Here is a 72,089-nt window from a genome sequence, read left to right on the forward strand (position 1 = left end):
TAGAACTGCTGAACGCAACTGGAGATCGCTACCATCCGCCAAGCTCCTCATGACTCTAAAAAGAAAGAGAAATTCCTACTATCAAAAGGTCAAGTGGACCAAAGAAGTCTTCTTCAGCCAACAACTTGCCCAGGCAAGAAACCGTCCCCAAAAACTTTTTGAATTAATCAAAACTCAATCTCAGGACCAACCTCAACGCCCACAAGATCTAACGCAACCTCAACCCACATGTGAAGACTTTTCTAAATACTTTAATACAAAGCATGAGAACATCAAGAAAGATCTCATCAATGATATAAACTCTCACGTCTGCCCCCTCACCAAAACTTCTATACCATCTATCTCAACACAACATATCCCGTCTAGGTTTGCCCTAAAAAATGACCCAGACGTGGGTCCCAGGCACTCCACACCACTTGGAGTCAAGCTAGCCGGGCTGAAGAGAGGTGTTACCTCGAAACCGGTCCGGTCCTCGGATGCTTGATTCCGTTCTGGGAAGGACATGGCTTTTGTAGTTCGGACTGGACTGTTCCCATGGGGCAACAGGGTCAGAGCTGATTTGCATATCGCCATTGTTTAACCCAGGGTGGTGTGGAGTGCAAAAAAACGATGGATTTGGGCCCAGATCTTTTGACTGGGGGAGTGTGTGACATTGATCCACATTCAGTCCATCACTTGTTGTTTTTGCAATTGCCGCCCTAAGTGCGCTGGGGATGCCCAGACGTGGGTCCCAGGCACTCCACACCACTTGGAGTCAAGCTAGCCGGGCTGAAGAGAGGTGTTACCTCGAAACCGGTCCGGTCCTCGGATGCTTGATTCCGTTCTGGGAAGGACATGGCTTTTGTAGTTCGGACTGGACTGTTCCCATGGGGCAACAGGGTCAGAGCTGATTTGCATATCGCCATTGTTTAACCCAGGGTGGTGTGGAGTGCAAAAAAACGATGGATTTGGGCCCAGATCTTTTGACTGGGGGAGTGTGTGACATTGATCCACATTCAGTCCATCACTTGTTGTTTTTGCAATTGCCGCCCTAAGTGCGCTGGGGATGCCCAGACGTGGGTCCCAGGCACTCCACACCACTTGGAGTCAAGCTAGCCGGGCTGAAGAGAGGTGTTACCTCGAAACCGGTCCGGTCCTCGGATGCTTGATTCCGTTCTGGGAAGGACATGGCTTTTGTAGTTCGGACTGGACTGTTCCCATGGGGCAACAGGGTCAGAGCTGATTTGCATATCGCCATTGTTTAACCCATGGTGGTGTGGAGTGCAAAAAAACGATGGATTTGGGCCCAGATCTTTTGACTGGGGGAGTGTGTGACATTGATCCACATTCAGTCCATCACTTGTTGTTTTTGCAATTGCCGCCCTAAGTGCGCTGGGGATGCCCAGACGTGGGTCCCAGGCACTCCACACCACTTGGAGTCAAGCTAGCCGGGCTGAAGAGAGGTGTTACCTCGAAACCGGTCCGGTCCTCGGATGCTTGATTCCGTTCTGGGAAGGACATGGCTTTTGTAGTTCGGACTGGACTGTTCCCATGGGGCAACAGGGTCAGAGCTGATTTGCATATCGCCATTGTTTAACCCAGGGTGGTGTGGAGTGCAAAAAAACGATGGATTTGGGCCCAGATCTTTTGACTGGGGGAGTGTGTGACATTGATCCACATTCAGTCCATCACTTGTTGTTTTTGCAATTGCCGCCCTAAGTGCGCTGGGGATGCCCAGACGTGGGTCCCAGGCACTCCACACCACTTGGAGTCAAGCTAGCCGGGCTGAAGAGAGGTGTTACCTCGAAACCGGTCCGGTCCTCGGATGCTTGATTCCGTTCTGGGAAGGACATGGCTTTTGTAGTTCGGACTGGACTGTTCCCATGGGGCAACAGGGTCAGAGCTGATTTGCATATCGCCATTGTTTAACCCAGGGTGGTGTGGAGTGCAAAAAAACGATGGATTTGGGCCCAGATCTTTTGACTGGGGGAGTGTGTGACATTGATCCACATTCAGTCCATCACTTGTTGTTTTTGCAATTGCCGCCCTAAGTGCACTGGGGATGCCCAGACGTGGGTCCCAGGCACTCCACACCACTTGGAGTCAAGCTAGCCGGGCTGAAGAGAGGTGTTACCTCGAAACCGGTCCGGTCCTCGGATGCTTGATTCCGTTCTGGGAAGGACATGGCTTTTGTAGTTCGGACTGGACTGTTCCCATGGGGCAACAGGGTCAGAGCTGATTTGCATATCGCCATTGTTTAACCCAGGGTGGTGTGGAGTGCAAAAAAACGATGGATTTGGGCCCAGATCTTTTGACTGGGGGAGTGTGTGACATTGATCCACATTCAGTCCATCACTTGTTGTTTTTGCAATTGCCGCCCTATGTGCGCTGGGGATGCCCAGACGTGGGTCCCAGGCACTCCACACCACTTGGAGTCAAGCTAGCCGGGCTGAAGAGAGGTGTTACCTCGAAACCGGTCCGGTCCTCGGATGCTTGATTCCGTTCTGGGAAGGACATGGCTTTTGTAGTTCGGACTGGACTGTTCCCATGGGGCAACAGGGTCAGAGCTGATTTGCATATCGCCATTGTTTAACCCAGGGTGGTGTGGAGTGCAAAAAAACGATGGATTTGGGCCCAGATCTTTTGACTGGGGGAGTGTGTGACATTGATCCACATTCAGTCCATCACTTGTTGTTTTTGCAATTGCCGCCCTAAGTGCGCTGGGGATGCCCAGACGTGGGTCCCAGGCACTCCACACCACTTGGAGTCAAGCTAGCCGGGCTGAAGAGAGGTGTTACCTCGAAACCGGTCCGGTCCTCGGATGCTTGATTCCGTTCTGGGAAGGACATGGCTTTTGTAGTTCAGACTGGACTGTTCCCATGGGGCAACAGGGTCAGAGCTGATTTGCATATCGCCATTGTTTAACCCAGGGTGGTGTGGAGTGCAAAAAAACGATGGATTTGGGCCCAGATCTTTTGACTGGGGGAGTGTGTGACATTGATCCACATTCAGTCCATCACTTGTTGTTTTTGCAATTGCCGCCCTAAGTGCGCTGGGGATGCCCAGACGTGGGTCCCAGGCACTCCACACCACTTGGAGTCAAGCTAGCCGGGCTGAAGAGAGGTGTTACCTCGAAACCGGTCCGGTCCTCGGATGCTTGATTCCGTTCTGGGAAGGACATGGCTTTTGTAGTTCGGACTGGACTGTTCCCATGGGGCAACAGGGTCAGAGCTGATTTGCATATCGCCATTGTTTAACCCAGGGTGGTGTGGAGTGCAAAAAAACGATGGATTTGGGCCCAGATCTTTTGACTGGGGGAGTGTGTGACATTGATCCACATTCAGTCCATCACTTGTTGTTTTTGCAATTGCCGCCCTAAGTGCGCTGGGGATGCCCAGACGTGGGTCCCAGGCACTCCACACCACTTGGAGTCAAGCTAGCCGGGCTGAAGAGAGGTGTTACCTCGAAACCGGTCCGGTCCTCGGATGCTTGATTCCGTTCTGGGAAGGACATGGCTTTTGTAGTTCGGACTGGACTGTTCCCATGGGGCAACAGGGTCAGAGCTGATTTGCATATCGCCATTGTTTAACCCAGGGTGGTGTGGAGTGCAAAAAAACGATGGATTTGGGCCCAGATCTTTTGACTGGGGGAGTGTGTGACATTGATCCACATTCAGTCCATCACTTGTTGTTTTTGCTAAAAAATGACGCGGCATGGTCACATTTTTACACCTATTCTGAAGACACTATTGGCAAATTTCTCAATGCCCTGAAGCCTTCCATTCACCTCAGTGACCCTCTCCCCGCAAATGCAGTTAAAGATCTTACCCCTTTGCTACTACCTCTCTGGACCAAAATCATAAAGAGTTCGCTTCTACAAGGTTGCATCCCTGACTCCCTAAAGGTGCGACAGGTTTCTCCCATCCTTAAGAAACCCACAGCTGCCCCTACGGACCTAAACAACTATCGCCCTATCTCCAATATTCCCACCCTGGCCAAACTTCTGGAAAAATGTGTTCACCATCAACTTACAAATCATATTGATCACTTCAACCTTCTCAACAATCACCAATCCGGCTTCTGGGCAAACCACAGCACGGAATCAGCCATGACACACATCATTGATGATGCTCTCCAAATACTGGATCAAAACGAAGCGTGCCTTCTGATCCTACTAGACCTCTCCTCAGTGTACGACATGGTCAAACACGAGAACTTGATTGATCTGTTGAAGCACAGAATGGGTCTATTAGGATCAGTGCTCAAACTCTTTTCTGCAAAACCGGACTCAAAAATTCAAAGTCAACCACACCCTGTCCAAATCTGTTCCAGTTACGCTAGGAGTCCCACAAGGTTCCTCGCTATCCCCTACACTCTTTAACTTATTCATGGAACCACTCACTGATCTGCTACAAGCGTCCAACATGCAATTTCACATGTAGGCTGACAATACCCAACTGTACCTCAAGATCAACACCCTTGACGACATTAATCTGCTTAACACCACTCTTAAGTCCACCCAAATATGGCTGATAGAAAACCACTTCAAATCGAATGCTATGATAACTGAATTCCTCCTAATTGGCCCTCCCGCCAAAGTCCTGATAATGCACAATTGGAGCAAACACCTTACAGCACTCAACGTTCAACCAACCATTGTGGATTCAGCGAAATCATTGGGCATAATTCTGGACTGCAACCTCAATATGCAGAAACACATTAATAACGCAACGAAGGGAGCAAACTTTCAGATTAATACACTAAGGAAGTTGAAACCCTTCCTACCTCCCAATGACTTCAAGATAGCGGTTCAAGCTCTAGTTCTACCACGGCTGGACTATGGAAGTGTCTCACTATGCGGTCCCCCCAAAGCCATTACAGCTCCCCTAAGAGCAGCTACCGACGCAGCTGCAAGACTCATCACTGGCTCGAAAAGAAGGTCCCACATCTCCCCTGACCTAAAATCTCTAAACAGGTTGCCATTTGAAGCCAGAACTCACCTGAAAATAGCCTGCATGACACACAAGGCCTTACATCACCATGCTCCCAGCTATCTCACGCAAAAACTCTCATTATCCGGGGGAACAGATCCACAAGAAGTGTGGAAAACATCCTTTTGAAGCCACAAAAATTCATCAAGAAAAAAACTTACAAACGATCATTCTCAGGAATGGCACCCAGGATATGGAATGCCCTTCCACCGGAAATAAGACTGAACCCATCCACCTCATCCTTCAAGTTGGAAGTTAAAGGAATCCTTATGGCACAATTCACCTAAACATAATCCCAGGTTTTCATGACCTTGCTTAGTCAGCCCACCCTTGCTCTTCACCATACCGCTTTGCTGTTTGTATACTCACTGATTTGCTATATATTTTAACTTTTTTTCTTTTTTTATCCTCATTATACTACTATGATTCCCCTGGCCGTTCCTGTTCTGCATCATGTTGTTTTACTTTTGTGTTCATGAATAATGCTGTGCTCTATGGTCTGTTAATGTATGATATAACTAAACTCATCTACTGTAAAGCGCTCTGATACCCGCAAGGGTCTTGTCCGCGCTCTAGAAAACTTTCAAATAAATAAATAAATACATTTAGTGGGGATATAAAGAACTCTCTCTCCCTCACCTGCCTGAACTGCAACAAGTAGGGGACATCTCGCCTTGGAGGGTCATCTGTAAGGGCATGCCAGGCACCGTAGGGGCATGAATAGAGGTGAGCTATTAGGGCAGTGGTTCCCAAACATTTTTAGCCCATGGCTCCCTTGACCTAATTGGCAGTTGGCCGTGGCCCCCCAACATTTTTTTACCGGTGGGCGGGTGGGGGGGATGTAAGCAAGACCTCAGGAATACTTCCTGTTGGCTTCCTTAAATTAATTGGGATGCAATGAAGGTATTAGGGATCAAAAGGATAGCAGCAGCTAGCTATCACAAACTACCAGCAGACCATTAGTCATTCTCAGAGGTGTTGTAAGCACATCAACTAGTACCCGAATAGCATCACATCGCAAATTTTGGTACACTGGACAGATGATTTTTCACCTTTTTTTTAAATTAAAGGTGATGAGTAGCATATTGGCAAGACCTGGGGTGCACATCCACAGCACTTTTTTCATTTTGAAAGTAAACACAAAAAATATTTTTTATAAATACACATTAGGGAGGGCGAGATACAGGATGTACTCAAATATTGCAGTGGTTCACGTATTTGTTGGGTTGACTTGACATGGTGGCCCACCCAGAGCCCACTCTCCCACCTCATGACATTGGCATTTTACCTTTTATTATGGAGTTTGTGCACTGGAATAAAGGCGGGATCATTTTAATTCTCCACAGCACACAGATTAATAATCTGTACTTCATACATGCATTTTGTGGTCAAAGCAATCCTTTTTGTTTTTCTATCCTCAATGCAGCAAGTTTTTCTTTAATGTTTTATTCAAGATTTGAATTTTACCTGCTGGACCATGCCAAAGACTGATAAATATTGGCAGAGCTCACTGGTCTAATCATTTTCAAACTTTTACACATGAAAGGTGAGTCTGTCTGCTAGTTGTAACAAATAAATACAATAGCTGAGGGGCATCGGTGGATGCTACAGATGTGGGGGTATGATCACTGACTCATTGTCAGTGAAATTGCTCTCCCTCCCAGCTCCACCATTAAGTGAGGCCTTTCCCCACCCACGCTCGTGCACTCTTGAGTGTTGGAGGCCCTCCTCCCCCTGCAGGTTTCACCTGCGCCTCATCCCTGGTGGTCCAGTGGACCTCTGTCTCCATTCTCTTGCTCCGCTTTTCTTTCCTGTTTCACTCATTTTTTCCTCACTTCTATCTCCCCCTTCACTCTCCTTCTTGGTCTTTCCTCCACTTTCTGTTGTTTCCCCCTCATTTCAAGCTCCCCCTTTCACTCCCATGTGTCCTCTGTCTTTCCTCCACTCTTTCTTGCACTTTTTCTGTTGTTTCCCCCTCATTTCAAGCTCCCCCTTCACTCTCCTTCTGTGTCTTCCCTCAGTTTTTTACCCTCATCTCAATCTCCCCCTTTCACTCTCCTGTGTCCTCTGTGTCTTTCCTCCACTCTTTCTTGCACTTTTTCTGTCGTTTCCCCCTCATTGACCTTCATTGACCTAAAAAGTCAGCACTTTGACCTAATACATGGGTGCAACCTTGTGCCAGTCACATTATTGCTTTATAAAATGCTTTCACACCTTCCATAATAATTCTTTTTGGACCCATTTTGTTTTTTGCACCATTCATATATCACAATGCTAATTATCTGATAACATAATCTTTACAGCCTGATTCAGAATTGGTTGAGCAATAACTATCATCTGTTTTTTTTTTATTGAAGAACAAAATGAATGTAAATCCACGTGTATATTTTCCTTCTATGTACTCTTCCTTTGCTGAAGGAAATTCCACTTGTGAATTGTTCTACTGAATTAGGAATACCTTCATATGCTGGAGGATATTCCTTTACCAGCCAATTCTAAGCAAGGCCCGAAGACAGAAACACCAGACCCTTTGTAGGATATCAACAATCTTGCTCATAAATACAGACTGCCATGCAGTCTAATTCCAGTCCCCTGTTTAATGTGTGATTACATGCTTAGAGGCCATAACTTTTACATTTAAGCTATCCATTCGAAGTTTGATTCAAGAGTAATACTAATAAGACAATTGCTCTATGTACTCAAAATGTTGCCCTGCAAAACAAACAAAAAAGAAAAACGGAATAAAATATCCTTGCTTTTCTTTGGAGGACATTTCCATATCAATATTAGTTTGTAAACAGATTGCAATGAAGCACTGCATCTGTTTAGTAACCTTTCATTACAGGGCCAAGGGCATGATCAAAAATCTACACCTCTACTTTTCAGGTCTCGCGCCTGCGATTGCAGGGCAAAGCCCTGCTGTCGCAAAACGAGCTTATTGTGATCATTTCTGCTTTCAAGGACTAAAGAGGAGAGGACAAGAGACTGGCACGCGCACGCAGCCTGCCGGAATCGGACCAGGTCGCGCGCTCTGATTCCGGCATGCTGCCCCCACACACACACACACACACACACACACACAGACAGAAAGCGCGCGCGGGCACACACACACACACACACACACACACACACACACACACACACACACACACACACACACAGACAGGCACACACAGACACACATGCACACATCCCCTCCCCCCCACTACAGGCACGCGATGTGCCGGTCTCCCTTGCAAGCCTGCACAATGGCATTTTCCTCGCGCCACTAAAACTGGCTCTGACCAAGCCAGCCACCCCCTCCCACCGCCCAAGCCAGCCCCCCCTGCCTCCCAAGCCAGCCCCCCCCCCCTCAGGAAACATGCAAAATTACCCAGTGCTCCGGCGCGGTACTCCAGCTCCTCCAACGCAGCACGACGCGGGAGCAGATGTGCACGCGCACACTAACGTTCAGATGTGCACTTGCCCAGACAGCGGGCACAGGTATGGCTCGCGCATTCTGCACAACGTGCGCTTTCACTTTTCCTTGTATTTATATGCCCCTTTTTGTCTAAGTCACAATCCTTTAACAGTTTCTAATGATTTTACAAGCACAACTTGAGCGCTACCACCATATCTTCCAAGCGTTAGTTCTTTCACCGTTCCCAATAACATGGAATGGGAAATCAGAGGCAAACAGGCAGTCAAAGGCAGACATGAAGAGTGCAGGTGAGGACGGGGCATGAGCTGAATTGCACAGTATGAGGTGTGAATATCTTTGTATGTGTCGGCGTCTCGTGCGCTCCGACTGCGGTTTTGGTTTCGCGCCCGGCGATCCTCAGCTTGTGTCTAATGCCACTGAACATGCTATTCAAATGTAGTTCTACTTGAAATGCGCCACGCTTTTCTGAGGGTTCTGACGGCTTAGAACAGTGAGGTCCTCGACATTTGCAGCGCACATTCCACCGGGTCGCGGTGTTACATTATGCATCAAGCCAAACGAAATGTGTGCAGCTTCGTGTGAATGTCTCCGTCAAACCAGCCCTCCCCGAGCGCCAAGCGCCGGCCCCGGGTTCCCTTCTGCAAAACTTTATTATGGGTTAGGAGTGCTGTGCTCCCCATGCTTTACCTACCATGGTATTCTTGTCCAGGTACGTTTCAAGTTTCAGTTTCAAAGAACTTTATTCGGTTAAAAACAAGTAACCATAAAAGTAACAGACATAAAAACAGATTACAATAATTACAGCTCTTAGTGTGAGTTCAGTGAGGGGGATCAATAGACAGTTAATCGGTTATTACCATTTGTTTCCGTAATTTAGAAACACTTTTTAGGAAATTTAAAACCACAGTTACAGTTAAAACCGTATCCATTCTCTGGACTTCTAAAAAAGCTGGGCGGCAACTGGTTAAATTCATTTCTTTTAAAAAAGGGACGACAATTTTTCTACGAGAGGCACTATAAAGCCTGCAAAAGAAAAGGATATGGATATCCGATTGATGTGAGGTGCCATCACACGGGCAAGTGGGCAATATACGTATCCATGAGTTCATACTGGGAAAGGACACCAATCTAAAAAATATACAAAATCTAAAACGAGTTAAAAGAAAGCGATCATAGTTTGTCATGGGCAGGGATAAGTATGGATGTACAGACTTAGTCTCACATAGAGTAAGGAGGTGGGAATGTACTGTATGTTTCAAAGTTTCAGCTCTCCTCCTCTTATCCTCAAGATGGTCCAGGCAGAGGGCTTTCAATGTACTCCTTGAGATGCTATCCATTGTAGATGGATCCGAGTAATAAGAATAACACCCAATCTCAGTCAGGAAGCACTTAACATAACCCAGCCATTGTGATCTCTCCACGTAATCCAGGCTGAGGGTATCCTGTAATAGGGCCCGATTCATAACGCATTCATTTGTGGTCCATACCCTGTGCCACAACAGGCTAGGTTGAATTTTAATAATGTCTGTTATGTACGGTTGAGCAAGTTCAGCGTGACAGTTAAATGTGGCAACACACTGTGGAACTGCAAGGACTTCCCTCATAAATTTGTTTTCCACCACCTGGATTGGATCAACATTTGCGTACCCCCACAAGCCTGAGCCATACATAGCCACAGATAAGCATGTTGCTTTATATATAGTTAACATTTCTTTTATCGGCTTCCTGCCCAATTTTCTAGCAAAATTCTTTAGGGCCATGATCGTTTTCATAAATAAAAGAGTTCTGGCCTTAATTGCGCTTGTCCAAGAACCTGACTCATGGAATAGAATGCCCAAATAAGAAAAGGTTGGGGTGTTATCTAATGGAACATTATATAGAAACATCCGTTTCATCGGTTTACCTGATTTTGGACCACAGTTAATTGTGAAAGTTTTACTACAATTTACTAGCAAATCTAGATTCAGCATGAAGTTCTCAAAGCTTACTACTAGTTTTTGCAGAGCCTGAGGAGTACGTGCCATAAGCACGGCATCATCCGCATACATGAGCGCAGGGATCGCCCTCCTCCCCACCCTGGGCATATCTCTGCACTCCTGCAGCAGATGATGCTCAAGCCCATTAATGTAGAGGAGGAAGAGAAAAGGTGCTAATACGCAACCTTGGCGCACTCCACGACCCACACTGAATTGTCTGGAGCATTCGCCCCCCCTACCGTAGCGAACAGAAGCTGTGGCTCCACTATAAAGTTCCCTCAGGAAACAGATGATGGTGTTGTCCACTCCCAAACTTTTCATTATTGCCCACAATTTGGTGTGTGACACGCAGTCAAACGCTGTCGAGAGATCCACAAAGGTAAAATACAAGCGTTCCGACTTAATCCTTATATATTTATGTTGCAATAACATTAAATTTAGGCCTTGCTCGATTGTGCCAATCCCTTTTTGAAAACCAAATTGCAAGTCGCTCATGACTTCATTTTCCTCCGCCCAGCTTTGGAGTCTTGCCAACACTATTCGTCCCAAGATTTTTATTGAAGAATCAAGAAGGGAGATTGGCCTATAACAGGCACAGCTGTTTCTGTCCCCCTTCTTGTAAATAGGGACGATGACAGAGGTGAACCAGGAATCTTTTAAGCCCCTCGATAAAGCCGCATTAAAAAGTTGTACCAACATTGGGCCCCAGATTTCAGTATTTACTTTGAATAAGTCCGCAGGGATCCCGTCAGGCCCAGCTGCCTTTCCTCCTTTGGTAGCTCTTAGGGCGAGCAGTACCTCATCAAGTGTTACAACCAAATTTGTGCCTGGTTGTAAATCCAAGCTGGTTTGAGGACCTCCACTACGAGTATCATCCTGAGCCTTGTAAAGATTGGAGAAATGGTCCACCCAATTATCCTCATTTATTGCGATCTCAATTCGCGCCGTATGGGTTTCGTAAGGGAAAGGGGTGTTAATTACTTTCCAAAATGCGGCGGAATTTTTAGTTTTTGAAGCCTCACAGAGTGAATCTATTGCCTCCTTGTTTAGCGCAATTTTCCTTACTTTAAGGGCCTGGTTATATGCAGACCTGCATGTTCTTATTTCACCTGTGTCCCTGGGGCTTCTGTGCACTGCATGTTTTAGATTTTTCAGCGCCCTGGTACATGCATTGTCGAACCAACTCCTGGATCCCTTACCTCTACGTTTTGACTCCACCCGTAAGCCACTTTTTATGTTTGTAGCTATAATACCAAAGTGTTCAATTATTTGATCACTACTAGAATTATCTCCCAAACAGGTCATAAAGCTAGTAGAGCACACCTCCCAGAGTTCCTTGAAGAATGTTGCGGGGATTACTTTGCTCCAGTTAAGTGTGTACCCATTTTGTCTCCCAAGAACCACATCAACCGCTGCCTCAACAAGAGGCGCGGCCGAATATGGGTCTGGGAATAAATCTGCTACCTTAAGGCATTGGGGGAGATGATCACTTATAGGCATTGGGATATTTGTAACCCCCACAACTCTATGATTAAGATTACTGGAGGAGATAATAAAATCAATGGTTGACACCAAACCTCTACCAACAAAAGTCGGGACAAAGGGTGTGGGTTTTAGCGCTGTTTCATTAGCAAACCCCAAGTCAAACATGAATAATAATTCGTTCAACAAATCCCCCATTAAAGTGTGATCAAAGTGAGTCAGATTCATATCTCTCTCTGTCATTAGGCCGCATAGGCCCTGACTCCCTTTGGTACACAGTGAACAGTTAAAATCCCCCCCCATCAAATTACTAGTTCTCTGTCATTTTTATCTACCTCTAACTGAACTTCCTCCTTGAGCTGCTTCATCGCAGCCGCAATTTCTTCCCTCGGGACATTATTATAGAAATTAATAATGATCACCTTTGCTCCTTTAAAATCTCTTAGAATTATGAGCTGAAAATAATTGGAATATAAATGACATTGGACCTGTTTGATTTTAAGTTGATTTGAAACCACCTTGCCCTTCCAAAGTGGCCTCCAACTGCTGGGGTAAAGAAGGTTCTATAACCATTTACGTGGATTGGGTCCTGGATCCATGTTTCTTGCAGGGCCACTATGTCCTGGCCGCTTATTACAGACTCCCAGGCTGGGTTAGTGATTTTTAGCCTCAAACCCAGCTACGTTCCAGAAAAGCAGTTCACAAAAGTCACTCTTCACCTGTGTCGGGCCATTACCTGTCTTTTCTCTGCTCCCATTATTGTCACCTACGATAGGTTGCATCTGCTCCAGTAAATCACTGTCACAAGGTGTCAGCCTATCGAGAGTGAGGGTCTTATTTACTATGGGAGGTTCTTGAGATCACTCAGTGGGGGCCTCGGTACTATTAGAGAAAACCCCACCCCTAGTAAGAACTTGAGAAGCTGGGGGATAGGGCTTTTTCCCAACCACAGTTTCTATGGGACTCTGGGCTTGCTGTCAATCTACCCCATCCAGACCAGAGAAGATCTGGTAGCGGTTTTGGATCGGTAAATTATACATATATGGAAACAATCCTCTATTGTTCCATGGTCCACCTTGAGTAAGGTTGGGTCCCAAGTATGGTAGGTAATGATTACTGGGAGGGTGGTATTGATAGACCTGATGCTCATTTCTGAGATAGAAGTCCTCCGGCCTCTGAGTGTAAAGAGAGGGGCCTTGACCACTTGCATAACCAGAACTACCCAGCACAGGCGGTACTCCCCCAGGCCCAACCCTATCCCATGGTCTTACATTTCCAAGCCCCCGACGTTGATGGACTGGCTTCTTAATAAGCTGCCTGTCCCTGCCCCAGTTATTAAAACTTTTTGGGGGTGCATAGGGATAGAAATAGGAGAGAAGATGTGTGGAGATGGAATCGCTACTTCTAGCATCGAACCAGTCCCCAATATGCCTCACGGCCCTATGATCCTTAAAATTGATGATTATAACATCACCATTTTTATCCTTTGGCCTGCTCCCACCCAGTTGGCACGCCTTAGACTTATAATTTCACCATTTATTGATGCAGGTAACGGTCTATTATCACGGAGCCAGAAGACAACCTTGTTCCGTAATGCACCATAATCTTCCCATTTACCTGCAGGCAGTTCTGGGACCCCTGCCATTACAATACCATAAGGAGCGGAATCAGGGGTTAAGTCTATGACACGATTAGTTTTTTCGGGAGCGATGGCCAAAACATTCCCTTTACTTGTCTTGGTCGTTAGTAAGTCCTTACTACCACCTTGATTTTGAATTCCCCCTGGTTTAGATGTTTGCTCCTTAGTTACAGGAGCCGCCAGTTGGGATATGGCCGTTTGTGGGGTTGGAGTTATTAACGTAATCACAGGGCTACCCGATCTTACCCCCTCTTGCACAGATTTCTGTTTTTGTACAGGTACCGGTGTTGTAGAAGCTGGTGTTATGGGTACTAGCATTGGAGGGGGAGCTGTTGCTATGGATTTTTGTTTCCGTTCTGGGAAGGACATGGCTTTTGTAGTTCGGACTGGACTGTTCCCATGGGGCACAGGGTCAGCGCTGATTTGCATATCGCCATTGTCTAACCCAGGGTGGTGTGGAGTGGAAAAACGATGGATTTGGGCCCAGATCTTTGGACTGGGGTGAATGTGTGACATTGATCCACATTCTGTCCATCACTGTTGTGTTTGCAATTACCGCTCTAAGTGTACTGGGGATGCTCAGACGTGAGTCCCCGGCACTCCACACCACTGGAGTCAAGCTAGCCGGGCTGATGAGAGGTGTTACCTCGAAACCGGGCCGGTCCTCGGATGCTTGTTTCCGTTCTGGGAAGGACATGGCTTTTGTAGTTCAGACTGGACTGTTCCCATGGGGCACAGGGTCAGCGCTGATTTGCATATCGCCATTGTCTAACCCAGGGTGGTGTGGAGTGGAAAAACGATGGATTTGGGCCCAGATCTTTGGACTGGGGTGAATGTGTGACATTGATCCACATTCTGTCCATCACTGTTGTGTTTGCAATTACCGCTCTAAGTGTACTGGGGATGCTCAGACGTGAGTCCCAGGCACTCCACACCACTGGAGTCAAGCTAGCCGGGCTGATGAGAGGTGTTACCTCGAAACCGGGCCGGTCCTCGGATGCTTGTTTCCGTTCTGAGAAGGACATGGCTTTTGTAGTTCGGACTGGACTGTTCCCATGGGGCACAGGGTCAGCGCTGATTTGCATATCGCCATTGTCTAACCCAGGGTGGTGTGGAGTGGAAAAACGATGGATTTGGGCCCAGATCTTTGGACTGGGGTGAATGTGTGACATTGATCCACAATCTGTCCATCACTGTTGTGTTTGCAATGGGTTTTGTAGGTGGCTTGGCTCTTAATAAAAGGTTCGCCTTAGGTTTCTCTAGCCCCTTTACCAGGTCAAATAAGAGGAGGGAATTCTGTTCGACCTTCTTCTCTATTTGATCTAGATGTGCGCACATCATAATTGTCTTATCTAGGAGTGGTTGCGTCACACCCCTGATAAGTTCTACAATTTTGGCCATCATGACCGCCTCACATCCTGGGGTTTGGCCAGTTTGTGACTGGGGGGCGTGAACAGCCCCTTTCCTTATTTTATGTTCTCGATTTCCCAATGGCTCGCCCCCCCTTTTTTTGCTGTTTGTCGTAATAAGGGGGATGTAGGGGACATGGGCGATGGCTCAATATGGAGTTTTGGGGAACCCGATAGCCTAACACTATCATTCCCAGTAAGTAAGTCCAATACAGACGAACTAGCGGGTGTACTAGACAAAGGATGCTTACTTATCATGGTGGGGTCATCAGAGGTGCTTTCAATATTATCTGTGACCCCTGAGTGTGATAAATCGATAAGAAGCAAAGAATCTCTAGGGCGTTTGGGCGTGATGACATCCCCTATTTCTCCTAGTCTGACTGATCTGGTTTCTGTAAATAGTGATGAAGATCCAAACTCTCCCCCCCCCTCCTTGTGTAGTTTTATGGTTGATTTTCCTTTGCTTCCCCCTGCGTCTCACTCGGGCTTTCTTAAATCTTCTAGGGGATTCCTTTGCTGCAGGCTTAAATATTTCAGAAGAGCCTATACCTGTCCTCATGAGGGCTTGGACGTTACAATCCTCATCGTTCTGCCCCGCATGGACCATGGCAACTACAGTAGTTACTTTGCCTACAGGGGCAGGGGGCTCCTCTGGCACGGGTGTATCTTTGACAGTAAATGGAAGCTCGGGTGTAATTGTAGGAGAATGCTCCAACCCCAGAGACGCCCTTCTGTTGTTGTTAATTTGCGCAACCTTTTTAATTAAAAAGTTGTCCATAGTTACCAATTTGGAGGGCATAATAGAGGATAGTTCCAGACTTAAATAGGGAACAAAAGTAATATATGAGCAGTAGTTTCTAACTCACATGTTTTTTATTTATACTGGTATCTGACGAGGGACGGTGAAGGAAAGGGGTGTGGCCCCGGCCCGGCTCCTTCGGTCCCCGGAGGGCCACAGAGGGCCCGCCCTTTGCCCGGGCTTAGCCCCGGGCTACGACCCGCGCGCGTCCCGCGATGCGCGTTAATGGAGTCACTAAATATCTTGTTTGGTGAAAGGGGGCGGGGCTCTGGGAGGGGGCGCGGCTCACGCGGGAAGAGGACCAGCTGCTGGTGTTGATTGCTGGTCCTCGCAGTCCCGGGGCCGCGCCTCTCACCTCCGCTGCGGCCTCGCTGGTCGGCTCCTCTGCACGCTGGACTCCTGAAAGGGCTAAAGGCAAGTTGGCTACTCCTGTAGCTTCGCTGAGGGTAGAATTATGGCAGGACCTCTATGCGAGCGGCTCCCGCGTAGCGGGGGCCGCGAGAGGTAAAGAGCACTTCGATGGGGGCGGGGCTCTGGGAGGGGGCGCGGCTCACGCGGGGAGAGGAGCAGCTGCTGGTGTTGATTGCTGGTCCTCGCAGTCCCGGGGCCGCGCCTCTCACCTCCGCTGCGGCCTCGCTGGTCGGCTCCTCTGCACGCTGGACTCCTGAAAGGGCTAAAGGCAAGTTGGCTACTCCTGTAGCTTCGCTGAGGGTAGAATTATGGCAGGACCTCTATGCGAGCGGCTCCCGCGTAGCGGGGGCCGCGAGAGGTAAAGAGCACTTCGATGGGGGCGGGGCTCTGGGAGGGGGCGCGGCTCACGCGGGAAGAGGACCAGCTACTGGTGTTGATTGCTGGTCCTCGCAGTCCCGGGGCCGCGCCTCTCACCTCCGCTGCGGCCTCGCTGGTCGGCTCCTCTGCACGCTGGACTCCTGAAAGGGCTAAAGGCAAGTTGACTACTCCTGTAGCTTCGCTGAGGGTAGAATTATGGCAGGACCTCTATGCGAGCGGTCCAGGTACGTAGTAGGCGGGGTACCCTGCGATCTGCAGGGAGATGAGCACCTCTCCCTGCTCCCCGTCGCCCTGCAGCTCCCCGTGGTGGGGGCAGAGGAAGAAGAAGGGCGAGAACCGGGGGTAGTAGCCCACGGCGCAACGGACGCACTCTGTGCAAAGGGCGAGCGCGAGGAGCAGGACAGCCCAGCGCGCGCGTCAGCCCCTCTGCTCCATGCTGGGGTCCGTTGTCCTGGTCTGCGGAGCCCTGCATGTGCACCCAAGCCTGGCGCGTGCTCCTTGCTGCGGCCACCGGCTCAGTGCGAACTTTGCAGCGACCTCTGGCGCTGCCAGTCAGTCATCTGCGCGAGCTCCGGCCTGACTGCTGCACGCGCACTAACGGACAGGACCTCTCCATCGAATATGCAGCCGCTCTTGACCCAGACACCTGCTTCTCCTCACACGAGTGCCCCGGCGCCTCCTGTTGGCAGTGGTTGGGAGTCTAGGCACAACTGGCAGGGTCCGGACAGGCATGTAATGTAGGATGTTGCAGGGGGCTCTGCCTATGTCATCTGCAGGAAGCAAATCAGAAGGCCCCTCACCTCTAAACCCTTGAATTGCGAGGAAAGGTGAGGGATGCTCGGGTGGAATACCGTCTTCGAGACGTCGCGGACGGCCCCCTCCTCCTGGGCCCGGCAGGAGTCCTTACTGGCATGTAGGGTGGGGATTCCCCCATCTGTTGCTTGTCATTTTCCCAGGGTGGGAGCGCTGCAGGGAGAGGAGGGTCATAAATCCCTGGAGCAGACCACTGTGCGTCCCAGCGCGGGGGGAGGAGTGCCCTGCCAGTGCTAGGTGCCAGCCTCTGCTCTTCGCCTCGGTGGCACACATCCCTCTGCCCCCAGGTCTACCAGCTGCCTCTCTCCACTCCCCTGAGCCAAAGTGAGTGCTGAAAAGTTTTGGAGCAGAAGTGATGAGGGTGGTGGTGGGGAGGAGGTGAGGAAGACGATGGGGAGGGGGTGGGAGTGTGCCGAGCATACTCCGAGTGCTTACTGTGCAGGAGTGAGTGATGTAGCTTAGCTGGGTCGTGTTTCTTGCGTGAACAATGATGCCGCAAACTGCATACCCCTATCACAGCAGCACCAGGGGTGTAGCTTGATTTAGTGTGGCAGGTGCAGTGGCACTAGGGTACAAAAGCCTGTGTACCCACTAAACCCTGATTATTTCAAGGACGCTGAGGAGGTTTGGCATTGGAACAAGTGTGTGTGCCAAAGTGGAATACTTTGTATGCACTGCCAGGTGAAAAGTAGCTTGCGCATACATGGGTACACTGTGGTACACGCAACTACCTCTGAAAGGCAAGTGGGGTCAGCGCATCACTCGTCAAGCACAAACTGACCCTGCCCTAGATCTGTCGCAGTGTCTCAGTCCTCTTGTACAACCTCACCATTAGCTCGCTTCCACCTCTGCTCTCTCTGCTCTTTTTTCGTGTACCCTCCGTGATGACCTGATCAGTTGACTATAGAAATCCCCGTCCCACCTACAAAGGGTTGCACAACTTTTCTTTAATTCTAGGGAGTGGTGAAGCGGGAAACTTGTGACCTCACAATGAAAAATACCATTCACAAACAATGTTTATATACCAATTGCAAATAAAAAATAAAGAAATGTATGCAAAGCATTGTCATTTACAATGCCAGTAACTCAAACTTTAATGCTGCGAGACCTATTGCATTGTAAATGCTTGTTTATTATGAGATCTTTGAAACTCAAATATATGTTTCAGCATGCCATCTGGAGACCTTGTATTTGAATTCAAATTTAAACTTTGTATTATTGTCGAACTTGTGGCGAGTGCTAGCTAATTAAAAACAACTGACTTGGCTGTTGCCAAAATGTATTACAATAACAAAATGCCTGGCAATCAGCACCTACATAATGCTAACATTTTTTTTTTTTATGTTTGAAAGCTTTATTGAAATAAAATTATCAATACAGTAAGTTGACATCAGCAAAACAAAATGAGAAAGGGGCAATTATAGGAGAAATAGAACAGAGTCAGCTGATGGCACAATGAAAAAAGCAAAGCATTTAAAATTTTTAAGGGGGGGAGGGAGGGGAAGGGAGGGGAATGAGAAACAATGTAAAATACGGTTAAGAATAAAAGTAGAAACAAACCAATTAGATGATGGCAATAAAGTACAGTAAAAGCACAAATATCTAGAAAACATGTGTAGTAAGAACATTATTAAAACATGAGTAAAGAAGAGAAAAAGAAAACTACATTAGTGAAATCTACAACATGAAACTACAAGCAGGAGTACAACTGTTCAAGGGGGTTTAAAATTGTCAGAGGAGAGCGGAGTGTATTTCTTTTTGGTGGATTGATCTAAGTATAGGGTAAGAGGCAACCAATAGAGCTCAACATTACGAGAGGGTTTGCAGGCGGACGCAAAGGCAACATCCAATCTATGAGAGTGACAAAGTAGGTTCCACCAGGAAGTTATGGAGAGTTTGGTCAAAGACTTCCAATTGGAGGCGATCTGTTGGAGTGCAAGGGCTAGCAGAAGGTCAAAAAGACCATGGGAATGCGGGGGGAGTTCAATAGATTCTGAAAGGCTACCCAAAAACACCAAAGAAGTGGAAAAAGAAGCAGAAAAATTAAAAATACGGGAAATGCGAGACCATACCTGTGTCCAGAAAAGTCGGACGGAAGGACAGAGAAAGAAAAGATGAAAGAGGTCAGCATTGGGAGCATTACAGGTCCAGCAGTTAGCAGTAGAAGAAGAGAGAAAACGAGAGAGAGAAAGGGGAGGAAGGTAGAGTCTGTGATAGAAGAAAAATAAGGATTGAGTAAGGGATGCAGTACGGGAAGTCTTCAAGGACTTAGCCCAGATTTTGTCCCAAAGAGAGATCGGCCATGAGCAACCTAAGTCTTTTTCCCAAGAGAGTTCCACTTTCGATTTGGGACGAGCAGGATCAGGAGCTGAGAAGTATCGATAAATAAGAGAAGCCTTAGGAATAGTAGAGAGAATGGCAAGTAAAGAGGAGGGTGAGGTGGGTAACACCTCCGATGGTAGAGAATAGTATCGATCAAGAACAGTGTCCATGAGGATGTAGTATTTCTTTGCAAATGAGGGAGGGCAGTGAAATTGAGATCGAAATTGAGGGAAGGAACGAGGAGATGAACCGTCAAAGAGATGATGAACCCAGATGATACCCTTCGATCTCCACGAAGTCCAGGCAACAGGTCTATTGCGTATTAGAATGAGTGAGTTATACCAAAGGGGCAACAATAAAAAGGATTCGCGAGAGACAGAGATTGTGGAAACCAAGGACCGCAAGAGAGAAGAAGTGTGTTTGAACAATGGGGGATTAAGGCATGGAGCCTTAGCAGTGAGGCGAATTACATCTTGAAAAGCGTAAGGAAACAATAAGTCTCGTTCAACAGAGAGCCAAAGGGGGGAAAAAGGGGCCATGTCTTGTGATAGCCAGCGGGAAGCTTGACGAAGAGAGAAAGACTTATGGTAGAGTCGGAAATCTGGAAAATTAACCCCACCATTTGATTTAGACTTACGAAGAGCTGAAAGAGATATACGAGCCTTCTTCTGCTTCCAGAGAAACTTAGATAAAACAGAATCAATACGACGGAAGTAGAGCGCTGGGAAATGGATTGGGAGCATGGAAAGTAAATAAATCAAAATAGGAGCAATCATCATCTTAACCGAGTCAATACGACCCAACCAGGAAAGGTATAGGGGATTCCAGGAAGAGAGCAGAGAGTCAATTCTAGAGATGACTGCACTCATGTTAAGTTGAATAGAGGATGAAATAGAGTTAGAGAAGAGAACGCCAAGATATTTTATTTTCTTACTATTCCAAGCAAATCCAGTGGAAGCAAAGAAATGTGGAAGGCAGAATTTAGTTATAGGAAGAATCTCAGTCTTATCTGAATTTATTTTATATCCTGAAGCCATGGAGAATTTTTGAAATTCATCTAATAAGGAAGGAACAGAGGTAATCGGGTCAGAAATGAATAAAAGTATGTCATCCGCATATGCAGATAATTTAAGCTGATGATCACCGTACGGAAAACCAGAAATGGAAGAATTGTTACGAATAGAGGATATAAAGGGTTCAAGTGCTAAAATAAAAAGAAGAGGGGAGAGAGGACAGCCCTGACGTACTCCTCGTTTAAGTGTGAAAGGGGAGGTAAGTTGACCATTGACAAGGACGGAGGCTTTGGGCATAGAATATATTAAAGAAATGTAAGAAATAAATTTCGGACCAAAGCCATGCCATTTCAGTGAAGCCAACAAAAAGGACCAGTCAACCCGATCAAAGGCTTTTTCAGCATCAACCGAGATAGCTGCAAGAGGAATAGAAAGAGAGGGGGCCTTATTTAGAACATTGAGGAGGAGTCTGGAGTTGTCTGAGGTAAGGCGGCCTTTAACAAAACCACATTGTTCCTTCCCAATGAGGTGTGGCATGAGTGGATCAAGACGGAGAGCCAATAATTTTGCAAAGCCTTCAGAGGCTCTCCCTAGTGAGTGCAACTAGGGCTGCGAGCTTGCCGCTTGATACTACTGTGTGGGGAATACTTTTGTACTATTTGAGGAGGCATTTAGATTTGTCAGGAAGCATTTTACTTCGTTCTGCAAATTTTATTATTGGGGGCTTTTTAATTGAAGATAATTTGGGAATTATATAATCAGGCACTCTGACACCCTTTACACGCTTTTAAACCTTCCTCCCTACCTCGCCCAGCCGATTTTGGAGCCGGCATCTGGCGGCGGTGGGCGCCATCTTAGGTGTGGCTGGGGGAGCGCTCTAGTCGCGCCGGCCTCCCGCCCTCCCTGAGTATTTAGCTGGGCTTTTCGGCGGCCGCTTTGCCTTCAGAAGCTCTCCCTAGTGAGTGCAACTAGGGCTGCGAGCTTGCCGCTTTATACTACTGTGTGGGGAATACTTTTGTACTATTTTAGGAGGCATTTGGATTCGTCAGGAAGCATTTTACTTCGTTCTGCAAATTTTATTATTGGGGGCTTTTTAATTGAAGATAATTTGGGAATTATATAATCAGGCACTCTGACACCCTTTACACGCTTTTAAATCTTCCTCCCTACCTCGCCCAGCCGATTTTCGAGCCGGCGTCTGGCGGCGGTGGGCGCCATCTTAGGTGTGGCTGGGGGAGCGCTCTAGTCGCGCCGGCCTCCCACCCTCCTCACATCATTATATAATGTGTGTCATGGCCAGACGGCGCAGCGGGCTGGCGCAGCGGGCGCGCCGTGCGTGCGCCGAAGCCACGCCAAAGCCAAGCCCGTCTGTGCCCGTCCGAGCCTGTACCGAGCCCAGGGTCACTCCCCCTGCCCCTACTGATCCCTCACGTCTTATGTACACCTCTAGCGAACTATTGTCCCTAAATAAAACCTTACAGAAGGCCCACGATCCACCGATATGCGTATACGCAGACCCGATTGGAGGACCCTTCACCTGCACACTTTGCACAAAAAACACTCGGCAAATATTAACACACCAAACACCTATACAAGCAGCGCTTGTCAACGTCCGCTCTCTTCCATGTCACAAAATAGATATACTAGAGCTAATTACCTCCTACGCTCTTGACCTCATGTTCCTCACGGAAACATGGGGAGATGAGGCATCAGGACCGGACTTTAAAGCCGCCATGCCAGAAGATTACTGCGTTTACAGGCAGGATCGTACATCAATTAAAAAAGGCGGCGGGATTGCGATAATCTACCGCAACAGCCTTCAAGTTAAAGCTATTGATCTACAGCACGCGCATTGCGAAGCACTTGCTTTTACGGTCACGCTTGCTGTTAACCAATCGCTTACTGGCACTTTATTGTATCGGCCCCCAAGCTCTCGCACTGCATTCCTGTCACAGCTACATCAACTAAGTGAACTAGCCGTGGAGAATAAATACTTCACCTTACTAGGAGATTTTAATTTCCATCTTGAATCTCTAACTGACAGAGACACCTCTCAGCTCATTAACGACCTACTATCGGTCGAACTTAAACAACTGGTTGCTACTCCTACACACAAAGCAGGACACATACTTGATGGTATCTTTACCAATAACCCTCACATCATTATAAATAAAATATTACCTTTAACATGGTCTGATCATTCAGCAATTTTATTTGACATTAAAACCAAAACCCCTACACATAAAAACGTATCTCCTAATCTCTATCAAACCACCAGAGATTGGAGAAACCTTGATCAGACACATCTTATACAGATCCTTACTAATGCATTTTCCTGTGCAGATACAGAAACAGACCCAAATATCGCAACCAACAACTATACCTCAACTCTGGAAGAAGCATTTACAATACTAGTACCACCCAGAACCTCTAAATACAATAGGAAAACCCCCTCGGCCCCTTGGTTCTCCGAACAATTAAGATTACAAAGACAACACTGCCGAAATTTAGAACGCCATTGGCGCAAACAATATCATTCGGCAGATAAAATAGCATATAAATCCGCTCTTTACAATTACAAGCAGATGATATCCATAGAAAAAAACAATTACTACACCACCCAGATAGATCAGGCCAAATGCACCATGAAAAAACTGTTCCAAGTGGTGAACCACCTTGCAGCACCCTCAAGCCCTCCCACTGAAACATCCCAAACTCTCTGTAATGCACTGGCGGACTTCTCTGAAAAGGTCACGTCCATATTCAAGGACTTCACTCCAAAGTCTACCATCACCAAAACAATCTATACACAAATAAATTCGGACTCACCGAGCTTCATGGAATTCACTAACACACATCCCCAGTACATCCATAAATTAATATCATCAATCAAATCTGGCTCCCCACTGGACCCCTGCCACCCTTCGATACTCAACACCATCCCAGACATTATCACACTACCTTTAACACACATCTGCAATTCCATGTTCTTAACGGGCTCATACCCAACAATATGGAAAAATACAATAATTAAACCTCTGCTCAAAAAACCATCACTTGATCCTTCATCACCTTCCAGTTACCGTCCTATAGCATCCCTTCCCTTCCCAGCTAAAATCTTTGAATCCATCATGAACAAACAGTTGTCCGAATATATTCATAATAACGAACTCCTGGATGACACCCAGTTCGGTTTCAGACATGGACACGGGACAGAAACCGCTCTGATAAAGGCTGCAGACGAAATACGAATGACTATGGACAACGGCGGAGAAGCTATACTCATCCTATTGGATCTCTCGGCGGCCTTCGACACGGTCGATCATTCCATCTTGATCGACCGTGTCGAAGCCATCGGTATCAAACACAAAGCCAAGGACCTCATTACATCTTTTCTGGCAGACCGCAAACAGGCAGTTAAATTGGGCACATATACCTCCCCCATCTTCACCCTCCCTTGCAGAGTCCCACAAGGTTCCTCGCTAAGTCCGACCCTTTTCAATATATATGTTTCGGATTTAGCGAGAGTAATAAAAGCCTATAACATCAACTTAACGACATATGCCGATGATACCCAGTTGGTAATATCCATACATAGAGACGGCCCTACAATAGCAGCACATTTTAAAGGGGGTATGAGGGCCATCAGCAGCTGGATGTCCTCCAACTGTTTAAAATTAAACTCCACAAAGACCGAAGTTATGCTGTTTGGCAAGATCCAGCCAACATGGTCCCCCCTTTGGTGGCCGGAGGAAATGGGCACTCCCCCTGAGCCAGTCAGTAAAGTTAGAAATTTAGGAGTCATTTTTGATGACAAACTCCTTTTCCACCATCATGTGAATTCAGTAGTTTCCTCATCATTCAATACATTAAGGAAAATCAAGAAACTACTCCCATATCTCCCCAAAACGGCAGGAAAAACACTAATTTCAACACTTGTGTTCTCACGAGCTGACTATTGTAATGCCCTCCTCCTGAACGCACAAGAAAAGGTCATCTCTAAACTCCAGATGATACAAAATGCCTCAGCCAGAGTCTTACTGAGCATTTCAAAATTTAGTCCCGTCTCTAAACATCTAAAACAACTGCATTGGCTCCCCATCAGAAGCCGTACAAAATTCAAATCCCTCTGTATTGTCTACAAGGCAATCAACAATGTTGGACCCAAATTCCTCAAGAACTCATTTAAACCTCATACCACTTCCAGAATGCTCCGTTCTAATACTGCCCACTTGCTCAACATACCCAGAACTAGAAGAGTCAACTGGGGAGACAGATGCTTCACTATCGCCGCTGCAAAATTGTGGAATTCTCTTCCCCTTAACATAAAAACCAGTCCCACCCTTATCATCTTCAGGAAGCAAATAAAGACATGGCTGTTTTCTCACTAATCTATCATCTTCAGAAAGCACTTAAAGACAGGGTTGCCTTCTTAGTAATCTCATCTCAGTTGTATTAAACATAGCTTACAGCGCCGAGACACCCATGGGTAATTGCAGCGCTTTAAAAATCGCATAAATAAATAAATAAATAAATAATCCACATTAACTAAAGAGATTGGTCGATAGTTCTTACAGAATTTTGGATCCCTTCCTTCTTTAGGGATGAGGCATATGGTAGCATCTTGAAATGAGCCTTGAGCCAGACCAGCGGAACAAAAAGATTGAAAAAGAAAGAGAAGTTTGGGCAAGAGAAGGTCGGAAAAGTGTAAATAAAATTCAACTGGAAAGCCATCAGGCCCTGGAGTCTTGCCCTTGGTTAGAGAAGACAAAGCAGTGGATAACTCAGAAAGGGTAAGATCTGTATCTATGTCCGAGAAATTAAGTTGGGAGGTATCTGGTTGAGGCAAGTTCTCAAAATATGATTGGAGGAGATCTGGGGTAGGGGGATTTTCAGGAGAGTACAAAGATTCATAAAAAGATTGGAACTGCTCCAAAATTTCTTTATCTGTGTGTAAGAGGACATTGGAAGGGGAATAGATAGAGTCTATGAGAGTTCTCTCTTTACGCGATTTTAGATAGTTAGCAAGCAATTTGCCCGATTTGTTACGGCCTCCATAGTACCGTGCGCTACCCCGAAGGAGGAAGGAAGAGGCTGAATCCGTAGTAAGTTTGTTAAATGCAAGTTTAGCTTGAAGAAGTTCAGAAGACATATGGTTCGGAGAGGAGGTGTAAAATTGGTGTTATAATGACTTGATGTGTGCAAGAGCAACCTTACGTTTGTGGAGAAACTTTTTCTTTTTTTTGGAAACAAAGTCGATAATAAATCCGCAGGCTGTGGCCTTGAAAGAGTCCCAAAGAACATGGGGAGGAACAACAGGATCAGAGTTAATCTGGAAGAATTCAGAGGTGAATGAGCGAAAAGAGGAAGAAAAAAGAGGATCTGTGAGTAGAGAGGAATTAAAACGCCAGCGAGAAGATTTAGGAGTAGGAGGAAGAAGATCAAAGTCAGTGATAATAGGGGCATGATCAGAGATGACAATAGGCTCAATAGACGAAGATATAAGAGTTTGAGATAAAGAGGAAGAGAGAAAGATATAGTCTAAACGAGAGAAAGAAGCATGTGGGGGAGAGAAAAAAGAAAAATCTATAGTGTCCGGGTGGGTGAGCCTCCATGAATCCACAAGATGAGCCTGTGTAATAGTATCAAGAAACTGTTTATGGGGTTTGTGAGGGGTGAAACGAACAGAGGACTTACGATCTAAAAAGGGGTCAATGATCTGATTACAATCTCCGCCCAATAGGAAGGAATCATCTTTATGTTGGATACATTTTGCAGTAATCAAGGGCCAAAAAGAGGAATCAAAGCATGTAGGACCATAAACATTGAACAAGGTAATTGGGATAGCATTAATAAGCAACTTGGCTAGAATCCAACGCCCCTCCTCATCCTTTTCCTCAAGAAGTACTTTACATTTGAGACGTTTGTGGATCAAAATAGCAACACCATTCTTTTTATGAGAGGCTGGAGAAAACAAGACAGTGCCAACCCATAATCGTTTTAGTTTCAAAGATTCAATATCAGAGAGATGGGTTTCCTGAATGAGAACAATATCAGGAGTATAAGAGGAGAGATGGGAGAGTACTCTCTGCCGCTTAATAGGATGGTTAAATCCTTTCACATTCCATGAAACAACTTTGAAGATTAAAACATATTAAACTGTTCAACATTGATAAGTGCAAAAAATACTGTACAAGCAATAAGCCAAACATTAAAGAATTAAAAAATAAGTCAACCATTAAAGGAGGAGAAGGAAGAATAGGGGAAAGTAGAAAAAGAGAAAAAAAGAAGAGGAAAAGAGAAGAAAAGAGGTAAGTGGGAAAGAGAAAAAGAAAAAGAAGTAGGGAAGGGAAAGGAGTAGTAGAGAGACAAGGTAAGACAGATAGACATAGGAGACAGTACAAGTCCAGAAGGATGACTGTAAACAACATACCTGAAGGGGAAATACGAAAGGGAGAGGAGGGGGTGACGACACTCAACAAGATGAACCAGCCAAGGAACAGGGACCCGGCCGCACCGGGACATCCTAGAGCCACAGAAGGAGGGAATCACAGGACGGTTGGGATGATAAACAAAAGATCTGTGGAAGGGCAGAAAAATGATTAGAAACAACATCAGGACAGCAAAGTACAATCGGAAAAGCACCAAAATCAGCATTACATAAGAGAAATACAAGAGAGAGTATAAACAACTGCTAACAAATGATGTACAACAATCGCAAGAAAGGTATAAAAGAGAGAAGAAAAAAAAAAAAACAACGCCAAAACAGAAAAACAGAAAACATGAAGACAATTATATGACATCAGAAACACAGGAAACAGGTCAGCCACTCGATGGAGAAGCAGAAGTGTCCATGCTGCCACCATTTTGCAGAAGGATAAAGTTCCTCAGTTCTCCGGGATCCTGAAAGGTCCAAGTCTTATTCTGATGTGTGACTTTAAAGATGCTGGGGTGGAACAGGCCATATCTTGCTCTAAGGGAGCGCAAAGATGGACGAAGAGAAAGGAATTCCTTCCGTCTTGCTGCCGTGGCATTGGAAACATCTTGAGTCAGGAATACACGTTGACCCAACCACGAGACTTGACGCTTAGCTCTGGCAGCCGAAAGGACAGCAAGTAAATCCGTGAATTTCAGGAATAGAATAATGAGTCCGCGTGGTTTTGTAGATGTAGTTGAGCGAGGGCCAAGTCTGTGGGCTCTTTGAATACTGAGGGCAGTAGACGGCAACGTGTCTAAAAGCTTTGGGAGGAAGGATGTAAAGAAAGTCACCGGATCATCACCTTCCAAAGATTCTGGTAAGCCTTAAATACGAAGGTTGTTCCTCCTATTTCGATTTTCCAAATGCTCCATGTGTTGCTGGAGGGCGAGAACCGTTTTCTTCAAGGAGGAGATACGTTGCGAATTAGATTGAATCTCAGGAGTTTGTTGTTCAACTAAGGTAATTCTGGCATCCATGACTGACCACTTCTCTTTCAAGAGTTGCATGTCCTTGCTTGTTTCTTCGATAAATGGGCGCAATGCACGTATCTCTTCCAGAATCTGGTCTGTAGAAGATGAAGATAAAGGTTTTTCAGGAGAGGGAGGATCCTGCTTAAGGCGTTTGGAAGAAGACGCAGGAGGTGAAGTTTTAGTGGAGACAGACTGTGTGACTGAAGATCGATGGGGTGCCGAGCCGGCCATTTTTGGTGTTGAATCCGGAACACACAGTGAATCTGAAGATGACGGGAGAGAAGATTTAGAAGGTTGAAAGAGAAACTTCGGTTTACGGAGACTGACCATATGAGCACATGGGAGTGAGGCTCCTGAAGGTTTGGTGAAGAAAATAATGAAAATGCAGTTATCAGAAGAGAGTATAGCACTTAAGTCCCAGAGAGGTGAGAAAACTGATAGGATACCTTAGGAAGCGCCACACACCTGAGGAAAAAACCAGGCGCAAGGAGCAAGAAATAGCCTCAAGAGTTCAAAAAAAAAAAAATTCAAATGGCTTCAAAATATGCAGCAAATGACTTGACCAACCACATCCTCAGTTGAGATATACAAGGTAGCGATCAGAGCTCCTCAAAACAAGTCAGCTTGAGACGTCAGGTAAAGGCAGCAGGCATTGGTCACATGAAGCCATGCAGAAAGAAGGACGTGAATGACGACGACCCACTCAGCATGGAGAGATGCAGTATTGTTAGAGAGTTGCACAAGCGAGACAGCATACTGAGAGGCCAGAGGGTAAATGAGAAAAAGTCTTTGCTGTACACATGGAATTTCAAGCCGTCACATGAGAACCAGGACAAGAGACGTTATATAGCATCTCTTATAATTGGTTTTAAAATTCACACATAGGGGCAGGTTGTTAAAGGAAGCCGCAAAAGCCTTCATAGCGATGGGAGTAGCCTAGAGAGGCGCGTCCGTCTTGCGGAGCATCCTAAACACCGATATACCAACAGGCGGCGCTTCAGAGAGAGCACTTAAGATGGCGGAGCTCTGCTTCTGAGTAAAAACGGGTCGCGCATAAATAATCGCGGAACTCGCTCACCGGCACAGAAGAAAGATGTTAAATGAAGCAGCAAGTGCTCCGGTTTCACATTCCGACGTCCTGCATCAACGAGGAAGTGAATTTCACAGGAGAATTCAAGAAAGTTCGTCCCGGTATCAGAGAGGTCCCGCACTAGGCAGCCATCTCGTCCGGCGCCGAAGCCACGCCCCCCCAATGCTAACATTTTAAATCATTCGTGAGACAGCTCGGCTTAATGTTGCCAAAAGTTAAATAGTGTGGCACGTGACAGCGGTTTCATAACAATGCCATATTCCTTTCAGTGTTTCCCGAGGCTGCATTTTGTATTTCGCCTCGTAGCACAGTCGCCTGAAATTTCTGCAAGTCAGATGGTATGATTTCTTGGTTTTAATTTCACCGTTATAGGTTATTTGCCATCCGGATTTTTTTCGCATAGCTCTGCTTGATGCCTGTTATTCTTCAGATCATTAAACTGTATCCATGTACAAAGACTTGCTAATCATTTTACGTTTTTTTAGCCACCCTCTGCTAGCAAAAGAATGTTCCCCTGTCAGACTCTGAAGTCATAAACCTTTGCAGTGTCTAGCCTGCCAACCTCTCCATGGTAGTAAAAGATCGCATTAACAGCACCTCCAGCCCGGCCAAAATAAGCTGATTTCAATTTAATAAGTTTCAATACGTTCATCCTGCATTCAGGCCCTGGCAGACCCTCAAAAAGACGCATAATATTTTCTGCCTACAAACTGCCAGACGCTATCTTTCCCACATCGTGCGCGGCACCCCTGGCTACTGATAACAGCGCACCAGGGTGCCGCGGCAGTTCCCATCCCTCCCTAAACCCTAATAGTTTAGGGAGGGATGGGAACTGGGGTTGAGTCGCTCGACACTGCAGTCGCCTGTTCGGTTTGACGGTGTGTGGGCTCCACTGAAGTGTCCTGTTTGGGTTGAGGTGGTGGGGGCTCCACTGAAGGGGCCTGTTTGGGTTGAGGGAGTGGGGATTCCCCTGAAGTGGCCTGTTCTGGTTGAGGGGATGGTGGCTCCACTGCAGTGCCAGTATTAAACTGGAGAGGGTGTGCAGTTGGAGGGAAAGTGCTTGTGTGAGTGGTGGAAGGCCTGAGCTTCTTAGGGATTTTGTAATGGGGCGTGTGGGAAACTGATAGGGTGTGAGGTCTGATCCTTGGTATGGTGGGCCTGGGACATTGAGGAAGTAGAGGGGATGAAGTGTGGGATGGTTGTGCTGGCACATATTTTAGGGACCTTGGTGATTTACGGGTGGGGACCTTGGACTCAGGGGAGGGTGTGTTTTAGGGGTGGGACTCCTCTCTGTGCCTGGAGATTTCCTGCTCCCCTTGTTAGCTGTGATTGTTGTATCTTTGGGGACGAGGCTAAGGCCACAGAGGAAGAGCCGCTGGCTAGAGCGTTTTGCAGGAGAGTCAGGGGTAGGGGTCTTGGTGGGAGAGGTAGGTGAGGAATGATGAGATGTTTTGGATGTGTGTGAGACTGTTTTCTCCCTCTCCCCTGTGTGTGTGCTGTCAGTCCCCGGACTGTGCCTACGTGCCTGTTTAGACTTTGCCTTCGGTCATTGTGTGCTGCTTGTGTCTTTTGGGGTGTGTGAGTGTGCTTTCGACAGGTAGGGTAGTCTTGACTATGGATGGGGCAGTGGAAGTCTGGGTGAGGCTCTGCTGGAGGAGGGACACTGCTGCGATTAGTGAGGTGGCAATGGATTGATTTCCCCGCTGTAGGGATGACATGTCTGATGAGATGCCCTCCATGAACGACATCAATTGTGTTAATAGACTGGTGCATGGAGAACACTCAGAATGGATGTCTGCCCCAAATGGATCTATTTGAGCAGGTCCACTGACTCCACACTCGGGGCAGCAGGGGGGACAGGTGCAGCGGTGCCTGGCACGAAGGAGACACTGGTGTGTCCACGGACCTTTGACCTGCGACCAGCTGGGAGGGTGGCAGTGGTGGTGATGGCGGTGGTGGTAGGGACAGATGCAGATGTAGTGGGACCTGCGTATCCTCAGCCAACACCCCTTGACAGTTCAACGGTGGATGTTGTTGTGTACGACATACTTTGGCGTGGCCCCCCCTCACCCTCCGTGGCACTGGATCCCTCCTCCTCCTCCACAGTGGATCAAGTCTGGCTACACACTTCCTCAAGGTCCGTGGAATCATCTCCTTCACTTGACATAGGTGATGATGTGAACAAGGAAAATTAAAAGAATCATATCAGTCAACTGCATAGACTTGACACATGAGTACAATCACAACACATCACAGAGCAAACCCTTGCATAATGTCATTGGCACCTTTCTCATTCCTTCCACATATGTGAACATGGCACTTGTCAGTCTGCCAGTAAACCTTTTTTCACAAACACATACTGGCAATGGAACCATTTGTCTGATGTGTAGCATGAATCACGAAATGCATTACACATAACACACTTTATTACTGTTCGCCTGATCTGTAATGCACATGAGTGTTATGTGTCATTACACACATCGCTCTTCTCATTTAGGGGAGACTGGAAAGTGACGCAGCAAATGGGATGGACTGATATTAAAGTTGTCATGTTGAATATACTACCATCACCAGACATCAAGGTGGGCACATGTTCTGAACGTCAATGCTCTGACGGTCGGAATGAAGGACAACAGACAAGTTGAAATAGTGCATCATCCCATTCTTTCAATGTGACATACTGTGCCACTCGCACATCTGCATAAACAGTCTGTACTGACAATTGTTACCAGGCCAGTGAATCACAAGGTTTAAGTCTGCACTGTGTCACAAACATGAAATCCCCTTCCATGCCACATCTGTTGTGCTTAAGTTTACATATCCCCTTTCTGCCACACTGGACAGTGTATATTGAGTCATGAGGGTCACCAGAACAGTGTTGACATTACTCCTAGCTGTTGTTGAAATGTTACAATGGATAATAGTGTAACAATTTTGGCAGATGTCTTAAACGGGATGTAGTATTTACGACTCTTCTATGTCTCTCTTGCACAGGCTCATTTGGCTGTTGTGTGGATAGGTGTGAGCTCGGAGACACACAATGGAGTTGCAATATTGTAAAATCATTCTGTTCTGCAATTTCCTTTTCTAAATTATTTTGGTTCATCCTGGTCATTGACCCTGTCATCTGCTCTGGCTTGTGTTGAAGGCAACTGCTTGTGGATGCGTAATAAACCTCTGAGCCACATAGAGGTGTGCCTTGTTTGTTTCCACACATCCAACATGATTTCATGACCTGTACATATTGTAGTGTAGTCCCAAAAAGTACCCTGTCATGCAGGACCTACGACGATTACGGATAATATATGCTGTGTGTCTGGTGGCAGACTGACTCTGTACACCCCCGTTGCATATCTTAACCTAGGGATCGCATTAGCTAGCTCGCAGTGCCACTAGAATCTCTTGTTATCAGAGAGATTCGTTTTTACAGCTTTAGAACACAATAACCTCAGACTCGTGGAAACAATATATTACTTTTCACCCAATCACTCGTGCTTGCTTGTTTTTGCTCTCAGAGAGATACAGAGAAGAAACAGTCAAACGTGTTTACAATAAGAATTTATTGTACAATAGTTCTTCTCACGTAGAATAAGTGCACTGTTACGACTGTAACGCAGTAACAGAGATATAGAACTAGCAGTACAGTGAATAAGAAGAAATAGTATTTTTCTACCATTTTGCAATGGTCATGAACCTATACATGAATATAGAATGTATTTATAAAATAAAGTGCGTACTCCTAAGATGCCTGACTAGATGTACCTAAGTGTACCTAGCATGTGTACCTAGCATGTGAGTAGGTGTTATATAGCCTAAGCCTAAGAGCCTAAGAGCCACGAATCCCACGAGGCTTTAGTTAAACCCCCATACCTGAATAGCGAGAGTGTGGGACTTCATCCTGGACTTGAGCTGGACACCCCGCAAGGGATCATCAGAACACTGTTAGCTGGAGCGATGTCATGTCAGAGCTACAGGGTCTATGGTCAGTGTCGGCCTTGAAGTCTCGGGTCCCTCCTACTTACTGATAGCAAGAGGTGCTGTATTTATACAGTCTATGTGTGTGTTACCCATTGTTCAGTATGAGGATGATGTTTGGGGATTAAACCTTGTGCGTCGGTGGGAGAGGTGAAGTGTACCTCCTGGCGAGTGTACTCATTAATTATTCAAATGCGCTAAGGATGACGTCTTAGCAGTATGAATCGGGTAGAACCCACCCTCGTCATGAACTAGGTGAAAGGTTTAGTCCATAAAAGGCTGCAGACCTTATAAGACGTTATATCCATACATCCATTCCTTATTTGGAGTTATGTCCTTATAAGGCTAGTTCATATGAAAAGAAGGGAGCTGATATAGGGAAAGTGTACGATGTTCCCTGGACCTATATTAGGGTACCGATATGAATTGTAATAATATGCCCTGATGTTAATTCCATGACACAATTATTAGTGTTTGTGCAGTTCAATTGTTCCATCTTACAACAGTGGAGGCAATGGTTATATTTGGCATGTACTAGGTGTGTTGTGTTCACCTTGTTGTATGTACCCCTCATATGGGTCATGTGAAAGTTTTAGTAGTAGACGGTAGCTAAACTTCTGCAGTCCATTTGTTGACAATGCCATGTAATACTGATCATCAGTTCTATTGCCTGAACAGTCTTTAATTGACGAATGATTCATGTATAGTGTGAAAGTGAATTTATTTAAGTGCATGTGATTAATGTTACAAATAAGGGTAAGTGCTGTACTAATTAGTAATCCAAATTTCACATATGAGTTGGAAGTTGTGATAGATGAAAAACTTTCTGAGCAGAGTCCACAGTAATTTTAGGAAATAGTCCAAATTAGACCGTCCATCCCATGTTGGGGAGTCCAGTGACTGCCAACAGAGTGTATGCTTAGCACACAGAGGAGGATATTGGTTGCATTTCTCTCCTTCCTGGAGGGATGCATGGGCATCAGTGTCTCTTATCCCTCTTCCACGGAAGTCTCCTCTTCTTCTTCGGAGGGGTACCCTCAGTTGCAGGCTGCTGCCTTGTAGGGGACACATCGCCACTGCCCTCAGCCCTCCCTGTGGCAGTTGCAGATGTTGGGAAAACAGATGTAGTTGGCACACAGAGAGGTGGGGTCATGTTGGTAGCTATCTAGCAGATGCTGGTGAGTACGTCCTTATCCACCTCAGTGAGGGCATCTAGTTTTGACCAGTTGGACTCCATACATTCCAGATGTTTGTCCATCCAGTCAAAATGGGAAGCCTGCTGTTGTTTGATTTGCTTGAGGATCCCAACAACCTAGCCAAAGTCTCCGGTGCATTCTCGGTACGGATGGAAAATGCGAGTCAGCTGGGGGTCCTCTCCGTCATCAGCACCAGCTGGAGATAATGTCCTCCCACCACGCACCCTCACACCACACCTAACCCTAACTGCACAAACAGAACCTGGCTTGGCAGGCACTGACAGGACAGCTCCTCCTTCATTGTTCTCTGGGCTGATGTTTTCTGACAACTCAGGGGTGGTCTGTGTTGCTGTTCTTCCAGGGTTTGGTGGTCTTGGTGTGTCCATGCATGTCCTGGGGATCTGGATGTCCACAGATGTTGCATGTGTGGTCACTGGGGCTGCAGTTGTTACTGGTGCTGGTGCTGCATTCTGACCCACACCGGAGATGCCAGGTTGTTCGTCATCGTCTGAAGAGGACGTCGAGACAGACCCACTAGAGGTCTCAGTGTCATCCGTAGCCTGTCCTCAAATTCCTGATCAGTGTCTGGACTCACATCAGGATCCCCTGTGGGCAGAAGAGAGACACATTGTTAGTATTGTATTTACACATGTCAACATATCATTTTTTTTAAAAATATATTTTTATTGCAGACAATAGAAAAGTTACATGTAATCACTTTTTACATTTCCAAGTCCAGTGGCTGCCAATTACCATTCTTCCAGAATCTCGTTACACAGCCCGTGGGCCCACATCCCGGAGGTCGGGCGGCGTTAACCACGAGAAAATAAAGGACTCAAAGTAAGAGTCAATCGCAGCCCTCTAGTGGAAATACCTCAAGTCCGCTTTTCCATTTTTGTACAACCCCTCTTCGGGAAATCCCCCCCCCAACAACTCCCAACTCTTTAGCAACTCTAGGAGACAATCATAAGCAACTGGATGCGCCTTAATACAGCTTGCCATGGCACTTCGCCCCCTAATCTTGCGTGCCCCTCAGCGGGCAGCTATGCCCGATATGGAACTCCCTACCCCCGTTCAAGTGGAACAACCTTCGTAACACTCCTTAAGAGTGTCCCTCGTCGATCTCATGAGGTCATGTAACATGTCAACATATCATACACAGAAATGAGAGGTGTAGTACATTGAGTGGGTTTTTCTAACAATCCATACTCATCATTTGTCACAGACACTGGACTATTTGTTCATAGTACATTGTGACTTAGTCAAGATGTGCTTTTCAGAGCATGTCCAGCTCTGTGCATGTATGTGCATGTGTTGTAAGCTTGACTGTACATAGACATTGACTGTCAAGTGACACCCTGTGCATGACACAGGTGTATTGTAATTTCACACATCTGTATTTACAATGACAAATGTACTCTTTCAAATCTGATGTTTAGCAAGATTTGTGTATGCGTGCTTGCGTCTGTGCATGTTTACACCAGTCACATTGCTGTGGACACATACATACCCACTCTCCTATATCTGTCAGCAATTACTATGTTTTAATTTGATGAATGTGTTGGTGTGAAACAACAATAACATCACATGCGTCACAACGCATGTGTTAGCGTGGTGTTTGTTGCAACGAACACATTTTTACATGGCAAGACATCGCAACACAAGTTTGGCCCGTGTTGTATTCGCATGCTTTGGAGACGTATGCAATGGGAAGAGACATATTTGTGTTGATATTTCTCTGCACATTGCACACATGTGAATAACTTTCAGTGGTACTTTATGTTGCAGTTTAGCTTTGCGCCTGATCACATCATGTACATACTACTTGTCCTACATGGACAGATGGGTGAACGAAGGATGAGGACTTGCTTTTTCATGGTCAGTGCTGTGAGGTACAGTGTGTTAGGTGCTTGAGTTATGCAACAGTGACTTGTACCCCTCTTCCAAAACAGACAAGCTTACTCCTCATTGACAGGGATCAATGACAGTAACAGGTGTGTAGTGGCAAGGATGCTGACACGGCAGCATGAACTTGTTGTTAGATTCAATTCACAACAATGCCTTGGGCACATGACACCAAGCAACAGTGTGGGCCATCTTGCTGTGTACCTTATATTTACAGTCAGATGGCCATTGTTCTTGATGTCTGTTTCATTATGTGTGGTTAGTGTCAAGTGCTCTGACCGCTACTTACACCATGTCATGTCGTTCACGCACCTCCCCAGAATTCACATTGAGCACACCTGTGACTGAGCTTTCCCTGCCTGTGTGTGGATATGTACTCTGATGGTGGATGAGTGTGTGTAGTTGTGTGTGGAGCCCATGTACTGGCTGTGACTATTTGCAAATGTATATGTGTAGCCCCTGTGTGGCAATTTTGCCTGTACTTTTCCTTTCCCTCTCAGGGACTGCCTAGTCACATGTGTGCAATGTGTTTTGCCTGAGGAGGTGTGTTTAGTGCAAGGCATGATGGTATTTGCAGTCACTGCAAATTATGATGCTCTAAAATGGCACAACTGTACCCCCTGAGACTAGGCATCATATCCAGTGAATGTGGAGAGGAATGGAGAAGAACACTAGGCATAAATCAGTGACTATATACCATTCTGCATTTGTTGGAATTTGGAACAAAATGACTGCTGGATTTGGTACCCCTGGATGGATAGCATGGGTTCACAATTTTATATATTTTTCTTAAATCCTACACTATTCTCCATTTTCAACTAGGTTTCTTAATTCACCTCTATTTCAAGCACTACCAAGCACTTCCCGAAGAATTTTCTGCTCAACAATATTTTCAATAACAGGAGTTATTCTTCTGCTTCTTATGAAAGACTGTAGTGTTTAGTTATGGGGGTACAAGCATTTTGTTTTACATTAATCTTCACAGGCTTGACACTTTTTATAACTTTTTTTTATAACTGGGGAGAGGATGTAGCCTTATGGCTAGAGCGATCGACCTTGAAGCTGGGGAATAAGGTTCAAGTCTCGGAAACGACGCTCAACATCCTGTGATTCTGGGCAAATTACTTACTCTCCCCGTGCTTAACACAAATGAATGAGTCCTCATGTAACGAAACTGGTGCTCATGTAAAGCGCTCTGATACCCGATGTCTCGGGTCTAGTTCGCGCTATATAAAACTAAAAAAAAAAATTTTTAAACTCCCATCTCTTTACTAGAGATATCCCACACCCCTTCTTTGACAGCATGTCCTAAATCCAGAGTAAATCATCTTTAGTTAGGACTGGGAACAGTCAGAAACTCTTGAATCTTGTGATTTAATTTGAAACACAGAGACGTCATCTTGAGTTTCAATTGCAACACCATCCATTGCGCAATGAATCACACAGAACATCCTGCACAGCAAGTCTCTGCCCAATAAATTCACAGGACCTGAATCACGTAGAATGCACTGATAAATATTTTCCATTGGCCATATTTAAACTGAGAGATATTCTGTGACCTGATTAAGGAATGGTTTATTACTGATCCATGCAGTCGCTTTAAAGATCATCTCTTGAACAGGGAACATGGATATAATTCCGTCATTGTTCTTTCCTTAATGGAAACTCTGTAACTATCCCTGGTTCTGAATCACTGTTGAATCACGTCACCTTTTTTCCTGTCTCTGTATCTTTCTGTTCATTTGTCACCCGGCTATTACATCGTTCTCTGTGTTTCTTTAGATCATTCCACTCTTTTATTCTTTTAAATTAAATATTTTAATAGGCACACATAAAGTCATTAAAACCAATTTCTTTAGTTCATCTTTTCAGCCAATTATATTAGCTTGTAATATGCCTCATTTACACATTTAGCTGCTTCCTTGATCAAATATTGCATTTCATCAATTTAAGTCTATTCAGATCAATCGTCCTGTGTAAAACTTCCCCACGTTCAATTTTTAAAAGGCCAGCAGTGTTTGTCCTCTCTGTAGGAATCTCTTCGACAACAACTGCACTGAGTCAATCATTTTGAATTTGAGAAACAGCTTGTATTCACAACAGTATCATCCCGAATTACATGGCGATGGCAACTGTTCTCGGGGCCATCTTGGCATTCCGCCAGTCCTCATCTGAGATGTCCCCTAGATCCCTCGCCCAGGCCACCCACAGAGAGTTGAAAGCATCAGGAAAATTAGGGAAAATGGGGAAAATGGGGTAGTACACCAACGATATATGTTTGCAACCATCTTCACCTGTCAAGTCCCCCTGGCCTGATTAGAGTCATAATGAGCAATGTAAGAGTGAAGGGCATGACGGAGTTGGAGGTAGGGGAAGAACTGATGTTTACATAGGTGAAAGGAGGACTGCAGGTGGTCAAAGGAGACCATATGGGTCTCCATCATCACATCCCCTAGCATAGAGGTACTGATGAGGTCCCGCCATGAAAGCCTTTAAGAACAAAAACGTCTCAAAGCATGATGCAAACCAAAGGTCTCCCTGGTTAGTCGCTTATGCCAAATTAGGCCCCTACGGGTCATCCCTTGAGCTCCAGTACACTCCCCATTGCTGGAGGAAGTGGAGGGGGTCTCTTATAGGTAATGAAAAAAGTGTACTGAGCTGATAACCCATCGCTCGTTTCCAACTGTGGGAATAAAGCCAAAAATCCATCACTGTGAGGTGCACAGCCCTAAAGTATGACGGTATATCATCCAAACCTCCATCAAAAGGAGACTTGCAACATTTGTTCATAGCTATTCTAGAGGCCTTTTCAACCCAGAGGACGCCCCTGGGCAGAGATGTGATACATTTAAAAAAGATCTGAGGTATCTTGTAGGGGTAGTGGTGCAGTTGGTTAAGAATGGTAGAGACACCATTCTAAAGATGGCTGGCTGACCCATAAGAGAGAGGGGTAGGAGACACCAGAGACAGAAATCAGCCTGCAGCCTGGAAACGTGTGGCCGGATGTTACGTTCCCACAATCTCTCTTTTGACAGTAGTTATATAAACTTGGAGGTATTTAAAACTATCCAGGGAAACCATAAGCACCGAGACCCAACCCAGAACTTCCGGGTTCTCCCAAATGGAAACACTTCTGATTCAGACAGATTAATTGTGAGCCAAGTACATTAGCTAAATATACATAGCATTTGAAGGGCCCTGGATCTTGATTCATGAGGGTTTTGTAAGAAAAGCAATAGATCATCTGCGTACAACGAGCCAGGCCACAAGGTGTTCATTTGTGACTGCAAGGGGTCAAAGTGGACAGCCCTGCTCATCTCCCTCCTGATAGGGTACTCCATGGAGAACTCAGAGCCAAGCCGGATCCTAGCCCCCATGTCCTTGTAGTGAAGATGGACATAGATAACAAAGGTGTTTCCTAAGCTAGCTTTTGAAACACTTTCTTGACTAGATAGTCCAAGGATACCAACTTGAAGGCTTTTTCGAAGTGGACCAAGAAAAAGGCTAGGGGACCTTGTAACCTGTCCAACAGGACCAGTGTGTTGTGGACTCTACGGATGTTATGCCTAGTAGGTCTCCCCATGAAATAAACCCACACTGGTCCCCGTCGATGAAATAGCTGATCACTGTTAAAACATGTGTCACCAGAACTTTGGCTAACAGATTCACCTCTATGTTAATAAGTGAAATGGCAGTATGACCAGACACCAGTCCAGAGACAATTTGTCAAGCTTATCCTTATAGCAGATACAAATTAAACTCTGAATTAAATAGAGAACATGAATTACCAGAAAAATCAGAAGCACTTTATAGACATCCTACCTATTGATTGAAATACAATGTTTACAGTTTGGGTTAGCATTAAGGCACTGCACATAAGCACTTTACTGTTCAGAGGCACTTCAACAATTTTGTATTAAAAGTAATGGGCATTGGGAAATGTTATAATTTATTTTAACACTGTTAACAGTATGTAGTATGGCGAAATAAGCATGCAGTCACTTTATAGATGTGGAGTTAAAAAAATTCCTAAAGGCAACGACTTTGTGCAAACATGGAGTTATCTTACCAGTAAGGAATTGCCCATGGAAACTATGATAATTACCAACAACAGAAAGGCTACTTTTAGGATCGTGTTTATGTGGTATCAATGTTCTAGTGCAGCATGTTATCCCTAATTTACTTACAATAGTTATATCATGTCTGTTGAAAGTGATGCCATTTTAGTGGTATTCCTTATTTTATCTATTTATATATTTTTCTAACTGATCTTATGAAGTGCTGTGATGACAGCTGTCCATGCTCTAAAGATTGTAATTATGTTTATTAATCAAATAAAAAAGACTTACTCAGTCTAGAGGATTACCCGGCTTGGGGAACATCACAGTGTCCCTAAGTCACAGATCGCGTGGCAGAGTACCAATCTCCTGTGACTCGCTGAGCATCCCTGAACACGGGAATGGAATGTGAGGCTGTGAGTTTGAAAAACTACATCGGGAGACCATTGGGGCCTGATGATTCCGACCCCCGCCCACCCCCCTTTCCCCCTGAAGCTGGGATGAGATTTCAATCGATTATTCATTAGCGACCTTGGCTTCCAGGCTAGCCTGTTGGGCATCTGAGAGAGAAGGTAGTGGTAGGTCTCTGACGAAATCCTTAACTTCTCTGAGTCCCTGGGCTCATGTAACCATCTAGTATATTGTTAAAGGACTCCAAAGCGGTTTTAATCCAATAACAGTATGTAGAAGCAGTTCCTGGAGAATCCATGCACTTGCTGAACTAACGTAGAATAGCAGTCTTCTATAACTTAGTGTTGGAGGAGACGGTACTATTATATCAACGACACAGTCTTGATATAGTCTAAATATGAGTGCAGAGAGCAAAGCAGTAAGAAGAGGCAGCACACAATACCTGGTAGCAGCTAAATGGTCCTCCATTAGATATTACTAACTCAGCAGTTCCAACCAAAAAAGTCAGATATGTGGAGGTGACAAACAGAAGAACTGGATCCGGGAGATTCTGCTGGAAAGGAAACAAAGTCCCGCCAGAAAAGGAAGGAGAGGCATGCAAAGAGACAACAGATACAAGACATTGAAGTAGGATCTTTGAATTGCACATTGAGTTTGAGGCAGCTTCTTAAATTTCAGAACACCTGCCCCAACATACCATGCTGCTTGGTAAATGAGTCTGCAGACTCCTACCTTGAAATACTGGCATTCTCTTAAAGGCACAGGTCTTATGTGCCGGGTTTGATAAGGAAAACCGTTTGACTACATATGGTTGCTCAAAGGTAGAGTAACCACAGTTGCATGTGATGAGGGGTGTGGTAAGTTTGGATCGAAGAAAAAGGGTGCTTGTGTGCAATAGTTAAAATATTCTAGGGAAGGACAAGGTTAAGCAAACAACTCCAGGAGAATTTATCTGTAAAATACATGATGTATGTTTAGACAGATCGAGGGTCGAGTGGGAGCTATACAGTTCCTAACTAATGATTAAATCGAATTATGAGGATTTCCTTACCTTTGTTCAAGGAAGACTATAGTTCAATAGGTTACACAAAGTCACATGTACTCCGCTTGATGGGGAAATACTGGAACCCTCCCAGGAGCAAATGAATGAAACTCACTAGACATAGCAGGTTTGCTCAGACACAGAGTGAAATGTATTTATTGGTACCAAAAGCATGCATCATTGCTAATTAGCTAGGGAAGAAGTCAGATCTGCCACCTTAGGGGTTCTCAGACGGCTTCTTCCCAGAGTGACAAGTTTCTAGGTGTTATATACAGTATGAAATGCCATATCAGCTGAAATAGAATAAGGCACCAAGTCAAATATGGCTAACATGGATGTGCAATGTCTGCACCACGCAAATTATAAACACCAGATATGGGCAGACCAGAGAGGCTGGCTCGGCACTGTGTAAGCAACTTGCACCACCAGAATAAGAAATATCATGTAGTCAGGACAAGCAAGGTGACCTCTAAGGGGGTGCAGAATAGCTTGTTGAAGCTTGTCCAGTTAAGGTAAGATAGGAAGCCCTTTTGAGCTCCAGGCGTCATGTTAATGTGATCTATCTAAGCATGATATCTTTTGAAGTGCATACACATGAATTTATATGGATATTCATATATATTTTGTAACACTGCTCTTCTATTTTGGGTACATAAGCCTGATTCATTGCAGATGAAGGCAGAACCCTTGTTACAGAACTGTTCAAGTGTTCCCTGTGAACACATTTACTAAATAAATATGTACTCACCAGACCCCCCTTTAGAAAATAATTAATTTAAAGTCACAGAGTTTCTGTCACCTTAAAAAAATTATCAGGGTTTAGGAGATGCAACAAAGAAACAGGAGATTGTGGTAAAGAAGATTTACAGGCAAGGCAATTCATCAATGAACCAAACATTAATTAACTAAATAATCATCTAAAATAATAGTGAGATTGATTTTTGGACATGTAAGATTTGAAATGGGGAAATTTAATAGTAGCCATTTATGTCACCAAGTTCAATTACTTTGCTAACTGCTCAAGACTCACTGTCCTGGAAAACTTCTTTTCTTGGCTTCTTGAGTTGCTTCCAAGACTCCCATTCTGTCCATGTACTTTCATTTTTATGATATAGCAATATTAAAAATTGCTTTAAAGTAATGCTGTTTTAGGTAAGAGTTTGGTCCTAACCTGTACACAATGTCCTTTTCAAACATATTCTGATGACAAACTTAAGACAGGGCAGCTTAGGTTTAATCATACTGCATGTAATATAACGGATAAAGTACCCCCTGAGGTACATTATAAGTATATTGCACGTCACTGAGGAGGTCCATAAACAGATAGCGGAACAAGGCCAGTGGCTGAGTTCCTCTATCAGGTTATGGAACTCCTCTATGACCTGCAACGTCCTTATCATGTACACTAGGGTGTATTTTTTCCCTTATAAAACATGGTCACAACATCACCTTTCCCACATACCACTTAAAATCTTGCTGTGCAGCTCTTTCACATCAAACAGCGAGCATGTTTGCAAACATGAAGAGTGAAAATAAACCCTCTAGTGCAAATGTAAACACATCAAAGGCCTGTTAGATATTCGTGGCAAACAGATATTAGAAAAAGTTCAATGCAAGTCAGTTTTACAACAAAAAATGCTCATGGTCAGCGACTAGCTGCCGCCTCCCCCCCAATCCGGCACCCAACACCCAGGAACGTGGACACGAGACGTGTTTTACTTTTTGGAAGGCGGGCGCTAGTCGCCCGGCCGTATTTATTAAAGTATGAAATTAAAAAAGGTTTTAATTGCATAATCAACAATGAATACAAAAATCAGCAGGACATTCAGTTATACAATTGTTATCAACAAGTTTGAGAGCCTGACCTTAACAAAACTCTAATACATGTTGTTCCTAGCTTAAACTAAACATCCTACACTTGATTTTTGTACATTTCTGGCCATATGGCAGGGTCACTACCGGTGTCAGGTCCTACAAGCTGCGCCTCCCCCCTAGAAGTGCGCATGCGCAGTGTTACCCCGGGAGTTGCCCGGTCTACGCCCTAAACTCCATTTACCCACTAAAGGAGGGCCCTTACTCTGCGCCGATGGCGTCATGAGTCCACGCGCGCGGGGTGGCTACCAGCCTAAGGAAAGCGTGAACTACTCCTACCCGCGCTCCTTTGCATATTACCTTGCCCCTGGAGTACTGGGAGTGGCCCGCAGGCCCCTCCCCCCGGGCGGGAACCTCCATAGGATGATGCCCGCCCCCTCAGACCTCAAATATGTGCTCACCGATAATGACCTTACCGCATGCCCCATACCTAATAAATACGACGACCTATGGAAAAAATTCTAAAGGACAGCTACACTGGCTAATAAATAACAGTATCAACGTATAGCTAAAAGGGAAAAAAGGCCTAACGACACATGGCATTAAATTACAATTCGGTTCACTCATGTTTCTCAAAATAACAATATCAACGTATAGCTATAAAGGTAAAAAAGGCCTAAAGACACATAGCTTCAAATACAGTTCACTTCACACATCTTTTTGCTACAAAGGGGAAAAAATTCCTAAACAACGGATCACAAAAATACACCAACAGCCTACTCTCTCCCGTGGTCCGTACCTTCGAAACTTATCATTAAACCGGACATAACACTGCTTAAAACTTTGTACCAAGGGATGGTGGGTGGGAAAACAAAGAAGCCCCGAACGCGGGGCACAACGTTCAGCGAGGGAGCGTCCAGGGACAAGGGGGTCTCCTGGGCGCTCCCTACCTCTTATTCCCGAGGGGCCGGATGGCCCCTCCTATCGCCCGCCCCCCCTGACCCGGAACCACTACATTGAATCTGGGTCAGGAGGGCCGCCGGCCAATCGGCGGTGGGCCGCACCCCCAGGGCACGCCCCCACCGTCGAATGACCACGAGGGGAAAGGGGGGGCGACGGTCGCCGCGCCGCCATGCGTGCGGGGGGGCCGAGGGCCCCCCCTTTTCACATGGTCAGCGACTAGCTGCCGCCTCCCCCCCAATCCGGCACCCAACACCCAGGAACGTGGACACGAGACGTGTTTTACTTTTTGGAAGGCGGGCGCTAGTCGCCCGGCCGTATTTATTAAAGTATGAAATTAAAAAAGGTTTTAATTGCATAATCAACAATGAATACAAAAATCAGCAGGACATTCAGTTATACAATTGTTATCAACAAGTTTGAGAGCCTGACCTTAACAAAACTCTAATACATGTTGTTCCTAGCTTAAACTAAACATCCTACACTTGATTTTTGTACATTTCTGGCCATATGGCAGGGTCACTACCGGTGTCAGGTCCTACAAGCTGCGCCTCCCCCCTAGAAGTGCGCATGCGCAGTGTTACCCCGGGAGTTGCCCGGTCTACGCCCTAAACTCCATTTACCCACTAAAGGAGGGCCCTTACTCTGCGCCGGTGGCGTCATGAGTCCACGCGCGCGGGGTGGCTACCAGCCTAAGGAAAGCGTGAACTACTCCTACCCGCGCTCCTTTGCATATTACCTTGCCCCTGGAGTACTGGGAGTGGCCCGCAGGCCCCTCCCCCCGGGCGGGAACCTCCATAGGATGATGCCCGCCCCCTCAGACCTCAAATATGTGCTCACCGATAATGACCTTACCGCCACAGGCCAGCATTGTTAACCGACGATCTGGCCTCCCCCTCTAGCCCCTGCCTAAGGACACCCTCCTCCTCTCAAAGCCCTCTAGCCAAGCCCAGATATTGTCAGACCATAGTACATTACCCTCCTCTGTCAAATGAACCCCGTCCTTCAAGTAATACTTGTGACCCCAGATGCACCCATGAGGTATTGACTGTAACAAGGGGGTTCGAAACAACCTATCCAACCGTGTGTTGATCCTCTTTACCGAGTGATTCAACGCCCTGACCGAATGACCCCCCCGCCACTGAAGTCGAGGTATGAGTTGTGACCATACTAGTGTGCACCCGGGGCAGGTCCTAGCTATCCAACCCGCTGTTGAGATAATCTCCTCAATCAAGATGCGCCTGCCCAGTGTTGCCAAATCATTCTCCCCAAGGTGAAGTATCACCACTGACGGTGGAGACTGCTGGCGTGCTAACAGCCCTTGGAAGAATCCCCTAAACTCGTGAAGACATAACCCCCCTCTGCCAAAGAACGTGATGTCCAACCCTAGTTGTGCCGCCCTTTTCCTCTTGTCACCTGACAGGAAGACACATTCTGCTCGCTTCACATATGAATGACCAACAATCCAGACATTGTTCTTCATTGTTTCCTGTTCGCCGCTCCGTGCCGATGAATATTGGCGGTGCCCGACGACAAATTCCTCCCCTGCGTAACAGGTCTGAGAAACTGTAAGAGAGCGGAAAGAGACCAAGCGTGAGTGACAAGTAATCATAGCATGTCAATCCGAACATAACGTTTATAGCAATCTGAAGACCATCTCCCAATTGTCTTCACTCTTTCCACCGGGAGGCCCCCCGCCACCGCCTCAGTTGCTGCCCCAATCCTGAAGGAATGAGAGCCAAAATCTCTAGGGTCAAGACCTGCTTTCCTAACCCCCATTTCGAACACTCTCCTGAATTGATACCTGGTCAAGGGGCTCCCGTCGGCGTGACAGAGCAATGCCCTGCCCGCTGAACCTACCAATAGTCCAATGAGTGATTCTACGTGCCTCACCGGGCAGCACGGGTTGGCGGGGGCCCGTTGCAGAACTATGGTGTGACCCCTAGCTTCTTGGTCGGTTTTTGATTTCTGGATAGTCACCCACATGGTGTCACCCCTTATCGTCACCCCAGCCTTTTGCAAGCCGCCTAGTAGGTCTGACTTGGAACCTGTCACAAGTTCGCTAATTCTCAGCGCCCCATAGAATGCCAGGGAGAATGCCGCCTTAAAAAGAAGCACCTCCCACTCCGAGTTACAAACAGTCTCCAGCGTGCCCAGTAAGGCTGTTAGCCGGGCCAACCCAATGGGCTTCCTCTTATCCTTCTGGTGTCCCTGAATACGGCGCCATCCCCTTAAAGCCTTACGTATCATAAAGGTATTAGTGGGGTCCCGGAAGCCCCTAGCTTGAGCGAAGAATGATACTGCTGCCCTATGTCTGGTCGCCGCTGCCACCGAGCGCCCCTCCTTGTGCATCCATTCTAAATAGGCTGCAAACCCATCCTCCTTCGCCCAAAGCACTTCCCACTGTGGCCCCAAGAAAGAACAATAAGACAGAAACGCCCCTTCGTAAGCCGTCTTGGTCCTGGGGGCTAGGCTAGCGACCACGAGGTCCTGTAATCTGGGGCACCAATCTGCCAAAGTACTGCTGGGAAGTGTGCTGGCGAGGGGTCTGCTGTGGGAAGATGTTCCCTGAAAACCTGCATTTTGAAGCGAGAAAGGGAGTCAGCCGCATTGTTTAAAACACCAGGGACATGTTTGGCCTTAAAATTAGCATTCAGTTTAAGGCACCGCAGAACAATTTCTTTGATCAGACGAAGTATGAAAGGACACCGCGCCCCCTGCTGGTTGATACATTCCACCACTGTCATGTTATCTGACCAAAACACCACTGATTGGTTACATAGGTGTTCGGGCCATACCATCAGTGCCACCCATATTGGAAGAGTTCAAGGAAACCAATGTTGCTGATCAGACCCCATGTCTTCCATTCTTCTGGCCATTGTTGAGCGACCCACCTGTTCCCTAGGATGGCGCCAAAGCCCACACTACCGGCCGCATCAGTCCATAGTCCCAACTCCGCCGATGTTGTGAGCGGGCCGGGCCAGACCACCCTACCGTTAAAATCCTCCAGGAATGCCATCCAAATAAGCATATCCTGGCGAATTTCAGACGATAGGCGCGTGCGGTGGTGCTTTTCCCTCAGCCCCCCCATCGCGTGTGCGATGGAGCGAGAGAAGGGGCGAGCCATTGGGATGATTCTCAGTGCGAAATTCAATTGCCCTACCACCTCCTGTAATTGCTGCAAAGTGACCTTCTCCTTCCGGAGGCATAACTGTAGCGATGTCTTGAATTTGCACACCTTGTCCTTAGGTAATCTAAAACATCTCTCCATTGAGTCAATCTCGATGCCAAGGAATTCTAAGCAGGTGGTCGGGCCCACCGTCTTCCCGGGCGCAAGCGGGACCCCAAAAGCCCGCATGAGCACGCAAAATTCCTGCAATGCCAGTGCGCACTCCTGAGATCCCGCTGTACCGAGGAAGAGGAAATCATCTAAGTAATGCATGACCCCTTGATGGCCCGTCACTTGTCTCATGGCCCATTCAAGAAAGGAACTAAACATCTCAAAGTAGGCGCAAGAAATAGAACAACCCATAGGCATGCATTTGTCCATGTAGAACCTATCCCCAAAGGTGAAACCTAAAAGATGCTGGTCCGCCGGGTGGACTGGGAGGAGGCGGAAGGCTGATTCTATGTCTGATTTCGCCATCAGCGCCCCGGGTCCCGCGGCCTGCAATAAGTTAACAGCCTGATCAAAAGAGGCGTACTTAACACTACAGATACCCTCGTCAATGGCATCATTCAGTGACGCCCCCCTCGGTGCTGACAGGTTATGAATCAATCTGAATTGCCCCTTCTCTTTCTTGGGGACAACTCCCAGTGGGGAACACACAAAATTGGGTACTGGCACTTCAGAAAAAGGGCCAGCTATCCTGCCTAATGAAAGCTCCTTGTCAATTTTGGCGGCCACAACAGCCGGATTGTGTTTGACTGATAATTGATTTCTACAGTGCGCACTGCCTGTGTATCCCCCGGCCGGGATCCTAAAACCCTTAGAAAAACCTTCTTGAAGTAGTGTGGCCGATGTGCGGTCTGGGTATCTGTTCAACCATGGAATCATTGCCGCCACATCCACTGGTGTGGGGGGGCCTGACCTGTTTGAATTATACTGGCCTTCCCCTACCCCTCTGACCTGTGTTACCTTGCTTGGACCTACAGGTAGTTTCTGGATGGGAGGGGTGCCCACAGGAGGAACATGCATGTCTAAACTTACACGCGGCCCTTGTGCAGGTGCGCCTATTAAAATCCCAGCACACCCCTTTTTTCTCTGGCCCACCTGCCCTAAACTTCCCAGGTACCTCACTCGTTTGGGGGGGCCGAAAGGGCTGCTGCGGTCTAGTGAACATCTTGCCCGCACCGAACTGAGGGGGAGGTGCAGTATCGGAGAACTGTTTGTGCCACGCCATGGAATCTACCGTGTCCCATGGCAATGATCTGTTGAATTCCAATGCCTTCCTGAAATTGACATCATAACCCTTCCATGCTTCCCCAGAATACTGTTGACTCCACCCCACAATCCTGCTCGAGTAGCATGCCAATGCTGCCTGTAAATCTGGAGGACGCTCCGCTTTAACTGCAGTGAATACAGCCCATGCTTGCATCCAGTTGTTGAGATTTTCCTCAACCCTAAATCTAGTACACTGCGCCCTCCATTCACTTGGGAGCATCCACTCCTTCAGTGCTTTTGCCTGCTCCATTTCCCTATTATCTAACAACAAAGAATAAATGTACACGTATTTATCCGCCCAAATCATCTCTTTCACAGCTAATGACACATGCTGAGCCAGATTCTCGCTCCTGGAAGGTACAACACCGTCCCCCAAGAGTGGCAATGCCACTTCCTTACCAAGTGTGGGCCCCGGGGGCGGCTGCCCATTCAATCCGTCCAGCTGGGGAACACTTGGACCTGCAAGGGGAGAAGATACTGGCAAGACAACACTGTTGGCGACCGCCGCCAATCTGATTTTTTCCACAAACTTCGCCGCCTCTGCTGCATGGTCTGCAGAATTCGGAAAAGCTCCCCCTTTTTGGAGCCATGGCATCAAGGCCGTTATCTGGGATACCAATTCAGGGGGCGTTGACTCGCAATTACCCACAGGGACAACAGGTACCACAGGGGTTATGCCCTGTGGTACCGACACAGCTGGCAGGGCGGGTGCCGGGTGTGGCACACCTGTACCCGGGATTGTGGGCACCGGTGGGGAAGCAGGCCCAGCGTCTACTGGTTGACCTACAGGCACCGGCACCACGGGGGTAAGGGGTGTAGGCATAGGTATATGCGGGGGTGGCACAACCGCCGCCGGCACGGAAGGTACCGGCTCTACTGGCCCTGGGGTGGGGGTGTCATCCCTGGGTCTCTTGGACTTGGTCTTCGTAGGTGAGGTGATAAAATCCCCCCTTGGCACTGGTGCAACCCTCTTGCGAATAGGCCTACCTGATGGACCTGGGGCGTCACCATGCTTCTCATTAAACCGTGCTTCCAGCTCATTTACTTTCCCTAGCTGCTGTTTCATTTCTTTCATGTCACGCATCATGGCCCGCATCATAGCCTCCATGTTGGACCCCTTCTTTCCACCCCGTGGACCTGGCATGATGCTACCCCCGACAACAGCAGCCTACTCTCTCAATATCACAACAGGCCAACTCTGTGTACCTTTCTGATGGAGGGTCACCAGGGGGCTTTCAACACCATGCAACGGCGACCGCAACACTAGCGGCTTGTCCGCTTATGTAAGGGGTGAGTAAACCTAATGTAGACCCACCCGGCGGCCACCAGGAGCGATGAATGCTAGCCCCCCGTACCCCTCTTACCGACCAGTCCCTTGTCCTCGCCTGCGATAATGGTCTGCGGCTCCGGTCCACACCACTTTACGTGCTGGATGCTCTTACGTCCTGTCCGCTAGTGTATGGCCCCAATAGTGTTGTTAAAATTGCCTGGAATTAAAAATTGTGTTATCACTGTGTATAAGCGACATTCAAAATGACACTCCTTCCAAGGCCAGGACAATTCTGAACCCGTACCTGCACTTAATCTCCAGAACTGTAAGGATATGCACAGTAAATCACTTAATAGTTAAAATTAGAACAATACATTAGTGAAAAACCTTTTACAATGTCACCTTGTTTTCAGAAAATTGCACCCTTTGTGTCACACCCTAGTACAATGAATTATAAATAAAACACTGCAGTGTAGCATGAAAAACAATTAGATAAATGCACCTTATGCAATGACATTAATAATAAATCGCTTCATAATAAAAGAAATAACCTTGTAAGAAACGGCCCCTTGTTCTACCATACAATTGTACACTTTGTGTCACTTCATGAACATAAATTACCTAATCATTAATGTAGTGCAGCCGTGAAAAACAATTTCTTTCTTACAATTGTAAATTTTCACCAGGGGTCTCCCATCCAGGTGCTGCCCTGGTCGACCCTGCTTCACTTCCCTCCGTGGCACGAGCTAAATCAGCCTAACGTTCCTGCTTTGTTTCACTTAGCTCACCCCGGCCTTTTTAGCCGTTCCTCAGAAAGCGCGCCAAAAAATTGCCCGCTCCCGATGCAATACACCGCTGCTTTCTTTCGCAATTTAGGGGCAACAGTCTTTAAATTGCCGGCGCTTACCTAGATCCTCGTTTCCCCCAGGCAACCTCCCTTTACTCGTCCCGGATACTCCCGCCCCCACACGATACCTTGCGGCCTCGGAAACGGACCGCCTCGCTAGAATTCCAGGACAGGTCTTCACCCGGTAATCGGCCCTTCTCCCAAACCGGCGAAACAATGCTCCGTGCCTGGCGCCTCCCCCGCTCACACGAAGCCGTTAAAAGGAAGACGGTTGATTATAACGGCAACAGACGCTCTCCGTCCACCCGAAGCCGTTCTCCGCCTTCACGACGCGGCTGGTCCTTCGCGGCAGCTCCGGTGCTAACAAACCTGAAAAATAAAGCAGAAAATTATAAAACAAAGAAGCCCCGAACGCGGGGCACAACGTTCAGCGAGGGAGCGTCCAGGGACAAGGGGGTCTCCTGGGCGCTCCCTACCTCTTATTCCCGAGGGGCCGGATGGCCCCTCCTATCGCCCGCCCCCCCTGACCCGGAACCACTACATTGAATCCGGGTCAGGAGGGCCGCCGGCCAATCGGCGGTGGGCCGCACCCCCAGGGCACGCCCCCACCGTCGAATGACCACGAGGGGAAAGGGGGGGCGACGGTCGCCGCGCCGCCATGCGTGCGGGGGGGCCGAGGGCCCCCCCTTTTCAGTAGTAGCTCGGAATGTGTAGAAACATGGAAAGATTCTAGCTTTTCCCCTATCTAAGGAGTGCAAAAAGTAAACATATTCTCTCTATTAAAACAGAGCAGAAAAAGTAAATTATGGTTCAGTTTGCCTTTAAAAACTTTAAAAAGCTGCTTCAATTGACCTGATCTGCTCTGTGACCTGATCTGTGTTTACCTAGGCTGTCAGAACTCGACTGTTATAACTTTTAATAGTATAGTTCTGATGTCTTTTGTTAATAATCTAAAACACTGAGCGATTATGTTCTGCAAAAGTGACCAGTTTATTCTTGAATGTAATCACGGTAGGACAGAAACTTTAAGTTGCTCCTGCTCTGGCTCTTTGTCGAGATTTTTGTTGACAAAATTCATGGCAGATATTTAAAACATAAGGAACCCTGTTAAACCACGGACCAGTTAGTGGAGGTAAAGGTGAGAGCCCCACTTCTTTACAGTGCTTAATTAGTAAAATAATAAATGCCAGGGCCTCGAACAGGAGGCCACTGCAGCTTGCACCAACCCTTTCCTCGTCATAACTGCCAGTGACGGTACCAAAACAACTACTAACCATCTCTCTCGCCGCAAGTACGACAGTTCAGATTATTCCAGTTCACCAAAACTAAAGGAATGGATGATGAGGCAGGTATTAGTATTTTTAATGCATATTGTATTAATAAACAACCGTCGTTCTGCTCATCCCAAAATGAGATGAGCAGCGCCACCATGTGGCAGAGTGTCTTGAGTGTGGTGACAATTAAGTGCTGGAGTCCAGCACCCGAAACCAATTAAGTGCTGGTGCTGAGCCCGGAAACCACTGGCTCAAATTAAGGACTGCTTCTTCGGCATCAGAAACTGGCTGGACAATAATTTGACCTCATGCTTAGAGAGCAATTGGCACTTGGATATCATCGACATTCTTATTTGAACAGGAGCTTTAGAGCTTTATAATACCTGTGATTCTGTAATCTCTGTATAAACGCCAGTCTCTGTTTTCTTCATAATCGGGACTTGTGACACTCCCAGCCGCCGATTTTACTAGTACACTGTTCCCCAGATTTCCCTGGGCAATATGAAGGAAGGACATATCTATCTGACCACGAAACAAATCTCCCAATCCGAGACCTGGGAGACCCGGAAGCAAAACGCATGCAACCCTTTTGTCATCCTCCATCGAAATTCCCCCCACCCGGCTCCACTGCCTCACCCTCTTTCCTGCACGGGCCACGGCTGTTTCAAAGGCTGATGCAGCTACCATGACTTCCTTCATATGCCGGCTCCATATCTTTCCACTGTATCTGTCCCCTGCAGCACTTTATAAATTGCAACCTGAGCTGTAGAGACTGAAGTTGCTCCCAGGAAATACATTGAAATTGATTTTGCTCTCTCTGCCGAAATGACAAATGTTCTTCACTTGCATAACAAACAGTAATGACTATGGCTATTCCAAATGTCTGGGGAAAGTCATGAATCCAGCAGGGCTAAAACAGTTTTTAGTGTATCCCTTCGCAGTCCACCAAAAGCAGCAAGGGGAATCCTGCGACCAAGACCCACAAAGTGCGGAGGATAAAAGCTCCCATCACAATGCGATTAAGACACCTGGTACACCTATAGCAAAAGTAACTCGCTAAGGGTTTTGTATTCCAAAGAAAAAACTAAATAACAATTTGAATTAAATAAGAACAGACATCTTAGTATTGGTGTGTGTTATTTTCTTAGTGCAGTAAGACCATTCGTAACATGTTTCTTGCCTGCGCTGTACCTATTCTGTATTGAACTTTAGAGCGTCTCTGCCACACAAGCAAATCTAGGATTTGGGTCCGACACATAATTATACCTTGGAATGCTATTTTAAACAAGCTCTTGAACTGGTGCTCAACTTTGTAGTTGGTGATCTCCCCCTTGTGTAAGGGTGATGGAATTGTTCAGTGTATTGAGTCTTTTGGGCTTGTTCCGTTGGTCACAGGTCCCACTCTTTTTTGGAGGTCACATGTGTGACCTGGCTTGAGGTGCGGTGAATTTAGCCGTGTTAAAATGCATTTTTCACGATTGCGAAGCGATACAGACCTTGAAAAACAGATTAAAAGGTTTTTGGAATCACTGAGAGAGGGGGAGAGGTTTCTACACATGAGACACTGGGTACCCCACCCATCCACTGTTAATTCGTTTGCTAGCAGACCCATGACGCCCATTGAGAAAGGAGTGCTCACCAAAAAAGATGAGAAGCTTATGCCATGTAGGTCACAAAGTAGAGATATACAAAGAGACATGAGTGGCAGGGATCACTTTCTTGTCCCAGGAATTCAAGGAACTTACATTCCGAAAATACTTACGGGAACTCTGGCTCCCATGTAGGCGGACAGTTGGTAAGCACACAACATCCGGCTCATACATGTGGGCCAACTGAATGTAGTAAAGCAGACTATGATGTGAAACACCAAAGTAATGTGGGCAAGGTGGACAAAATATCTAACAATAACACCCGACTCTTTGAAGTAAGGAGGGAAGTGAATTTTCATTCTTTCTTCCCTATTTCTACCTTTTCCGTTATATTCTTAACGTTGTTGTCCTTACACATAACTCTCTCTTCTTTCTTTACTCTCCCACCTTGCATTATATATGCCTTCCTCCACTGGCCAATGGGTGTAGGTGGGTTTATATGTACATAAATACCAATAAAGAGATTTAAACCATAAAATGCAGTTCCACTGTGTTCCACTGACCATCACTTAATTTAATTTGAATTGAGCATCCCCAGGGTTAGAGTTACGACTTATCCGTCCAATCTGCTTATAAGAGAAAATGAATCCTGAAATCAGAGTTGCAGGCATGGGCGTCCGCAAGGGGGAGCTAGGGGTTGGTGCTTGACGTCTCCCCCCACCACCCGATTTTTCACTTGCGTATGGCATTAATCACGCAAATCAGCTAAACCTCCAGCTGACAGGTGATACTCTCATTTGTGATATTCAGTATTCAGATTTCCATGGACAGGGCTGGACTGGGACCACAAACCAGCCCTGGCAATTATGTTGGATCGCGGGGGGGGCATGGGGAGGAGTGGCTGGCGGGAAATCTGCTGCTGAGATTTTGTTACTGCCGCAAAACCAGCCCCCAGTAACAAAAATACCCCACCGGCCCCCACCCTTCCCGCCTACCGGGTAAACGCAGGTGCCCGCTACGGCCAGTTCAGCCCTGGCCACGGGCCAGGGCTGGTGGGCAATCAGAAGAAGGATTATATGGCGCAGGGGCCTAAATTGCAGCACTGACTCTCATAATTGTTAACAAAAGCTAATATCTCTTCCTTCCCATGCGCTGCTCGGGGGATACTGCTGTGATGTCAGAGCATGTGCGAGTACTGCTTGGCTTGGCTGTGAAGAGATTGCCCTTTTTCTTGGCAGGAAAAACCTCCATCATGTCTGGGGTTGGCCAGAACTACCGTTGTTCACTGGTGCTTGCTGAGCTTACACGTCCAGCTGCTCTGTGTGGACAGCAGCTTCTTGTGACCGTCACCCAGTGATGTGAAGAGCGGCTCTTTGAAGGACACAAAGTCAGTCCAGACAATAGAGCTGAGACGTCATTGGTGGTGACTGAGGCCGGCGATTGGGGAAACTAAATGGAAGGCCGGGGAAATTTAACAACAAACCAATGTCCAGATCACCCTGCTGCCAAGTATCTATAGTATGGTTATGTGATCAGAGATGGCAGTTGAGCAGCAACTGTCAGTTTCTGAGACAATCACGGCGACTACAGAAACACAGTGATGACAAGACAGGGTAAGGAGTTCAGCAGAACACCCACAATATCAAGTTGCTGCCATCTACTTCTGTCATGTTTCACTCCCAGTTCTGCTATTCCTAAATCATGAACTTTTACCCAGAATCACTTTGCACACTGGGCATTTAAACCCAAATTTATAATAATAAAAAAATGTAAAACTACAAATCCCAGAGTGCATTGTGATATTGGTTAAAAAGCTACAACTAGCTCATAATATCACACATGGTAAGGGAACACTTGGCATCTAAACAGTGTATAATAGAGAGAGCTTTTCACAGTATGTCAAACAACAGCACCAAATATATGTTGGAATGAATAGTGCATAGTGAAAATGGATGAAAGGGTGCTATGGAAGGATATAGGGACTAAAGGAGGAGCGAGAAACACTATGATCATGAGAACACAGGAAAGCTTGAGGAGTTTGGAAGGACGAGATAGAGAAGTTGAGATATTAAAGCAAGAGAGGGATGAAGATAAGGGGGTAAATGAGGAACGCAAGAGAGAGAAAATACATCTATAACAAGAAAGAGAAAAGAAAAAGGACTAACAATTGTGAGGAAATGTATTTTTGTTTGATAGACAATCTTTTTACAGGACTCCATTGATTTTTGCATTGCCATCTCGTGGCAAACACTTTTCACACAACCCACCTGGTCGTTTTTCATAATGTATGAGGAAAATCTATCGGCACGACAAAAAATCCATTTTTGCAGGCCTGCATTTCTGATCAGGAACTGTCACCCGCCCAACCCCCTGTTCTCTGCAGATTCATCAGAAAGCCACATGACCCTCACTCCGAGTGAATGAATCATTCTTCCTCTCCTGCTCCCAGTCTGATAACACATCCTTGACATCTTGATCAGGTTATCTGGACAATGGTCTGACTGCTGAACTTTTGTCCAGACAATCGGAGAATGGCTCGTAAAGCCGGGGCTTTTGATCAAGGCAACTGGGCAAAGAAACCTGAGGAAACCAAGCCCCGATCAAAGCAGAACTAACATTTCACTGTGTACCTTGCCTTGACCAGGTCACCTACTGCAAACACCACCTGGATCCGGCTAATCAACAACAAACACTGCTCTGATTGGACAATGGTCTTGCAGCCAAAAGGCTGGAATATGAAACGTATAAAAAGGCTTGTTAGCTACGGATTTAAGTAGCAGCCTCCTCTGTCTTGTCTTTGACTGGCTTTGGACCCTGTTCCATAGCCCGGGCTATTGTAATAAATCTGGGTTACTCCTGCAGATGAAGGCTCCTGTGTCTCCTTTTACTACGTATGAAGGGTATGGAGGATTTGAGCGGTTCCCCCGCTGCCGAGATCCTGTAAGTGGGTTATTCCGGTTCTTCAAATTGCGCCCGCACAGGGGCTCCACGAGTACGGAGGTCAGGCCCGGTGGATATGAGGAGGTGCACGGAGAGACTCTGACGGAGGCGCCCTACCCAAGAATTCTTGTATTCCGGTAGACCGAACGACTCACCCGGTGTTCCTCCCCACCCGGTCTGGGCCACTTAACCGCCTTCTTGCTGGAGTCCCCTAGCAAATTTTTTGTGGAGCAGGACACAGCCCTACGTCGGCAGAAGAGAACTACCCCTGTAAGGTAAGGGTTGACTGATCGTCCACCAAGTCTACCTGTTATTGACTTTCGCAAAAGCCAATTTGTTATTGACTTTTGCAAAAGCCAAGCAAGCGAGGTAAATTTCTAAAACCCGCTGGTGTCTGTTCTGTATGGAATCTGTATGAATAATTGACTTTGCCAAAGCCAAGCAAGCGAGGTGAATTTTTTACCCGCTGGTGTCTGTTCTGTATGATTTCGCTATTTAATTGTCTTTAGCAAACGACAAGCAAGCAAGGTGATTTTTAGGAACCCGCTGGTGTCTGTTATCTATTTTTAAGCATGCCGGTCAGTAGTACATTCAAGAGGTTATGTTGTTGTATGTGTACACAGGACTCCCAGCTGGAGGAGGCCTGCCCACTTCCTCCAGAAGGAACCCCTGGCCATACCATGTATATTAAATATGGCCCTTCTGCCATAATGTTTTCCTCGTTTTAGGTGAAATACACCAAGAAAAGTAACGCGGAGCAACAGTGGCCATTTTATGGCTCCTTCGATTCCCAAGTCCTCGCAAACTTAGAGGAACAATTAATTAAAAGAAAAACGCGCCCGTCCATGTTTGAGTCTGTCCGATTTTGGAGGAAAGAGGTAGAACAGAGAGATAGGAAACAGAAGGCGCAAGAAAGAAAACAAGAATGAATGTCTATGGCCGACCACGCCAGAGAAAATTTGCAAATTAGAATAACAAAATCGGTAGAAATAGCCGATAGGGAGCATGGGGCCCGGGTACAGAAATGTTATCCAGTCCGTGAAGAAAAAGGAAAGGTCCATATAGAGGGGGGAGAAGAAAGTGATTCCTTGCTTGATACCATGCTAGAAAGCCCTCCTGCATTTGCCCCAATGTACCCTGCCCTGACGCCTCACACCCAGCATGTCTCCCTTCCACCACCCGCTCCAGCCCCCACTGCCCCTCCTACTGTTCCCCCTGTCACACCAGCCCTCCCGACCTTTTCCATGACTTCGACCACACACGTTAACTCTGTCCTTGCCGAGGGAATGACAAGTCACCAGCAGTCCAACCCTAGTTGCTTTACCCCTACCCATCCTTCTCCTGCTTCCCCGTGGTTTACAGTCAAGCAAGACTTATGTAAATTATTTAATTCCCCCCGATTGGTCTCCTTGCGCTCAGCAGTCAGCTTTTCATCCCTTCAAGAGAAATACCTACAGAGGCAACAATGTGAATGTTGGATGAATAACAAATTTTTTTATTCCTTTAAAGAAATATGGTCCACCTTTTCGCAATGGACAATTATGGAACAAACCACCTGGGCTGAATACATGTGTGCTTTGGTCATGCAAAAATTTGAGAAGGTGTCTGTTCAGATACCTACCGGATTGATGGACCTTAGGTCACAAATAAAGAGAGGCGATGTTCAGGGAGAGGGGATGTTTGGTGCTATATCCGTCTTAGTAGCTTACCATGACATGACTGCCTTTTCAAATGCCCCTTTTGAAACAGCTATGCCAATGAGAAAGGCGGCCCCTGTCTTTGTTAGTGCCCTTACCGACGCCCAAAATAATGGCCGAGGGGCTGTCGAAGCACACTGGCGCAGGCTTTGGGTTCATGTTCCTTGGAAAAGGTCAGAAGTAATGCAATTAAAAGGACAGTTACCAGATCCCCGGAAGAATCCGGCTGCCTTTTACCGAGAATTAGGCCAGATTATATCCGCAGGTACTCTCTTTCTTGGTGCGGTTGTACCCACTGAAATGTGGGACAAAATTCGGCATACTGATCACGAAGTGGCATTGGAGGTTGGCTGACCTAGAGGCTATGGAAGAAGCAAGGGTAGGAGGGACTAAACCAGAAACTGCCATCCTGACTTTGCCCCGTAAAATAATGACGTTTATGAAAACACTTTTACCGGAAACTGTCATTAACTGGGATAAAATAAACGCTTGTAGACAGCGAAAAGATGAAAATGTGGCTGACTTTTTTACCCGTTTTGAGACCGAGTACAAGGGGCATAGTGGTTTGGATCCCCGGACCCCAGGTTCTGGCCCAGTGTTTGTCGACAAATTTGTCAGCAACTTACTTCCTGAGATCTCTGCCAGGCTTAAGAAGGTTGAAAGTACTTGGTCTGCCCAAACTATGACCTGTATCTTAACTATGGCACAATATCACGAGAATAAGGAGAACGAAGATAAAGATAAGGAAAGTAAGAAGGTTAGGGATCTTAAAACTAAGGCACTTTTGCAACAAGCTTATCCTACCCGAGGTCCTGATGCCGGCGGAAATTTTAGACCGCAACCCCAACCCCCAGCAAGGGCTCGCCAGTCCACCCCCTCCAGCCCATAAGAACAGGGAGGACTCGACCTCGCGCTCCCAGGGAAGAGAGGCCGATTCAGGATCATGGCCCGCCCCACCCACAGGATAAAGAACATAGGCCCAGGGATGATGCCCCCATCTGGCAGCGCCCACCCAACAGGTTTGATGGGAACGAAGCAACACGCACTTATTATAATGATGATTATGACGAAGTTGGCGAGACAGGATCCTACCAAGCATAGGACAGCCAGGAAAGGGGTATTACCAGAGTGCAAATTCCAGTGGATCAACAGGGCCCGTATGTTAAAATGTCAGTTGTGGGGAATGATAAGAATTTTCTTTTGGATACTGGGGCCACCAGGTCTTCTATTGCATGTCTATCAGTCCCGGAGGCACCCCTTTCTGGCAATATGAATGTCTCCGTGGGTTTTGCAGGGACGCCTGTGACCAGTCCTGTCTCTGAACCCCTCCCTCTCGATATTGGCCCTGCACATGTTGACGCTCCCTTGGTCCTTACTCCAGGTTGCAGTGAGAACTTGCTAGGTTTGGATTTACTAAAAGCCCTGTATGCGACCATATCATGTAGTCCCCAAGGTGTATCCCTAACAATCTCTCCGACTGCAGATTCCTACATGTATCTGTCCGGTCCTCTCCCACCAGAGTTGCGGTCTTTACCTTCCTCCCTCTGGGCATCATCAGACACTGATGTAGGGTGTCTCAACATACCCCCTCATGTGGCACGCATCCAGCCAGGTGCACTTCTCCCCCGCCTTCGACAGTATCGACTGCCCGCGGAAGGAGAAATGGCCCTGTTGACAAGAATATCCGAATTGATGGACAAGGGCGTAGTAGAGGAGACACGTGGCAATATCTGTAACAGTCCCATTATTCCTGTTCTTAAAAAGACTAATGGAGCACCTTGGCGGGGCAGCATTGCCTGGGGTGCAACCCGATCTGTGGGCCGGTGGTGAGGGACTCTCGGGCGGCCTGGTGTGTTCGAGACGCCTCGGCCGGGGCCTAGCTGGTGGACTATTGCGAGAAGCGGCCCTGATACAGGTGCGTGTCACTGCTCACGGCCGCCATGACGAGGGGCTCGGCTGCCACTAAGACAGGACCCATTGACAAGTTCACCGGCCATGGTGGAGGAGCCGCGGCGGCTAGTGGGAGTCACCCTGCTGGACCGGACAACGCGGCATTGATGGCGGCCATTACACAGTCCCGCGACATGCTGGATGCGAAAATCGGCGCGGTGGGGGCCGATGTGATGCTGCTGCGTCAGGATCTTCGCAATGCAGTCGCCCGCATTACTGAAACTGAGACCAGGGTCACAGCAGTGGAGGGCGATGTTGGTGCCCTTCAGAAGAAGATTGCCGACATGGAACAGATCCAACGGGGCCTGGCGACTCGTGTGGAGGATGCCGAGGGGCGGGCGAGGCGAAACAACCTGCGCTTCGTTGGCTTTCCGGAGGACTGCGAGAATGGACCTATGGACGCCTTCCTGTCCCGGTGGCTGGAGAGCTGGCTACCTCCGGACTCCCTGTCGCGATGCTTCATAGTGGAGCGTGCCCACCGCGCCCTGACACAGAAGCCGCCAGTCGGGGAGCGGCCTCGCCCGATCATCGCCAGGCTCCTCAACTTCCACGACAGGGACGTCATCCTCCGGGAAGCGCGGTTGAAGGACACCCTGCTGTATGACAATCATAAAATAATGATCTTCCCGGACTATACCAAACTGGTCCACCAACAGCGGCACTCCTTCCTGGCTGCCAAGGCCAAGCTGCGTGGCCTAAAAATTCAATACTCGCTGCTCTACCCGGCCCGCCTTCGGGTGATTTTCAACTCCAAGACCATCTTCTTTGATACACCGGAGGCCGTCTTCAACTGGACCGATGAAACAGTCAGGATTCGACCTCACGTCCAACCGGGGCTGCACTCTGGATCATCGCGTAGCTCGTCTCAGGACAGGAGCAACCCGTCTGGCAAAGGAAAACGTCATCGCAAGTCCCGCTCCCGGCGGAGGTCCCTGTCCCGGTACCCCCTCTTGGGGGACACACAGCCTGATGCGGACCAATCTGATGGAGGCTCCTGATCGCCCGTCATGGGGACTGTCTGCTGGTTGCCTTCTTTATGTGACTATCCCTGGTGGAGGCTGAGCTGTGGTCGATGGGACGTACATTGGCTGGTGCAGTATTGCTTTCTTCTTGGCGAATGCCGGGGCCGTCATGGGCTGTAACCTTCTGGTGGTGCTATGCTTATGACTCTAATGTGTGTTTGTTGGGGTTCAGGGCACGTACTTTGGGCTGCCTCCTCCTGCTGGGACTGGGTGGTGGTTCTGGGTGTGTCTGATTAGTTAAAGGGGGGACTAGTTGGGATCCATTGGTATGGCTGGCTTTGGGTGCAGTGTTTTGGGCCTGATGTACCGTATACCGCGACAGGTACTTCATTGTTCTTTGAAGTATGGGGGTGGGGGTGGGGGGAACCTGGGTGTTTGGTTGCTTGTGGGTTGGGTCGGGATTGGAGGGGTAGTAGGGCTTGGGGCTTCGGGATTTGTGGGGTCTGGGGTTCTGGTTCTGGGGGTGCACGTGGTCTCTGTGTGTTTTGCAGCTGTGGGGTCTGGGAGGTGGGCCGGGGGTCGGGGAGTGTGGGGCTGGGAGCATTGTGATCATGGTTGATGTTCCTCACTTGGCGCCCAATGGCGCTTCCATGCGTGTCCTTAGCTGGAATGTACGGGGATTATTGGACAAGATTAAACGGGGAGCGGTGCTTCGATGGGCTAAGAGGGACTTGGCAGATGTGCTCCTTCTTCAAGAAACGCACATGCTAGGCACAAAAGCCCTGAGCTTGCAGCGCTTTGGCTTCCATCAAGTGTTCCATGCCGGATTTACCAGGGGCTCCAGAGGTGTGGCCATTCTTATTCATAGACGGCTGGCGTATGTACATGAGCGTCAGTGGCTTGACCCCCAGGGCCGTTTTGTCTTTGTACAGGGGAAGGTCGGGGTGGAGCCGGTTGTATTTGGCTGTGTGTATGCCCCCCCCCCCTGCAGTGGGCCTTAGCTGAACGTTTGTTTGCTGTATGGGCCGAGCTCCCCCGCTCCATGGCTGTGATTGGCGGAGACTGGAACGATGTGATGGATGTGGCTTTGGACCGGCAGAGGAGGCCAGGAGTGGCACCTGTATCCTCCCCTACACGGTTGGGGGCTATGGTTGATGGTCTGGGCTGGGTGGATGTGTGGAGGCATTTGCATGCGGGACGGCGAGAGTACACCTTTGTCTCGGCTGTCCATGGCTCCCTTTCACGGTTGGACTGTGTGTTCGTCCCGAGGGCTTTCCTTGACAGAGTGAAGGGGGCAGCAATTCGGCCCCGCGGGCTCTCTGATCATTCCCCAGTGGCGGTACAAATTGACTTGTGCAGAGCACGCTCCCCCTTCCGATGGCGAATGTCCGCGTGGCATCTGCAGCGCCCTGATTATTCCCAACATTTGCGCAGCGCGATCGCCCATTATTGGCAGGACAACCTTACCGAAGGGATGGATGCGGTGACAGTTTGGGAGGCTATGAAACCCACCCTGCGGGGCACAGATATTGCTTGGTGTGCAGCTGCTCGCCGGACTCGACTGGGAGGCATTGCTGCGGCCGCGGAGCGGGTGGAGGAGCTCGAGGCTCGGCACGGCGAGGCACCCGATGATGTGGCACTGCGGCTACTCCTGCAGGCGCAACAGTCTTATTCCTCGGTCCTGTTGGATGAGGCTCGTCAGGCGTGGCTAGCCACCCGTAGTCGGGTCTACCAGTGGGGCGACAAGTCTTGCACCATGCTCCATAGGCTGTGCCAACAGAACCTACAGCCTCTTACGCTGCCGGGCCTTGTTGATGGTGCAGGAGTGGCAATCACAGATCCGGCGGCTCTTGCAACGAGTTTTGCGCGCTATTATGGGCACCAGTATGCCTCTCGGGAGACTCTCTCCCCTGCCATTATCGCAGACTATATTGCTTCGGTTCCCCCATCTGCTGTATCTGATGAGGTACGCGAGGCCCTAGACCTTCCCCTGTCGGCTGAGGAGCTGGGTGATGCACTGGGTCAGTTAAATGTAGGCAAGGCACCGGGGCCGAGCGGTTTCCCCAGCGAATTTTATAAGAAGTTCCATCTGCAGCTCGGGCCGCACTACTTGCGGGCCCTGGAAAAGGCACGGGAGCATGGCCGCCTCCCACCGGACTGGCGTCATGCCGAAATCGTGGTGTTTCTGAAGCCAGGTAGGCCCCCCGATCGCCATGACTCTTATCGCCCCATATCCCTCATCAACTTCGAGGCCAAGCTCCTGGCAAAGGCGCTGGCGAACCGTTTACTCCCACACATTTCGGCCCTTGTCCACCCAGATCAGGCGGGTTTTATGCCGCGCAGGGCAACGAGACACAATATACGACGGGCGCAGGCCGCGATACAGGCGATTGAGTCTTCGGAGGACCCGGCGGCGCTCCTGCTGGCTGATATTGATAGTGCCTTCGATTCGGTCAGCTGGACCTTTCTTTTTACCCTGTTGCCACTGCTGAATCTCGGCCCGGTGTTCCTCTCCTATATCAGGCTGCTCTACACTGAGATCACGGCCTCGGTGCGTATCTCGGGAACGACGTCTGCTCGTTTTCCGGTGTCCAGGGGCACGCGTCAGGGGTGTCCGCTCTCCCCTTACCTCTTCGCACTGGCCATGGAGCCGCTGGCCGCCAGGGTGCGCCGCGATGAGCTCTACCGTGGCTTCGTCTGGGGTGTGGATCACTCGGACCGCATAGCCTTATATGCGGATGATGTGCTATTTTTCATGACCGACCTGCAGCGTACGGGTCCTCGTGTCCTGGAGTTGATGCAGGAGTTTGGTCGGGCATCGGGGCTCTTCCTTAACCCGCGCAAGTCGACCATGTGGGTGCTGGGGGGTGCCGCAGTGGACTGCCCGTGGGCTGCATCCCTTCAGATGGCAGTTGAAGGTGTGAAGTACCTGGGTGTCTTCCTCTCTGCCTCGCCTGCAGTGGCATGGGACCGGAACATTCTGCCTGTATGGGATCGGGTCCAACTGGACGTCAAGACATGGTCGCGCATGCCACTTAATATCTACGGCCGGTCGGCCATCTTCAAGATGGTGGCTTTGCCCCGTCTGCTATATCAACTGCAGAATCATCCCTTCCAGGTTGACCCGCAGTGGTTCCGTACTGTTGATTCGGTGCTGGGCCGGTTTCTGTGGGCTGGCGGTGCCGCCAGGGTGGCGCTGCGCACATGCTTCCTCTCTACCTACTGCGGCGGCTTGGCGGCCGCGGATATTTTATCTTACTATCAGGCCTCCCATCTCCTTGTACTCAACGAGTGGTGGTATGGCGACCGTAGTGACCCGGCTTATGCCCTTGAGCATTCCCTGATGGGTGGCGCCTCCCTTCACACCCTGTTGTACTCGGCTAGGCGGAGGCGACTGCTTCCGCAAGTCACCCAAGTGGTCTTCACTGTCTGGCGGCGGGCCTTGCATCGGGTGGGCTGGTGGGGTCGGCTTACAGCCGAAACCCCGTTGTGGCAAAATGGTCTGTTACCGGCGCTGGCGTCTCTGTCCGGATTTGACGGCTGGGATGCGATTGGGATCTCGTCCCTAGGTCATGTCCTCTCTGGTACTACCCTGAAGTCCTTTCGGGAGCTTAGCTCCGAATTTAGCATGCCCAAGACCCAGTTTTTCCGCTACCTTCAATTCCGCCACGCACTTACCCCAAGTCTGGTGGGCCTGGAACAGCTCCCTGATTTTAGTCCTATCGAAGCTAAACTGTTTATGGGAGACCTGGGTGACAAGAAGGTCTCGCAGATATATCGCTCTCTGGTCACTCACTGTTCCCCTTCACTCGCAGCACTGCGGGCCTCTTGGGAGGCTGATGTAGGTCCACTGGATGATGACGACTGGCGTGAGGCCTTGGAATCTCCCCGAGGTGCTGCTATAGCCATCCGCCTTCGCTTCATCCAGTTCAAATACCTCCACCGGGCGTATTATACTAGACACCGTCTATGGCGGGCAGGCCTTGTCGCGTCTCCCGAATGTCTGCGGTGTGGTTCTGAAGAGGGCACCCTGTTTCATACGGTATGGTCCTGTGAGAGACTGACTCGATTCTGGGCTGGGGTGTGGGACTGCCTATCAGAGGTGTTGGGTTGGGACCTGCCCCGTACCCCCAGGCTGGGCCTTCTTCATGTTCTAGAGAATGTTGGAGGCAATATTTACAAGCGCCATTTGCTGTTGCTGGGGCTGGTGGTGGCGAAGAGAGACCTGGCGCAGGCCTGGAAGAGCGAGCGCGCCCCCCCCCTCGGGGCTTGGAGGGCGGGACTGGATTTCCTCATGGGTCTAGAACAGCCTGTTTTTGAAGCCCGGGGATGTCCCCGCAAACATTACAAAATCTGGAAACGGTGGGCGGATTACCGGGGCCTGCTCCTTGACCCCCCTGTGGACATTGATGATGCATTACAGCTGGATGTGGATCCCGCACTCTAGGCCGCTGGCCGGCTCCACCTTTGTAGATTGTCCCAAGTTGCTGGACTGTGATCGCGTGCACTGGGTTAGGGTGGGATAAGGGGTGGGTAGCTGTGGGCGGGGCTGGTTGGTGTTTTTGGGATTGGGTGGGTGGGGTAGTTCAATGCCATTTACTGTATAACGATGGGTTCGATGCTGTACTAATGATATGTCTCTTTTTTATCTGTCTTTGACAGTCTCCTCCTGACTGTGGAGGGCTGTGTTGAGCTATGCTTGAACTCATAATAAAATTGGTTATGAAAAAAAAAAAAGACTAATGGAGAGGCTCTCTCCCCTAAAATATACAGATTTGTGATTGACCTGAGAGCCCTTAACAAAATAACAATATCCCAATATCCTGTTGTCCCCGACATCACTGCCCTCTTGACGATGGTTCCCTCTGACGCCACACACTTCTCTGTCATTGACCTAAAGAACGCCTTTTTCAGCATACCTATACATCCTGACAGGAGACAATTTTTTGGTTTCTCCCTTGATGGGGGGAGTTTTAGATTCTGCTGCGCCCCTCAAGGATTTACCGAGAGCCCCAGTATCTACAGCCAAACCCTAGAAAGCCAACTAGATTCCTTGGTACTTCCTGACAATTCCACACTATTACAATATGTAGACGACCTCCTCAGTGCTGCAAATTCTGCCCCAACATGTAAAGAAGCTACTCTCTGTCTGTTACGCCACCTTGCCCTCCACAACCACAACGTCTCTTTGAAAAAGCTTCAGTTTTGTCAAGAGAAGGTGACCTATTTAGGTCATCTCCCCTCGAAGGAGGGAAGGCAACTTACCGCTGATCGTGTAGCCATTATCAATGCAATTATGGCCCTACGAACACAAAAGCAGGCGCGAGCTTTCATAGGCCTAACCTCATACTGTAGACAGTGGATTTCCAATTTTTTGGCCATGGTCAAACCCCTTCTTGCCCTGACCATCAAGGATGTATCAGACAGTTCCTTTCCATGGACTACAGAGCATGCGCAGGCCTTCGAAGAGTTGAAGAGGGCCCTGTGCACTGCTCCAGTCCTCGGTACCCCTGACTATAGCAAACAATTTTTTCTTTTTGTACATGAGACAGATGGCTGCACATGCGCAGTCCTGACCCAGATGTTTGGAGGTCACCAACGGCCATGTGCCTATTTTTCAGCCACCTTAGATCCTGTTGCGAGGGCTCACCCTGGATGTTAGAAAGACGATCCTGGGGGAGGCAGAAGATGTCTGACTGACCACCCCTAGGTCCACCCCCCCGTCGAGAAGTAGCCGAGCGTTATCGAGAGGCCTCCTGGGTGAGGGTCCTCTCCTAGGATCGTACAGCAGGGTAACCACAACACTACAAACGGACACCACACAAGAGGTTAAGTTCTTAGGCTTTATCAAGAATAAAGGTTGCTGGGTCTCAGCGGTATATACAGGCAGATCGAGGGATCTGTAGAGTCTCGTAAAAGGGACAGGGTAGCGGGACAGTCTCGGTATGGATACAGGAAGGGATACCCTGCGCACAGCTCTCAATCCTCGAGTCGGGGGTTCCGAGAGGTCGAGCCGCGGCAGCGCTAGCAGGACTCGACAGGTGGTCTTAACGGAGAGGGGGCCGCGGCAGCGCCAGCAGGCTCTCAAGATGGTTCAGCCGCGGCAGCGCCAGCAGGCTCTCAAGATGGTTCATCCACGGCAGCGCCAGCAGGCTCTCAAGATGGTTCAGCCGCGGCAGCGCCAGCAGGCTCTCAAGATGGTTAAGCCGCGGCAGCGCCAGCAGGCTCTCAAGATGGTTCAGCCGCGGCAGCGCCAGCAGGCTCTTAAGATGGTACAGCAAAGGTGGGCCGCGGCAGCGCCAGCAGGCTCTCAGGGTCTCTTCAGGTTACAGGCAAGGAGTTCTTCTGGTGTCGGCCGTGACAGCGTCAGCAGGGCTTCCAGTCCAGGATACAACTGACGTCCTACTCCGGGGCTGGCCCAGATATAGGACTGGAGTCTTTTGATGTCTGGACCCTCTCGCCTGGGGGTCAGAGGGGCCGGGATGATGGTGTCCAGACACCCAGCAGGGGGGTGGAGCCAGCGCCCAGGGAGGCCGGAGGGCGATCGATACTAGGCGTCCGGGGACGGCTGGAGGGCCATCGAAACTCCCTTTTCTCCGGGATCTGTCGAGTGGCCACTCGACCACCTGGGTGGATCTTGGTGCCTCGATGTCTGGGCTTCGCTGGGGCCTGGGCCGGGGCCGAGGCCACGTGGTTGTGACGTGGTGGGCCCAAGATGGAGTCGGGCGCAGCCTCGTGCTTAGGTCGTGAGGGGCCCACGATGGAGCCAGGTCGGTAGTGGGGGTCCGGGATGGTGGCCGGACCAGCAATGTTGGGGCGTGCAGTGTCGGGCAAAAGGGCTGCCCGATGCTGGGTGGAGGGCCGATGTCATCCTGGGCCCGCCATGCGGGAGGGGTAGGACCACACCATGAGGCCGGGTCCAACACGCGTCCCCCCCAGCTGAAGGCAGGGGAGAGTCACCCATCTTCTTGGGGATTCTCCTCGCCGAGGCGGAAGAATCGGGGCAGGCCGTCAGCATTGGCGTGGTCGTTGCCGGGGCGATGCTCCACAGTGAAGTCCATCCCTTGCAGGGAGATGGACCATCGCAACAGTTTCGGGTTTTCTCCCCGCATCTGCATCAACCACCGCAGGGGCCGGTGGTCGGTCTGGACCCGGAAGTGGGTGCCGAAGAGGTAGGGCCGGAGCTTCTTTAGTGCCCACACGACGGCGAAGGCTTCTCTCTCGATGGTGCTCCAGCGCTGTTCTCTGGCCAGCAGCCGCCGGCTGATGAAGGCAACGGGAAGGTCGATTCCCTCAGGGTTCACTTGGGAGAGGACCGCCCCAATGCCGTGCTCCGAGGCGTCGGTTTGGACCACAAACTCGACGCTGTAGTCGGGGGCTTGGAGCACAGGGGCGGTGCACATGGCAGTCTTTAGAGCCTCGAAGGCTGCTTGGCACTCTGGGGTCCAGCGCACCTTCTGGGGTAGCTTCTTGGAGGTCAGTTCTGTGAGGGGCCCCACAATGCTTCCATAGTCTTTTATGAAGCGCCGATAGTATCCTGTGAGCCCCAGGAAGGCTCGGACGGCTGTTTGGGTGATCGGGGGCTCCCAGGCCCGGATGGCGTCAATCTTTGGCTGGAGGGGAGCCACCAGGCCGCTCCCCACTTGGTGTCCCAGATACGTCACGGACCCTTGGCTGATCTGGCACTTGCTGGCCTTTATTGTTAGTCCGGCCCGTCGGAGGGCTGACAGGACCTCCCGGAGGTGGGTCAGGTGCTCACCCCAGTGGCGGCTGTACACCGCAATGTCGTCTAGATAGGCGGCACTGAATTCTTCTAGTCCGGCCAGTACCCGGTTCACGAGTCTCTGGAAGGTGGCCGGGGCGTTTTTCATGCCGAAGGGCATCACTTTGAAGTGGTAGTGGCCATCAGGGGTCGAGAAGGCCGATCGCTCTTGTGCTCCAGGGGTGAGGCCGATCTGCCAATAGCCAGCCGTGAGGTCGAAGATCCTGAGATATTTGGCGCCCCCAAGCGATCGATCAGTTCATCCGCCCGGGGAATGGGATGGGCGTCGGTCCGGGTGACTGCATTCAGCCCCCGGTAGTCAACACAGAACCGGAGCTCCGGGGGTGTGCCAGGGACGGTGGCTTTAGGGACCAGGACAACAGGAATGGCCCAGGGACTGTCGGAGGGTTCGACTACCCCCAGAGCTAGCATCTTGGCCACTTCGGATTGAATGCAGGCCCGAACGCGGTCGGGCACTCGGAAAGCTCGGTGTCTTACAGGCAGGTTGTCTCCGGTGTCCACATCGTGGACACACCACCGGGTGACTCCAGGGGTGAGGGAAAATAGGTCTGCAAATTGCCCCAGCAGCTTCCGGCAGTCTTGGTGCTGTTCTGGGGTCAGGGTAGAGGAGAGCGTGACCCCTTCGATGGAGCCGTCTTTCTCGGTGATGCTCATGAGATCTGGTACGGGTTCAGAGTCGTCTTCAGCTCCGTCATCGGTCGCTAGCAGCAGACTTAGTTCAGTGCGGGCGAAGTGTGGCTTGAGCCGGTTAGCGTGCAGAACCCGGAGGGGGTTCCGGGCGGATTCCAGGTCCACCAGGTAAGTGACGGGGCTCTTGCGCTCCACCACTTTGAAGGGCCCCGTCCATTTGTCCTGGAGGGCGCAAGGTTCAACCGGGGACATGACCCAGACTTGCTGGCCCGGCTCGAATTCGATGGATGAGGCGTTCTGGTCATACCAGCGTTTCATCTCCTCCTGACTGGCCTCGAGGTTGGCCTCGGCAAGTTCCCGGAACTTCCGAGTCTGGTTGCGGAGTGTCAGGAGGTACTGCTAGACATCTGGTGGGGCACCTCGGACAGCCGTCTCCCAGCCTTCTTTGACCAGGCTGAGGGGGCCTCAGACCGGGTGCCCATACAATAGTTCGAAGGGGCTGAACCCCAGGGACTTCTGGGGTACCTCTCGATACGCAAACAGGAGGCAGGGCAGCAGGACGTCCCATCTGCGTTGTAGTGGCTCATCTAAGCCCTTGATCATCCCCTTCAGTGTTCGGTTAAACCGTTCTACAAGTCCATTTCCTTGGGAGTGATACGGGGTGGTGAACTTATATGTGACCCCGCACTGTTGCCACAGGGATCGCATATGCTTGGAGATAAAGTTTGTACCCCGATCACTCACGACTTCTCGGGGGAAGCCGACTCTGGAGAAGATCCCCATCAGGGCTCGGCCTACTACTGGGGCCGTGATGGTTCGGAGTGGGATGGCCTCAGGATAGCGGGTGGCATGGTACACCAGAACGAGGATGAATCGGTGCCCCTGAGAGGTGCGGGGGTCCAAGGGTCCCACAATGTCGATCCCCACTCTCTCGAAGGGGGTGGTGACCACAGGAAAGGGCTGGAGTGGGGCCTTGACTTTTCCCCCGCTCTTCCCGCTGGCTTGACACGTCGGACAGGATCGGCAGTGGTTGTGCACATCGTTGTGCATCTTCGGCTAGTAGAAATGGGTCACCAGGCGGCTGTAAGTTTTATCCTGCCCCAGGTGCCCGGCGAGGGGCACGTCGTGTGCCAAGTTCAAGAGGAAGTCTCTGAAACGGAGGGGAACGACCAGTACTCGGCTGGCCCCTAGTTCGGCAACTTTCTGCTCGCTGTAGAGAAGGTCGTGGTCCCAATAGACCCAGTGGGACCCCGAGGGGCCTCCAGTGGCTTGAGTGGCGGCTTGTTGTCGGATTCCCTCGAGGGAGGGACAGGTTTTCTGTTCCTGCCGGAATTGTTCGCGGGTGGGGCCACCTTCTTGGCGCCATTGAGCTAGTTCTGGAAGGTGGCCGAGCTCGGTGTGGTCTTCATGGTTGGGCCCCTGGGGGCCAGGTTCAGGGTCGGCGTCCTCGGGGACGGCGGGCGGTGGCGGTGCGGGCCACTCTGGTTCCTCGGTCGGAGCATCCTCCGGTGGGGCGAAGGCTCGGGCGGACATGGAGCGGGTGGTCGCACAGACCCACTCTGGAAGGCCTAGCATCCCCAGATGCTCTCTCCGCTCGACGCTGGCCCAGGGGGAACTTTCCAGGTCGTTCCCTAGGAGGCAGTCAACGGGGGCATCGTCCCGGACGGTCACCTTCAACATACCCGACACCCCTCCCCATTCGAAGGGGATGCGAGCCATCTGGCACAAACTCTCGGAGTTATCCGCCGTCCGCACCGGGCACATGATATTGGGGAGAATTTGCTCTGGGGTCACCAAGTGGCGTCGGACCGCTGTTACGCTGGCCCCAGTGTCTCGGAGGGCTTCGGCCCGGCGGCCGTTGATGGTGACCCATTGGCGATATTTCTGGGTGTTGCCTGGGATCGGGTCTCGGGGGACCATGTCTCGATCACCCAGGCATGCCAAGATCATGGCGGCGGGCTCCCACTCGGCCTGTTCGGGGTCGTTGTCGTCTTCCTCGCCTCTTTCTTCCCCCAGGGCGGCGGCCGCGATTTTGCGGTTGGGAGGACCGGTGGTGCCGGGTCGCTGGTTCATCGGGCAGAGGGGGTCGTTCGCGTAGTGGCCCTGTCGCTGGCATCTGTGGCACGTCACATTCGGGCGGGGCCCGGGTCGGGCTAGGGGAACCCCCCTTTGA

The sequence above is a fragment of the Lissotriton helveticus genome, chromosome 1_1 (assembly GCF_964261635.1).
Source record: "Lissotriton helveticus chromosome 1_1, aLisHel1.1, whole genome shotgun sequence".
NCBI classification, from domain to species: Eukaryota; Metazoa; Chordata; class Amphibia; order Caudata; family Salamandridae; genus Lissotriton; species Lissotriton helveticus.